The 72,089-nt window shown below is 45.1% G+C and overlaps 1 pseudogene; it reads left to right on the plus strand.

Annotated features, from left to right (window-relative positions):
• The first annotated feature begins 26,671 nt into the window (after window positions 1–26,671).
• LOC136502775 (cysteine-rich receptor-like protein kinase 10) lies at window positions 26,672–47,146 on the plus strand (annotated as a pseudogene).
• The last annotated feature ends 24,943 nt before the right edge of the window (window positions 47,147–72,089 follow it).

Raw genomic sequence — 72,089 nt, forward strand, 5'->3', positions numbered from 1 at the left:
GTGTGCAGTAAATCAAAATAAATTTTAATACTTTTTAAAAAAATATTATGCCTAGTATTTAATTTACTAAGCAAATAATAAGAATTTAACATTTAAATAAAAAGAAATATATATAATACACTAACCAACCAAAAAACTGACGCGAAGTGAATTTTCCAGCCCCTTTAGTCCCGGCTTCGATCACAGCCCGGGACGAAAGGTGGGCTGCATTTGGCGGCCCGCCAAAAATTACCTTTAGTCCCGACCGGTGGTTGGAGCCAGGACTAAATGACCTTTAGTCCCGGCTGATTATTGGAGCCGGGACTCGGCTGGTGGTTGGAGCCAGGACTAAAGGTGACCTTTAGTCCCGGGCAGTGTTAGGAGCCGGGACTAAAGGTCCCTCTCCTATATACGCCAGCTCCCTTCTCTTCCTCCTCTCACTTGTCGTCTTTGACTTCATCGTCATCAGCGAGCCGCGCCGCCGCCAACCGTCGCCGATTCGGCTCCCCGTCACCAGATCGTGGATCCTGGCCACCCCGACACTGCCCTCCTTGCCAAAGGAGCCCCCGACACCGCGCCCGTCACCAGAGGAGCCCCCGAGACGACGCCCCACGCGCGGCGCCTCTCGCCGTGGCCCCCACGCCAGCCTACACGCGCCACCGGCCTCCCCACCAACGGCGCCGCCCCGCAGGCACTCCACGACGCCGGCGCACGCCTCCCCACCGACGACGCCCGCGCGCCGCCTCTCGCCAGCATCTGAACGACGCCCCGCGCACACCGCCTCTCGCCGCGGCCCACGCCGGCCTCCACGCGCCACCGGCCTCCCCACCGACAGTGGCCCCCCGCGGGCACACTCCACGCGATGCCTGCGCTCGCCTCCCCGGCCACTGACGCTGGCCGGCCACCCCACGCAGGCACCACCACCCCCGGCCATCAATAAGTATATAATTATTTATAAATTTTATTTTTTATATATATGAAATGTATATGGAAGTATATGAAATTATATGTATGAAATGTATAAATTTATGTTATATATAATGTTATATATAATACTAAATTTCATTTTATATGTATGAAATTATATGTATGAAATGTATAAATTTACAAGTAATAATGGGTTATATATATATGAAATGTATAAATTTATATTTATATCTATGAAATGTGTATGAAATTATATGGCTAAACCCTAAACCACCCTATATATATGTAATCCATTAAAATTATATATGACATGTATAATTTTTACTTAGGAAAAAATCTATTGTGGAGTATGAAAAAAATTATATATCTATGAAATGTGTATGAAATGTCTATGAAACTCTAATTGCATAATTATTGTTTTATAATTGTTTAGGCTCTCTATGGCCGACTCGAGAGACGATGACCTGGAGGCGGAAATGATGGATATTATCAACGCCGGCACTGAACATTGTGCCGATGTTGATAATGACCAGCAGGAAGACGACGGGAATCAATACTTGAATCTCAATCATATTGTTGAGGAAGTTGTTCATGAAGATAATTCCGGCGAGGTATATATTTCTCAATATCTAGCTCTCATTTATTTATTATGCATACATGTAGCCCACTGGATCGACTTTTGTTTTAGAATACTTTTTGTGTTTCTATGCGTACATAGCCGTCTAGATCGACGACGATGACGGGGAACACAAAGAATGTTCGAGGGGCCAAAAAGTCGTTGGAAGGCCGCTACATCATCTCAGAATTCAACGTGGCTACAGGCGAACCACTAGGACAATATGCACAGAAATTCGTGTACCACTGTGGGTACCTTGTAAGGGACAAGCTCCCAATCAATGCCCGTGAATGGAAAAAAATAACAATGCTCCTCATATTAGTTATGTCTCTGATAAGGACAAGGAGCTAATTTGGCAAGATGTTCTTGCACATTTCACACTCCAAACAGATGATTATCATGAAGACATCACCCATGAAAGGTTGACGGAGCGAGTTAGGCACTGGACGATGAAGAAGATGGCCACCCAATTCCAATCTTGGAAGAAGCAGCTATACAAATCATACGTCAAAAAGAACAAGACTCCAAATTGGAACGATAAGGGCCCAATCGCAAAGCCAAGGCCTTACTGGGAGGAATTTGTACAGTACAAGACATCAGAAGAGGGTGCGGAACGGGCGAGAAGGAACCAAGAGAATTCCAGATAAAAGCAATACCACCATAACATGGGATCAGGTGGCTACGCGACTTCCATTCCTAAGTGGCAAAAAATAGAAGCAGACCTTGTTGCCAAGGGGGTCATACCTGAATCAGCACCGTGGCCTAAACGCACAAAGCGTTGGTTTTTAGGTCATGGGGGAGGATTGGACCCAATCACCGGGAAGCTCGTCCATGGAACAAAACTCAAAAGAGCAACAGAAAGGTTGATTCAAATTCTAAAAGCTAGAGATAGTGGACTATTCCGGCCCAACAGAGAGAAAGATGAACTGACATATTCCATTGGGACTGCTGAGTATTGTGGACGAACTAGAGGCAAAGGGGCCGTTCCGTGGGTGCAAGGTTTCCCTGAATGGATCGATTCGTACAGAAGCCGCCAGAGACGGAAGGATGAGGAGGTAGAGAGGATCCGTATCTTGTAGCAATATGTTATTGAGTCACGGGAAGTGGTGCTTGAATCACAAAGGCGAGAAAAAAGAAATGCAAGCGAAAATGCAAGAGGAAGTCGCAAGGCCAGTGCAAATACAATTGAGTGCCTAGGGGATTACAATAGCTTCGGGAATCAACATTAGCCCCTCGATCAGTTGAGAAGCAGTTGTGCTTCTATGGAGCTGCCTGATGCCATAAAAGATGCAGAGCTGCGCTTTTCCGTGGATGACGTCACTAAACCTTTTACATCATGTGAGCTGCACATTCCAAAAGATAATGGCACAGTGAAGGTGGCTATTGGTGTTGTAAACCCTATCGACCATACCAAGACATCAAGAATCCATGGGACAATAGTACCAGCTGGATATGCTACCGTCTCAGTGGATAAAGCTATTGAAGGTTTTAGCGATGTGCCTCTTGACATTCATGGAGGTGATGGGGAGAAGACCGTGGGAGAAGCAGAGAAGTCATTCATTGCATGGCGCAAGCGCTACATCAATATTCCCGGGAAGCCGTTGCCGCACAATAGGTACGGATGAAAGTGAACGAAACAATTTTTTTATTAATTTTATATTGCCTCTTAAATAACAATTGACTTATTGTCTTCTGTACGCACACAGTAGGGCCTCCCCCAACCTAAGTCCAATAGTATAATCACCAGACCAGCATAGTGCTCCGGGCGGTAGTTACGATGGGGTAGAAGACACGGCTGCATCCCCACCATCTCCAAGACGGTCTCCACCGCCACCGCCACAGCCTCCAAGGCATTCCCCAACGCCGCCTCGAAGGTCTCCAACGCCTGTTCCCCCACCTCCTCCCATGAACTAGAGAAGACGGCTGCAAACAAATAAGCCATCTGCCCTGCCGGCGAAGACGACCAAGAAGGCCCCCGTGAAACCAAGGCCAATTCCACAGAAATTGCCTGGTGAAATGAGTAAAGAGGAGTTAGATGATGCGGTTAAAAAAACCATCGAAGCATTCTTCTTAGGCACAGGGAAGAGGAAGCAGCAGGAGCAGAAGCACTTCACCTACCTCCAGCTAAACTAAGGCGGATGGTGGAAGCTGAGCAGAAAAAGAGGCGGCAAGCTTGTAAGCCCTCGCCACCATCAGACTTTGACCGCACTCTTAGCAAGATAATCAAGAAAGCTGCTAAAGCAGGGAAAACTGTTGCACAACTCGGAGAACAAGAATTGCAATCAGTCCCTCATCTAGTTATTGCTAATGAATATGGTTCAAACATAGATATGCTAGATATGATGGAAATACCTGCTGATAAAGAAGTGGATATGGCGGAACTTGCTAACTTTTATGCTATGAGAGGTATCGACCTTGGTGATTTCCTCTTCGAAAGTGCGCCGGTAGCGGATGAATGCCAGAAATATGAGCATGGCAGGAGTCTATGGAATCCTAAGACCATCAATGAACTGGGTACACAATTGTTCAAGCTAAACACCTTGTACCTCGACGTGTGTCACCGGAAAGAGTTCTATATTTCTGTCAGAATCAAAGACGACCATTGGTTCCGTGGCGATGACGTTATGTACATTGAGTTTGCTGAATTACACCAACTAGTCCACCAGAACTCTCTCGACAAGACTCTCATCAGCTGCTATTGTCTGTAAGTGATTCTTTCTACTAATTAATAATAAGTCGCTACGTACATACATGTCTGTGTTTATTATCCTCACTCTATATATATGATGCAGGTTTGAGATGGGAGAGTGCAAAAAGAGAGGGTGTACTGATATTGGTTTCATTAATCCACATATCGTGTTCAAAAACCCTAAACCCCAACTAACATGGAAAGCAGAAACAGAGGCCAATATCAAGATGTTCTTAGAGAAGCAACGTGACAAGAAATGTATACTCTTCCCCTACAACTTCATGTAAGTATTCATAATATCGACGATCGTGTATCCATATATATATGTTCACTGTACCTGTTAGCTAATTAATGAGTGGTAATGGACATGGCAGTGAACACTGGATATTGATGGAACTCGATCTGGAGAAAGGTCTTCTACGCATCTGGGACTCGATGAGAAACGAACAAAAAAAGTTCCAAGAGATGATAGATATTATTCGGAGGTAATTGCAGTCTCACTAGCAAAACTATTCCAGTCTCTCTGCATGTAAATTAATGGTCCAAATATTTTTTATGTTATTTGGTAGTTGTTGGAAAAAGGTCTGTCAGGAACACCATATGAAACGCAAAGTGCCACTGAAAGTAGTGCTATACAAAGTAAGTACTATATACCTACCTTAGTTCAATTTCCCTATGCTCGGATGATGACGAATCTTTTTCTCGTAAAGTGGGTTCTGCTGCAGCCCCAGGGGACCAATCTCTGTGGATACTATATTTGCGAGTTCATGAGAGTGTGCTAAAAAAGAACTAGTCTAGAGCAAAAAAGGGTAAGTGTACACACACACACACACATATATATATATATATATATATATATATTCTTCATACATATATATATATATATATATATTCGTGATAGATACAATTTATTTATCATTATTCTTGATATATATATATATATATATATATATATATATATATATATATATATATATATATATATATATATATACTAATATACTTTTTCTTTATCTCATATCTCAAATTGGTTGAAGGAAAAAACCCTGGACACACACCATCTCAAAGCAATCCAAGAGACAATAGGTGGATTTCTGAATGATCATGTCTTAACTCCCGGCGATGAGTTTTACTATGACCCAAATATGTGATGATGAAAGCCAAATTTCATACTGATCCAAAGAGCATGTGATGATGAAATGTACAATTAATGCAAACTTTACATGTGCCGATGAAATGTAATATTATGTTTTAGTTTACTTTTACTTGTGTTGCTTGCGTGCATTGATCGAGCGAAAACTTTACATTACGCGCGCGTATACGTATATTACTTTGCAGCGAATAATGCGTATTCAAAAACCAAATTAAAACAAAAAAGAATCATCAATTGAAATAAGCAGTAAAAGAAAAAAAAGACCCTTTAGGCCCGGTTAGTAATACCAACCGGGAATAAAGGGGTCAGCCCAGACGCTGGCGTGGCTACATTTTTAGTCCTGGTTGGTATCACCAACCGGGACTAAAGGTCCACTTCTATTCTCGGCTACTAACCCTTTATTCCCGAACTCCTATTCCCGGCTGCATAACCGGAAATAAAGAGGGTTGGCAGCCGGGAATAGAAGCCTTTTTTTACTAGTGCTAGTGACTAAATTCAGAAGAATCCGAACCTGGCACACTAGCTACAAAAAGTTTAGTACTCCATACAAATGTGTAAGGTCTAGTACGTATTACTATTTTCTTAGCCATATTCCCTCTAGAGAGTCGTATTTGATCTGCTTCTCACGCTTTCCTATGCATATATAAAAGACGCAATGCAAACATGCACTACTACACAAACGCCCATATATATATATATATATATTTTCAAACATGCTTGGTAACACAAACCATGGGAGATGAATTGTTTGTCACAAATCAGCCTTGCTAGTTGGGACAATTGCTGTTGTGTGGCAAACAATGGAATATTTTACGTGTCATTATCTTTCACGGTTCCAGTGGAACCATTCCACGTTCAAGCCGGCCGTTAGATTTTGTTTGATCCATCCTTCCTACTTGGCTTTACCGCTGAAAAAACCCCAGCCCCATGCGCATTTGCCACCACAATCGACCCCCATTAAGCCTTGCAAACCATCCTCCGCTCCTCGCAATCCATCCTCATTTGTGCCGTAATTAGAGATGGAAACAAATCGGATTTGCATGGAATCAGATCTGAATGTCACCTTTTACCACATTTTAATTCGAATTTACACGGATACGAATATTTTGGAATACCAATACAAAATGGATGTCTCGGATTCAGATTTCTATTCGGATATTTACTCAATTCAACTCTAAGTGCATATCGTTAAATTTAACGTACATGAACAGAATTATACTACTAAGTTCATCGATAACTGAAATGAAATAAAATAAAAGGACACTTCTCAATTAATCAATAAATGTTTAAAAATTAAATAGTTATAAATAAATATTTAATAATTAAATATATCAATTAATCAATAATTATTTGTATAATATTTATCATGACATTCGAAATATATTAAAGTATTAAGATAATTTACAACAATAAATAAATAGGTTTAAACTAAATTAAAATATTACTAAAATTAATTTAATTTTTATGTGTTGTTAATAGTATTAAATTAATATTAAATGTTATTATAGATATACTATTAAATAGTTTCAATGCATCATTAGTAATATTAAAATTAGATAATTAGCTAGTAATTACGGAGACAAAATTTTAAATAGATTCATTACAAGTTGTTCTTTGTGGATGTTCTATATTTTTGTCGAATACAAATATGAAATCAGATAAATGCTCTCAAGAAGCCCTTTTTCTGGTTGTCATTCTCGTGATTTCACTCTCCCAAACCTTTGACTGGACGCAGGAAAGTGCTACCAAAATAAATGCGTGTCACCTTGCTCACGACCGGGTATATACTATAAATCCAGTGGCGGATCCCGGGGGGGTCTAGGGGCAGTAGCCTCTGTGAGAGTGATTTTTCTTTATATTTATTGTAGAAAAAACGTAATTTCACCATTAATATTCGACATTTGTTCTAAATCTCTATTGATTACCCCAGATGCTCATCTTGGCTCAGCTAATGTATAAGTCTACAACGGCCTAATCGGTAATAAGCTAGAGAATTCCATAGCGTCACGTTGGGTTTTGAAACTAAATAGGACTCAGTTAAATTTCTTCGATGGGACTGATCGACAAAGTGATGACAAGTTCGTGTTTAGAAGTGTTGCAGTGGATGGACGCAGACAGCTTGACAGAGGTACCTGTATAATGCGGACGGGAACATACGTACGGCGACCGCCGCCCCCGCCGTCGGTGTCCATGTGAGTATTATAGCCCCATCTGGACGCTGGCATGCACATCAGCTGAATTTTGTTCACGCGACAAGACTACAGTCTATAGTGTTGGTCTTTCGGGCTCACTCATAAGTCATATCCAAATATTGTGCTTGTGAGTTGCAGTCTTGTTTAGATTGCGGTTAAGAATCAGTATTTGGTACTGTAGCACTTTCGTTTGTATTTGATAATTATTGTCCAATCATGACCTAACTAGGCTCAAAAGATTCGTCTCGTAATTTACAATCAAACTGTATAATTAATTATTTTTTTATCTATATTTAATACTCCATGCATATGTCCAAAGATTTGATGTGATGGAGAGAAAGTGAAAAAACTTTGCCATCTAAACAAGGCCTGCCTGTATTTTCCTATTGGATTTAGCTTTTGTATTAAACTGATAGACGTGTCTAGACAGATATGTCTCGTAATAACCGGCATGATTTAACAAAAACATATTGCTCACCCAGGCTCATACTACGCTACTTACATAATATATTTTTGCAACACCATTTTCACCAACGTTTTATATTACGAACCAACAGTGAATAACTCTGATCCCCCACTGACACAATCACTAGCCCCTCCTGGTCCCGTGCTCTCACCTGCCAGTACCTCTGACCTGCTATAGATAGAATTTACCATCGTACCTCTCTCTGGACAGAGACCCTAGTTAAGCCAAAAAAAAAATCTAGAAGCAAACTTCAAAACGACATTAGGAATGACATAATCTTACGTCTTCAATCCAACACCTTCAAAGGTTCCAATGGAAAAAACCTCCCCCTTTATTTTTGGATTTTTTTCACCAACAAGTGTGTCACAGAACCGACCAATTTATAAGAGCACAAGTACAAAAACAATCGCCGAAACGATCAAATTCTCGAACTTGAGCCCATATAAACCCGGTAGTCAACCGAAATCTCGAAGGATTTCAAACCAACTTGCATACAACCAAGATCACAGTAATTCAACATAACATATCGTACGTTACAACATTTCACAGATGTTCGCAAATAGATTACATCATCACAGAGTCATTGTTATTACAAAACAAGTCTTGTAAAACATGCGGAAGCAAATAGTTTAACTCACACACTGAGTTCAAATACACATACTGGTTCGCTGATCACAGACCGCAAAAGCATTCAGATAAGAGAGAGGAGATCATGCCCATGATCTAGTCCTCATCACCCGCCGGGTGGAGACAATACTTGCAGAATCCCTGATATAGGAGGTCATCTGCAACAAGAGGGAATAAACCCTGAGTACGGGAATGTACTCAGCTAGACTTACCCGTCGAAAACCAAACAAATGACACCAAGGATTATGCATAGCTTAATGTAGTGGAGCTGGCTGACCCTTTCTTTTTGCAGAAAAGCATAAGTAATAATGATCAACTCTTAACCTGAACTAGCAGTGACTTTTTAGCCATTAACCTGTCATCTATATTAGCACCTGTACTAAGCAATCATTTTATTAGGGTGCAAACATTAATAACCATATCAGGTATTCATTGAGACAACCTTATCAGCATCCATTTAACCATATCGTTAAATTAATTGAATCTACGTTGCCGCTGCTCAGTCAAGTTCTCACTATCCGGGAGAGACGGCGATTCGAATCGATTCCTATCCAGCTGGAGGGGTATTCCTAAACACAAACCCTGCTTCCCCCGTCAGGGTCGCAAACAAGTCACCTTTGGTACGATTCAGGAGTCGCGAGTCCAAACAGATCGACATTCTCAGAGAACCACTCTGCCAAGGTTGTTCGGGACTCTAACCCGCCTTGGACTTATGCCAATGGCTCTCCGCACATCCTTACTACCTCCAGAATGTCGCCACCGCTCGCGTCCTCGGCCTGAGTCGAGCTACTAGGCTTCGCGGTTGGAACGACTTATCCGGCCAGCTAAGTGTTAGGCTGCGTTCAACATGACATGAGGACGTATAGCGTATCGGTCCTTAAACGACTCAGACGGAGTAACTATGTTCAAACCTACACAAGACCCCGCCCGGTCTTAATTCATTATTCACATGGTTCTTTTCCACGATAGCAAATATAGCCAACCATGATCCACCTCATCCTAAAGCTCGCAGGTGACAGGAAATCACCTGACTTCTACCGCACTAAGCATGGCTAAGCATTTAACCCGTTCCTGAACTTAAATAGGATTCCAGTGCGATATCTGGACAAGGAAGGATATATAATGCAGCAATTGGTTCCAACCAATTCCTATACTTAATGCATCATCAACAATAAAAGATACTCAATGTATTTGTAAAAACATGGGAGGCTTAATATGCTCCGGGGCTTGCCTTTCAGGAACGAGGAAGGCTGGTGGTCAGGGCACTCGGGCAGTTCCTCCGCGGCGACTGCTTCGTCGGCTTCCTGCACCTCGGGTTCCTCCTCCTGGTTGGCTCCCTCGAACTCCAGCAACGTCACTCCCTCCGGCACACCTATTGCATGAATGCGCAAGATAAATATCATGGATGCACATGAACGCATGTCAGGGATGCTCGGGGAATGCACACGTTCGCGGTAGTTTGCATATTCCAACTTAAGCCCTATTCAAATCACTTTACTTACCAAGTTTATACAACCTAATGTATAATTGCTCATCTTCAGTTAATGACCTAGCACCTGCACCTAAGCATATTCTCAAGTTAGGCTAGCCCCTAAACAATCAACGAGAACATTGCAACCACATACACTCAAGCAATTGTATTTCAGCAAAATGATACTATGTAGCGGTGCAGTAAACTAGCTATAACTGGAGATTTATAAATCCAATTGATATGCAACAAGACAATCTGGAAAGCTTATAAAATTGTCTACAAAACATTTTCAGACCTCAAAGCATGATTCAAATCTTTACCAGGTCAAATTCATCAATCAACAGAAGTCTATCCTCACAAGGCAGAGAATCAGCAAAAACTGCAACCTAACTTTAAACAGTTGTAGTTTCTAAACTACTGGGCCAATTGCCCTCAAATTTTGACAGGAGCCAGCTACCTAATTTATCTACAACTCTTGTATTCAACTCATTCACAGAAACCCAAAATATCATGGGGAACCTTTCAAAGTCCCCAGATCTGTCCAGAGGGACATAATGCAAACAAATAATTAGCAACTTATGATGTAAACATATAATTAGACAAAACCAACTTTACTATCTCATCACACATATCATAAGAACACCAGAAAGTAGAGTGTTCATCACCAAAACATTTCTTTTAAACATTTCTTAATTTATTTAATTAATTAGGGGAAATAGTAAACATATATGAAACCTGCCCCATTAATTCTACAAAAATTACAGTAGACACTACATGCTCTAAGTAGACTACCATAAAAATTTCACACCATTTTAGTAAGTACAACAACCTACACAAAAATGGTAAGGCAGAATGGCTTAAAATGGCATAATTAGGAAACCCTAATGAAAAGTGTCAAGCAACAGATTTCATATTTTTCCTAGCATCCTTAGGGTACTAGGATACTACCTACCAAGTTTCATGGCCATTGGATTCATAGATTAATTACTAAAATTTACACAAGAATCATCCAATGATAAAAGGAAAATCTATAACTCAAAAACTACACATGCAATGACTCTTAAATTTTAACCAGAGCTCCTAATATACAAGACTAGCTTACCCACAAAATTTCATAATTTTTGGATCACATAAACTCAAGATATGATTTAAACAAGTTTGCATGCACTCAAAAACACTTTTTAAGTTCCTATTTAATTCATCCAAAATTTCTACAAAATGTGCTCAAGATATATTTTTCTTAAATACTAGACCTAACTGTGAGTCTAACAAAATTGGAAGTACTCAATTTGGATCTACCAATTGGGAGTTACAAAAATCACAAATCAGCATTCAAAACTGAAAATTTGAACTAGCCCTAAGACAGCACAGTCACTGACGTGTGGGACCCGGCTGTCAGCCGACCCCACTGGTCAGTGAGACGAAATAGGGGACACGGCTCGCTCATCGGGAATCCGGCGGAGCTCGCCGACGGCGGCGTCTCCGGCGACGATGACGGCACCAACGCGACCGCATCGACCTCCCGAACCCATCAAGCTACATGGATGGACCTATTGCCGGTGATCAAGACGACGGCGACAACCATGGTGGCGCGGGGGTTCGGCTCGACGGCGTGACGCCGGAGCCGGCCATGATAGCCCAATCAACCAACACGTCGAGCTCCTACATGCTACTACGAAGCTAGCGCACAAGTTTACACGGCGAAAGGCCGACGGAAGTGCCCCGGCCACGATGACAGGGCACGGCGGCGACACTCCGGTGAACTGCGCGCGGCGTTGGGACCTTACCAAGCGCACCAGGCTAGCCAGAGAGAGCTCGGTGATGCAATGGGAGTGCTAAGGAGCTGTTGTGGTGGCGATAGGGTGGCAAGGCGCGAGCTCGTGCCGTCAATGGCGACGGCAGAGCCGCTGCTGCTGCTGCGGTGCTTCGGCGAGCGGAGGAAGCAAAGGAAGCAAGAAGGAAATGTGGCGCTGGTGGGGGCTCATGGACACGCTGCGGCTTCAAGTGGAGAACGCCATCAGCGGGTTCAGGCCATCCACGGCGCGTGGCCTGGGCGGTCAGTCGGCCGCCGACGCGCGGCGTACACGCGGCCGTTGTTCTCTGAAACCGGTCGCCACTGTAGCACGTCTGAAACGCCGATTCAGTTATCCAATGGCGACTGACAGGCGAAGTTCGACGATGATTAGCTTCTAATCCGTTGGTTATCAGCGAAATCAGTCAAGATACAAATTGTAGCCCTAAGTACCAGCTACACTTTATGTTAAATGACCAAGACCTAATTCCCAATGGATCATGAGTTGCATCAAGCCAAAGTTGGCCTGATCAAACTGGAATTGTATTAAGGACTTAGAAAAGTTTTCAAATGTTGAATCCACCTTCAAAACTGACTTGTGGGCCATTTTTGAGCATGCTCTGCACATTTTCATGAGTTGGCCATAAAACAAATTTTGTTCCTTAATAAATTTGCTACAACTTTGTTTTAGGTTGCTCAGACATGCAAACATCCTAAGCCATACTTTTTAAATAGTCAAACAAAAGGGTTCAGGGGTCAAATTTGGTCAAACCATGACTTGGAAACCTAATTAGTCAAAATGATCAACATGAACATTGTTCCTAATGACATTCTAGGTGTAACTAAGTTACTTAGGATGATTATTAACCACACCACACATTGGTCAAACAAGAATCAAGCATCACATGTATTGAAACAATGAAAAACACAAGAAATGTTGCAAATGTTTCATAGTCATGTTTCACATGTTTCATGATCTTGTTGCATAGTATTAACTAATCTTGTTTCACTAAGTGAGTGGCACATGTTGCACTCAAGTGTTGCACACTTTACATTTCATAAAAGAGGCAACACACATGAAATATACAACATGTTGCAATGTTTTGAAATCATGTTTCATGTAATATAAGTTCACGAATGGATGCATGATGCTCATGTTCATGAAATGCAGTGCAAATGTGGAAGCTAAACACCTAGGGTGTTACAGCCCTCCCCCCTTATAAAAATCTCGTCCCGAGATTTGAAAAGCGTACCATTGTTGATAGAATTCCTTATAACCATCCCTCAAATAGTCTTCCCTTTCCCACGTTGCATCGCGTTCACTACCCTGATTGCTCCACATGACTTTATAGAACTTGACTACCCGACTCCGAGTCACTCGCTCACGAGTGTCAATCACTCGAACCGGCTTTTCTTCAAAGGTCAAATCCGATTTTAACTCGATATCCCCCAATGGAACTCTCTCTTCAGGGACGCGAAGACATTTCTTCAATTGGGATACATGAAAGACATTGAAGATAGCACTCATCTCAGGAGGTAATTGATCTTGTACGCCACTTTACCACTTTGTCCAATGATTTCAAACGGACCAACATATCTCGGCGCAAGCTTTCGCTTCACACCAAAGCGTTGGACACTTTTCATAGGTGAGACTTTCAGATAAACGAAGTCTCCAACCTCAAATTCAATAGGTTTTCTACGTCGATCAGCATAACTTTTCTGCCTAGCTTGAGCTGCGGCCATGTGGGTTTGGATAGTACGGACTTGTTCTTCGGCTTCTTAAACAAAATCAATTCCATAATATCTCCTTTCACCGGCTTCTACCCAGTTCAACGGGGTTCTACACTTCTGGCCATACAAAGCTTCAAATGGTGCCATCTTTATGCTCTCTTGATAACTATTATTGTACGAGAATTCAGCTAGGGGCAACCATTTTTCCCATGAGCCCTTAGCTGAGATGACACAAGCTCTCAGCATATCTTCTAAGATTTGATTCACCCGTTTAGTTTGCCCATTGGTTTGCGGATGATAGGCAGAACTTCTTACGAGCTTAGTCCCTAATAATCCATGTAAGTGCTCCCAAAAGCGAGCAGTGAACTGTGGTCCTCTATCCGAGACAATAGTACGAGGGATCCCATGAAGTCGGACTATCTGGTTGAAGTACAACTCCGCGTAGTCGGTTGGACGAAAGTCTATGCGGACAGGAATAAAGTGTGCCGACTTGGTCAGTCGGTCCACAATTACCCAAATTGAGTTAAAATTCCTCTGAGTGGTAGGGAGTCCAACTATAAAATCCATACTTATCTCTTCCCATTTCCAACCTGGAATAGAGAGTGGCTGAAGTAATCCAGCTTTCATGTGTACCGCCTTGACCCGACAACAAGTGTCACACCTAGCCACATAAGCGGCTATCTCTTTCTTCATTTTGGTCCACCAAAATCGAGGCTTTAAATCCTGATACATTTTACTACTACCAGGATGAATAGACAGCTTAGAGGAATGAGCTTCGGATATGATTTGGTTTCTGAGCTCTCTATCCTTCGGAACTACCAACCTATCCTTGAACCATAACACGCCTTCCTCATCGACTCGAAATTGTTTGGTTTCTTGCTCTTTCATCTTGCGCTTGATGTGAAACACACCTGCATCTGTCTTCTGTAGCTCGATAATTCGACTCTGTAGAGTACAACTGACAGTGATGTTGTGCAGGACTGCAGGATGAAGGAGCTTTGACAAATGGACATCACTCTCAATCAACGAGTGGCAATGAGACTTTCTGCTTAAGGCATCCGCGACAACGTTTGCCTTGCCAGGGTGATAGTGCACTTGAAGGTTATAATCCTTGATCAACTCGAGCCATCTTCTCTGACGCATATTTAACTCTGGTTGAGTGAAGATGTACTTGAGACTTTTATGATCAGTGTAGATGTTGCACACATTGCCAAGCAGATAATGTCTCCAGGCCTTCAAAGCATGAACAACTGCAGCGAGTTCCAAGTCATGCGTTGGATAATTCACTTCATGCTTCCGAAGTTGGCGAGAGGTATAAGCGATGACTCTACCCTCTTGCATAAGAACACCTCCTAACCCAATACCTGATGCATCACAGAACACATCAAAAGGTTTCTCGATATCCGGTTGCGCCAAAACCGGAGCCGATGTTAGAAGAGTTCGCAGGGTATGGAAAGCCGCATCACACTCAGGAGTCCAGACAAACTTCATGTCTTTTTGCAGCAATCGAGTCATAGGCTTGGCTATTTTAGAGAAATCTAGGATGAAGCGACGATAATAGCCAGCCAACCCCAGAAAACTCCGAACCTCGTGCACCGAGATGGGAGCCTTCCAGTTCAATACTTCTTGCACCTTGGTGGGATCAACCATAATTCCACCATCGGACAACACGTGTCCAAGAAAAGGTACCTCACGAAGCCAAAATTCACATTTGCTGAACTTTGCATACAGCTGGTGTTCTTGCAATCTAGTAAGAACCACCCGCAAATGTTCAATATGATCTTCTTCATTCTCAGAATAGACCAGGATATCATCTATGAATACCACCACAAATTTGTCCAACTCAGGCATAAACACCGAATTCATCAGATACGAAAAATGTGCGGGGGCATTGGTCAATCCAAAAGACATAACAAGGTATTCATACAGACCATATCTTGTAGAGAATGCAGTTTTTGGGACATCCTCAGGCCGAATTTTGATTTGATGATACCCAGATCTCAAATCAATCTTGGAAAAGACTTTTGCTTTAGATAACTGATCAAACAAGATATCTATGCGTGGCAGAGGGTACTTATTCTTAATTGTAACTGCATTCAAGGGTCTATAATCTACACACATGCGTAGAGACTGATCCTTCTTCTTCACAAAGATGGCTGGGCACCCCCACGGAGATGAACTAGGGCGGATAAGGCCTTTCTGTAGCAGTTCATTCAACTGGGTCTTGAGTTCAGCTAGTTCATTGGGAGGCATTCTATATGGTCTTCTAGATATGGGAGCTGTACCAGGAAGCAACTCTATCTTGAATTCTACTTCTCGATCCGGGGGCAATCCAGGCAAATCATCGGGAAAAACATCCGGAAAGTCACACACGACAGGGATATCTGCCAGAGACTTTGCGTGCACCGCATTGGTCATGCAAGAAAGATTAATGTCCCTGGGTAACTGTACTAGAAAACCCTCCTGATTGCTAGGATCTCTGAGCATAACTACCCTAGTCGATGTATCGATAAGCACTCCATGACGGCTCATCCAGTTCATTCCCAATATCACGTCGATACCTAGCCCCGGTAAAATTACCAGATCAACCTGATAACTTCGCCCCTCTATCATAAATTGTACATCCCCAACTACCAGCTTGGTTGGAATAATACCACTAGCAGCCCTTATACAATAACCCTCACCCTCAATAGTATATGTTTTCTGCATAAACTTGGATGCAAATGATGGACTAATGAAGGAATGCGAAGCACCTGAATCAAATAGTACAACTGCGGGGTGTTGGTCAATCAGAAACTTACCGGCAGTCACTACCTCACCTGAAGGAATCTCAGTAATATTAGTGTGGTTCACTTGTCCTTGACGGCCACCCTGGTAATTATTCTTCTTAGGGTAAGGGCATTCCCTTGCCCAGTGGCCTGTCTTGTTGCAGTTCCAGCACGGCATGTTGCTTGGTGGAGCCCTGGAACTGCCCTGACTGGTAGTGCCCTTGGGAAGAGCAACTATAAATGCCTTGCGAAACCCAGTCTTGACGGGATTCTTCTTCTACGGTGGGCGAAACTTGGCGGCTGACGCTGGAGGACAGAATGGAGCCCTTTGTGCGACGGGAGCCTTAGATTGTGAGGCACCCGCCTCATAGGCCCTCTTACGACTTTTTGAAGCAGCGTACACAGCATTGTTGTTCTCTTGCGATAAAGCATCACTCACAAACTCATTAAAATGAGCGCACTTGCAATTTCCCATGGTCTTCATCAGTTTGGGGCTAAGTCCCCGCTTGAAGCTAGCAATCTTCTTAGCCTCGGTGTCCACAAACTCGGTGGCATACCTTGCAAGGTTGTTGAAAGCTTGCAGGTATTCGTTCAGGCTCTTGTTTCCCTGAGTCAGCTTCATGAACTCTGTATGTTTGATCGCCATAAGACCAGGAGGAATGTAATTGCCCCTGAAAGCAGACTTGAACTGATCCCATGTGATTTGGGCATTAGCAGGCATAGTGGACCGATGATGACTCCACCAAATGCCAGCAGGCCCATGAAGTTGGTGCGATGCGTACTCAGTTTTTAGCACCTCAGTCAAGCGGAGCAGACGGAACTTCTGCTCGAGAGTATTCAACCACTCATCAGCTTGTAGAGGCTCCTCAGCCTCCTTGAAGATTGGGGGTTTCATGTCAAGGAAATCCTTGAAATCACTGTACTGATTTGGATCCGGTCCTTGGCGTGGACCACGGCCATCACGATTCGCAATCGTACGAAGGGCCTCGGCCATAGTGCGCTGTCCTTCCGCAAGCATTGCTATTAGTTCCGTTGGTGTGGGTGGTGGTGGCGGAAGATCATCATCATCACTCGCACCGGTGGAACGAGTACGAGGCATCTGCACAATGCGCAACCAGTAATTATTGATGATGTCAGCACATTGGAGAGGAACAATACAATCATGCCAAACTGTATTTACTGATGAGAATGAAAACTTCATACAATAAATAGAGGCAATAATTCATTCTCCAATCACCACATCATCAAGTAGGTTACTAGCGCCATACACAGTGCATTCCAACAGGACAAGTTTTAAATTTCACCAACGTTACGCATCCCGAAGGGAGCGAATTAAAGTACATTACCAGTATGACTGCAAAAGCTTAACTCGTGAGACTTGCTAACGAACTACTCGTCGAAGTGATTACTGTCCACATTGGAGACACCTTGGACTTCTTCTGGGTATTCCTCTCCTTCAAACTTCTTGCCGAGAGATTTCTCTTTAAACTTGGGATAAGCAATTATAAGGGAGGGAGCAATGCAATATGAATGTCATGAGTGAATATGATGCATGCTCGTTCCGTACGTCCTCACAAACCTAAGAAATTTTAAGCTTTAGCGGACTATACGGTGGCATATATACGTTCTCTCAATTAGCGGTAACTAGTCGACCTACACGGTGCGTTGTTAGCGTACCTACAGAAAAACTTCATTGCAGCCCAACCCAACAAGATATAATGCTAATTACCCAAGTAATACTAAGATACTCTCCATATATACATCCCCCGATATATATACTTCGGTATCCAAACTACCCGAGAAATGTACCCACAATTAAGTACTTTCATATATACATGTATGCAACATGTAAATACTCCAGTAACCACAACTAACTCTCCCCTAGACCGACGGTTGGACGGTCATGCTCTCGCAACTCACACTTACCTTAGCGTAGAGGCAATTGATCCATACATTACCATTCAAACGAATGGCATCCATGCAATATCACGCCGCATGGACGACGAAATAGAAACAATCAATTCCCCCAGTTAGTAATTATATATAAGCCACCTAGAAGTCCTTAAGTGGGCTATAAGGGATGTGATCACCAGTATACCATAAAAATTTTGATTTTTGAACACTTATATATAGCTATAAGTTTGAAAACCATTTTAACAACAAAAGCTTTTGTTTTAAATAGCCGTAAGACATGTTTAATGTTGAATCTAGCTCTGATGCCAGCTGTCACAGAACCGACCAATTTATAAGAGCACAAGTACAAAAACAATCGCCGAAACGATCAAATTCTCGAACTTGAGCCCATATAAACCCGGTAGTCAACCGAAATCTCGAAGGATTTCAAACCAACTTGCATACAACCAAGATCACAGTAATTCAACATAACATATCGTACGTTACAACATTTCACAGATGTTCGCAAATAGATTACATCATCACAGAGTCATTGTTATTACAAAACAAGTCTTGTAAAACATGCGGAAGCAAATAGTTTAACTCACACACTGAGTTCAAATACACATACTGGTTCGCTGATCACAGACCGCAAAAGCATTCAGATAAGAGAGAGGAGATCATGCCCATGATCTAGTCCTCATCACCCGCCGGGTGGAGACAATACTTGTAGAATCCCTGATATAGGAGGTCATCTGCAACAAGAGGGAATAAACCCTGAGTACGGGAATGTACTCAGCTAGACTTACCCGTCGAAAACCAAACAAATGACACCAAGGATTATGCATAGCTTAATGTAGTGGAGCTGGCTGACCCTTTCTTTTTGCAGAAAAGCATAAGTAATAATGATCAACTCTTAACCTGAACTAGCAGTGACTTTTTAGCCATTAACCTGTCATCTATATTAGCACCTGTACTAAGCAATCATTTTATTAGGGTGCAAACATTAATAACCATATCAGGTATTCATTGAGGCAACCTTATCATCATCCATTTAACCATATCGTTAAATTAATTGAATCTACGTTGCCGCTGCTCAGTCAAGTTCTCACTATCCGGGAGAGACGGCGATTCGAATCGATTCCTATCCAGCTGGAGGGGTATTCCTAAACACAAACCCTGCTTCCCCCGTCAGGGTCGCAAACAAGTCACCTTTGGTACGATTCAGGAGTCGCGAGTCCGAACAGATCGACATTCTCAGAGAACCACTCTGCCAAGGTTGTTCAGGACTCTAACCCGCCTTGGACTTATGCCAATGGCTCTCCGCATATCCTTACTACCTCCAGAATGTCGCCACCGCTCGCGTCCTCGGCCTGAGTCGAGCTACTAGGCTTCGCGGTCGGAACGACTTATCCGGCCAGCTAAGTGTTAGGCTGCGTTCAACATGACATGAGGACGTACAGCGTATCGGTCCTTAAACGACTCAGACGGAGTCACTATGTTCAAACCTACACAAGACCCCGCCCGGTCTTAATTCATTATTCACATGGTTCTTTTCCATGATAGCAAATATAGCCAACCGTGATCCACCTCATCCTAAAGCTCGCAGGTGATAGGAAATCACCTGACTTCTACCGCACTAAGCATGGCTAAGCATTTAACCCGTTCCTGAACTTAAATAGGATTCCAGTGCGATATCTGGACAAGGAAGGATATATAATGCAGCAATTGGTTCCAACCAATTCCTATACTTAATGCATCATCAACAATAAAAGATACTCAATGTATTTGTAAAAACATGGGAGGCTTAATATGCTCCGGGGCTTGCCTTTCAGGAACGAGGAAGGCTGGTGGTCAGGGCACTCGGGCAGTTCCTCCGCGGCGACTGCTTCGTCGGCTTCCTGCACCTCGGGTTCCTCCTCCTGGTTGGCTCCCTCGAACTCCAGCAACGTCACTCCCTCCGGCACACCTATTGCATGAATGCGCAAGATAAATATCATGGATGCACATGAACGCATGTCAGGGATGCTCGGGGAATGCACATGTTCGCGGTAGTTTGCATTTTCCAACTTAAGCCCTATTCAAATCACTTTACTTACCAAGTTTATACAACCTAATGTATAATTGCTCATCTTCAGTTAATGACCTAGCACCTGCACCTAAGCATATTCTCAAGTTAGGCTAGCCCCTAAACAATCAACGAGAACATTGCAACCACATACACTCAAGCAATTGTATTTCAGCAAAATGAATACTATGTAGCGGTGCAGTAAACTAGCTATAACTGGAGATTTATAAATCCAATTGATATGCAACAAGACAATCTGGAAAGCTTATAAAATTGTCTACAAAACATTTTCAGACCTCAAAGCATGATTCAAACCTTTACCAGGTCGAATTCATCAATCAACAGAAGTCTATCCTCACAAGGCAGAGAATCAGCAAAAACTGCAACCTAACTTTAAACAGCTATAGTTTCTAAACTACTGGGCCAATTGCCCTCAAATTTTGACAGGAGCCAGCTACCTAATTTATCTACAACTCTTGTATTCAACTCATTCACAGAAACCCAAAATATCATGGGGAACCTTTCAAAGTCCCCAGATCTGTCCAGAGGGACATAATGCAAACAAATAATTAGCAACTTATGATGTAAACATATAATTAGACAAAACCAACTTTACTATCTCATCACACATATCATAAGAACACCAGAAAGTAGAGTGTTCATCACCAAAACATTTCTTTTAAACATTTCTTAATTTATTTAATTAATTAGGGGAAATAGTAAACATATATGAAACCTGCCCCATTAATTCTACAAAAATTACAGTAGACACTACATGCTCTAAGTAGACTACCATAAAAATTTCACACCATTTTAGTAAGTACAACAACCTACACAAAAATGGTAAGGCAGAATGGCTTAAAATGGCATAATTAGGAAACCCTAATGAAAAGTGTCAAGCAACAGATTTCATATTTTTCCTAGCATCCTTAGGGTACTAGGATACTACCTACCAAGTTTCATGGCCATTGGATTCATAGATTAATTACTAAAATTTACACAAGAATCATCCAATGATAAAAGGAAAATCTATAACTCAAAAACTACACATGCAATGACTCTTAAATTTTAACCAGAGCTCCTAATATACAAGACTAGCTTACCCACAAAATTTCATAATTTTTGGATCACATAAACTCAAGATATGATTTAAACAAGTTTGCATGCACTCAAAAACACTTTTTAAGTTCCTATTTAATTCATCCAAAATATCTACAAAATGTGCTCAAGATATATTTTTCTTAAATACTAGACCTAACTGTGAGTCTAACAAAATTGGAAGTACTCAATTTGGATCTACCAATTGGGAGTTACAAAAATCACAAATCAGCATTCAAAACTGAAAATTTGAACTAGCCCTAAGACAGCACAGTCACTGACGTGTGGGACCTGGCTGTCAGCCGACCCCACTGGTCAGTGAGACGAAACAGGGGACACGGCTCGCTCATCGGGAATCCGGCGGAGCTCGCCGACGGCGGCGTCTCCGGCGACGATGACGGCACCAACGCGACCGCATCGACCTCCCGAACCCATCAAGCTACATGGATGGACCTATTGCCGGTGATCAAGACGACGGCGACAACCATGGTGGCGCGGGGGTTCGGCTCGACGGCGTGACGCCGGAGCCGGCCATGATAGCCCAATCAACCAACACGTCGAGCTCCTACATGCTACTACGAAGCTAGCGCACAAGTTTACACGGCGAAAGGCCGACGGAAGTGCCCCGGCCACGATGACAGGGCACGGCGGCGACACTCCGGTGAACTGCGCGCGGCGTTGGGACCTTACCAAGCACACCAGGCTAGCCAGAGAGAGCTCGGTGATGCAATGGGAGTGCTAAGGAGCTGTTGTGGTGGCGATAGGGTGGCAAGGCGCGAGCTCGTGCCGTCAATGGCGACGGCAGAGCCGCTGCTGCTGCTGCGGTGCTTCGGCGAGCGGAGGAAGCAAAGGAAGCAAGAAGGAAATGTGGCGCTGGTGGGGGCTCACGGACACGCTGCGGCTTCAAGTGGAGAACGCCATCAGCGGGTTCAGGCCATCCACGGCGCGTGGCCTGGGCGGTCAGTCGGCCGTCGACGCGCGGCGTACACGCGGCCGTTGTTCTCTGAAACCGGTCGCCACTGTAGCACGTCTGAAACGCCGATTCAGTTATCCAATGGCGACTGACAGGCGAAGTTCGACGATGATTAGCTTCTAATCCGTTGGTTATCAGCGAAATCAGTCAAGATACAAATTGTAGCCCTAAGTACCAGCTACACTTTATGTTAAATGACCAAGACCTAATTCCCAATGGATCATGAGTTGCATCAAGCCAAAGTTGGCCTGATCAAACTGGAATTGTATTAAGGACTTAGAAAAGTTTTCAAATGTTGAATCCACCTTCAAAACTGACTTGTGGGCCATTTTTGAGCATGCTCTGCACATTTTCATGAGTTGGCCATAAAACAAATTTTGTTCCTTAATAAATTTGCTACAACTTTGTTTTAGGTTGCTCAGACATGCAAACATCCTAAGCCATACTTTTTAAATAGTCAAACAAAAGGGTTCAGGGGTCAAATTTGGTCAAACCATGACTTGGAAACCTAATTAGTCAAAATGATCAACATGAACATTGTTCCTAATGACATTCTAGGTGTAACTAAGTTACTTAGGATGATTATTAACCACACCACACATTGGTCAAACAAGAATCAAGCATCACATGTATTGAAACAATGAAAAACACAAGAAATGTTGCAAATGTTTCATAGTCATGTTTCACATGTTTCATGATCTTGTTGCATAGTATTAACTAATCTTGTTTCACTAAGTGAGTGGCACATGTTGCACTCAAGTGTTGCACACTTTACATTTCATAAAAGAGGCAACACACATGAAATATACAACATGTTGCAATGTTTTGAAATCATGTTTCATGTAATATAAGTTCACGAATGGATGCATGATGCTCATGTTCATGAAATGCAGTGCAAATGTGGAAGCTAAACACCTGGGGTGTTACAAAGTGAGCCGCCCAAGAACGGAGGAGCTTGTATTGGGAGTGAACACTGGAGAAAGAGAGATTTTATAGCAGGGTATTTTTTGGGACGGTTCCCTTAGTGAATTGCACTTTTAGATCAATTTTTAGGGGGCAGTTCACCTAAGCCAACCGCACCTAGAAATCTCACATACCTAGGGCAATCAGCTTAAGGGAATTGTCCCTAGAAATATAATTTTAGAGGATGGCTACATTTCCAAGAGGGTTTTCTTAGAGAACCTCCAATAGTTCCCCGATTCCCACCCCCAATGGTGAAAAACTATATATAATTTGAGAGCTCTGGCAGGACTCCAATCTACCCCCAATAAAAATAAGTTTTTCTCAGCCGAGCAAAATCTAAGCCTTGACCCCTCACAGATGAGAGTCTAGACTTGCCCCAATACGAGCAGTAGCACACACCTGGCTATTTGTCTACATATTAGAGACAGCTAATAACGTGAACCCAGAAAGATGAACCGTCTATGTTATCTTTAATCTAATACACAGTCTCCACCAGGTCTTTGATAATATAACTGTAGCTATTATGTACATATAAGAGATGGGGAATAAGATGTCACCGATGTTGTCCACAGCTATTATGTACGTATAATAAGAGATAGGGAATAAGACGTCATCAATGTTCTCCACAACACAAACATAAATCTAGAGACGCTTCATATCTCCGTCACTAATATACATCTTATAAGAGTCACTAATTTGCTTTTCTGTACTAGTGGATTTTTTTAACCCTTTTTAAAATTATTCCCAAATTTAACATTGTTTATTCTTTTCAAATCTAATAGTTTTGGCCGAGCCTATTGCTGTGGTGCGGCAAAATCAAGCCGCCACGCCATCCATGGCGGCGCGGCAGGGCCGCCACCGTGGCAGCGACTAGGCCCACTGCTGACGTGGCCGGCGCTGCCGTGCTGCGGATCAGGGTGCGGCAGGGCTGACTTAACGTCGTGCCGTAGGCTCCCTCCCTCTCTCTGCCTTACTTTGAACAGAGCAGGAGATTGTTTTAGTATTTTTTTGTTTTACATTAATTTATGATATTTTGATTGGTGTTAAATTACAACCGTTTTGTTAGATGCAAGACATGTATCTGGAGCAGTTTTGGCAAAAATGGGATCGTCCTAGAGAATTATACCTCGATGTGTCTAGCAAAGATACCCTCATCCCCCCTGACTTCCCTTTCCCTATCTATGATTGTGGTTTCCTGCCCACGTGTATCAATCGAGACATCGAGACATAGCTGTGCATTGCTACTACACATGCAGTCGTTTTAATGTAAGTAATTGTCTCTGTATCATTGTTTCTTCATTAGTGTTAGTAGTTTACTAATATTTTAGTGGAATCTTGTTGTGTCGGCTCATGAGAGGTTTTTTCTTTCAGTGGAACGATGGTCCAGACAAGTTTGACCCAAGGTACCTCCTTTTCGACGATTAGTGGAGAGAAAGACATCCACGTGAGCACTTCGAGCGGTGGGTTCCACCTCCTCCTACCCCCCCCCCCCCCCGGCACCAATGATGGCTGAGGAGAAGCATGTAGCCACAACAAGATGACTCGAGGAACCTCCTCTATGCCATTGCGGTGACCGAGCTGTGATATCCCCTTCGAATTCGTGGGAGTTTGTGTGTGGCAACAAGCACGAAAGTAAGTGGAAAGTGTATCTGTTGAACTACTGAGTTATATATGTGCATGTACTAATGTCTTCTCTTATAGGTGTATGGATTTGAGGAGTGTCGTTTCAAGGAGGGGCTCTTGGTCCTAAGTCTCATTAGCCCGAGCCAAAGGAAAAGGAAAAGAAGAAAGATAGGATAATCATCGAAGCACCTGTCTTGTGCGAATGTGGTGTTAAAGCGAACTACGGTCTAGTCCCTTCGGAGCTTGGAATAGGCCATTGGTGCGGCCATATGGTTGACTACGATGAGGTTGTTTATTGTTGTGGAAAACATGAAATCGAATTATTCTTGTTTAATGACTTATGATCTAATTTTTTGTTTGAACAGAGCACTAGGAAATGTAAGTAGGAACCTTATGATGGTCAAGTGAAGTTCTTGGCAAAGCAAGTAATGGGATAGAAGATGGGGTGTGGATCTCAGCTTGTCGACCTCTTCGTCAAACAACACATAAAGGAGATGCGTGAGTTTGCTAAACAGCATGGTTTTTGTAATCCGATTGGTGTTAGGTTGGACAAAAGTAGGTTGGAGAGACAGAGGATGGCAGAGGAGGAGAGGGCAAGGAAGGAGGCAAGGGAGGAGGCAAGAGTATAGATGCAGGTCTTGAACGACCTTGTTGGTGCATTGTGTGCCAGTGAGTGATTGAAAGACCCGATATTTTCATTGACTGCTTTTAATTATAATCACATTGCTAACTAGTTGCATTCTATATATGAAGGAATTGGATGCAGCGAGGACCATGCCGCAGAGGCGGCCCGTGCAAGGTTTCATGAAAAGAAGTTACATGAGCACAGAATGAGAGGTGGTCACACCATTCGATCTCAGATTGTGAAGGCCGATGAGGGGGACGAGGATGAGGACGACACTACTTGATTGAGCAAATCTGTGACTAATCTTACCTGAGCCGACATAGCATGAAGTACTTCAGTTGGTACTGGTATTGGCATAGCATGAACCGGCATTGTCATAGCATGAACCGGCACTGGCATAGCATGAACCGGTGTTGTCATAGCATCTCTGCCTCCTGAATTGGTCATTGTTTGAATCATCTAAATCACTGCTAATTACATCACCGATCATGTCCTGCTCCTCCTCTTCACGTTGGAACTCGTTTGCATCGAAGTCATTGCTTATACTGCCTACTAAGAATCGCCTTGAATCATCGACTGCCATTGGAGTTGAATGAAGTTGCTCCTGCGTCAACTGACCGTCGAAATCCATATTATCCAGAGTTAATTGGTTCCCCATCGACCCCCCATTCTTGTTCATTCGCTCCAACACCGTCAATGGTTTGTGATGCGGCAGCGCCCGCCACGTCACCGGTCAGCGGCCCGGGTCGCTGCCACGGTGGTAGCCTCGCTGCGCCGCCATGCATGGCGCGGCGGTATGGTTTGGCCGCGCCGGCACGATCAAAAGTGTTAGATTTGAAAAAAAAAATAAACAGTGTCAAATTTGGAAAAAGTTTTAAAAAGGATTAAAAATAAAAAAAAATCTCCTGGTGCACGTACGATGGACGTGTCAACAACTCAACATACATATTCACAGTCTCCAAGTGCACTTTATATAACTTAATTGTGTGTCGCATTGGTGTGTGTAGTCGACTGGCAATGGCCATGTTGCTTGTTCTGCCGCTGCTACTCCTTGTGTTGCCGCTCGTTGCTCCCTACCCGCCATGGCAGCGCCGCGGAAGCAGCGGCAACTACACGGCCGGCAGCAAGTACCAAGCCAACTTGCAGCTCCTCTCCACGAGCCTCCCGTCGAACGCCTCTTCCTCCCCTGCCCTCTTCGCCAAGGCCAGCGCCGGTGCGGTCCCAGACCAGGTCTTCGCCCTCGCCCTCTGCCGAGGCGACACCAACGCTTCGTCCTGCCTCGACTGCACGACGCGCGCCTTCCGCGACGCGCAGACGAGTCTGTGCCCGTACATCAAAGAAGCCGCCGTGTACGACGACCTCTGCCTTGCCTTCTTCTCGGGCGACGACTTCCTCACTTCCGCGGCCAATCTGGGCCAGATAAGGCTATAGGTCACCCGTAGCCGGAGCAGCCCGACGACGACGAGCGCCGGCGCTGACTTCGTCACCCTGGTGAGAGCGCTGCTGAGCTACACGATGCAGTGGGCCGTGTACAACTCCACGGCGATCAGGTGGTACAGCACGGTGCGCATGGACGTCGTCACGCCGCCACTTCACTCGCTCATGCAGTGCACGCCGGACATGTCCGGCGCCGATTGCTGGCAGTGCCTGCAGGACCTAATCGGCAACTCCACCTTAAATGGGTCGACCGCCGGCGTGCGCAACCTTGGCGCCGGTTGTGGGTACAGGTACGAGACCTACCACTACCAGTTCTACGGTGGGGAGCCCATGCTGAAGATCGGATCGCTGTCACAGATCAACTCAACTTTGCCGGCTAGTCGACCTCCGTCGCCGCCGCCGCGGCCACTTGTTAGGTCACCACAGACAGAGGAACGAAGAAGACGCACTGAAGCTTTACGTTTTCCTTTACTGCAAAACGTTATCTATTTACATGCTGTAATTCGTTTCTATGACATGTGGGCCATGGGCCGGACTCAGCTTATAAGCTGCTGTAAGCCAAACTCGGGAACTATTGCATATCTGAAAAAGAACTCGGACAGAGGAAGATTCCTCCTCTGTTTCCATCTCTTGCGTATCACTCTTGATCTCCTCACATCGCCGGCGGCAAGGGGCATGATAGGTGGTATCAGAGATAGTCCTTCCTCGGCGTGGGCAACGGATCTCCCCGATCTCGCTCCGGCGCTAGTTATCCGGGTCCTCGGTTGATGGTTGGCGCAGTGACGCTGGATCTGACATCCCAGCACGGCGACAACAATCTCTAGCATACACCAGCCTCAGGTAGTGCTTCCTGTTCCCGTCTTGCTTTGATCTACAGCTCGTAATTCCAGGTAGTCAGATCGATCTCTGTCGGGCAATCAAGAAGTTCAAGATGCGCACAGAGGCCAAGAGCGGCAAGAAGCTCCTCGTGCTGGGGACTGATCGCGGTGGCAAATTCACTTCGGTGGAGTTCGCTGCGTACTGTGCGGATCAGGGTGTGGGGCAACACCACACCACGCCGTACTCACCACAACAGAATGGCATGGTGGAGCGACGAAACCAGACGGTGGTCGGCATGGCCCGATCCATGATGAAGGCCAAAGGCATGCCAGCAAGGTTCTGGGGAGATGCGGTGACCACGGCGGTGTTCATCCTCAGCCGTGCTCCAACCAAGGCCCTAACAGGCAAGACGTTGTTCGAAGCTTGGTATGGGCGCAAGCCGAGCGTGTCCTTCCTCCAGACATTCGGCTACATCGGCCACGTTAGGAAGACAAAGCCTAACCTCACTAAGCTAGAGGACAGGAGCACACCGATGGTGTTCTTGGGTTACACGGACGATACCAAGGCATACCGGCTCTACGACCCACGTGGAGACAAGGTGCTTGTCTCGCGCGACGTCGTGTTTGACGAGGAGGCGGTTTGGGACTGGAGCAGTCCGAGCATGGGGGAAGCTGGTGGCTTCACCAGCACCTTCGTCGTCGAGCACTTGGTCATCCACGGTGGTGGAGACACTGGGGAAGAGGTGCTGAGCACTCCGGGAGGAGTGCCGGGCACTCCAGCGATAGAACCGAGCACTCCTGGTGCAGTGCCGAGCACTTCGGGAGGGATGCCGAGCACTCCTGGAGGGATGCCGAGCACGCCAGGAGTGGTGCCAAGAGGTTTTACAGTGGCGGCAACCACTCCAGGACGGGTGACGAGCACTCCCATGGCGAAGCCAAGACGTCTTGCGGTGGTACCGACCACTCCAAGACCAAGGCTAGGCACTCCTACAGTGTGGGCGAACACTGCAAGAGTTATGACGAGCTATATAGAAGTAGTGCCGAGCACTCCAGGAACTGTGCTAGGCACTCCAGCGGAACAGGAAACTCCATCGACGTCGATCGAGTTCGCCTCACCTCCAAGTGACATTACTGAGTTCGTGGACACCTACCACGAAGGTGAGGAGGTGCGGTTCCACAGGCTAGATGACATCGTCGGCGGCACAGGTCCCTTAGGTCTGGCGGGCAGGCTACTCAACGACGCAGAGCTGCTACTCGTCAGTGCAGAGGAACCACCCACGTTCACGCTAGCCGAGCGCTATGGAAACTAGCGACGGGCGATGCTAGAGGAGATGAAGGCAATCGAGGAAAACAAGACTTGGTAGCTCGTCGATCCACCTCCAGGATGCCGTCCGATCAGCCTAAAGTGGGTGTACAAGGTCAAGCGAGACGAGCTCGGCGCCATTGTCAAGCACAAGGCACGCCTCATCACCCGAGGCTTTGTCCAGCGCCAGGGCATAGACTTCGAGGAGGTATTTGCGCCAGTAGCGCGCATGGAGTTGATTCGTTTGCTACTTGCTTTGGCAGCAGCAAAGGACTAGCGCGTCCATCACTTGGACATAAAATCGGCCTTCCTCAATGGCGAACTGGCAAAAACGGTCTTTGTCGTGCAACCTCCAGGTTTCACCATCAAGAAAGAGGAGCACAGGGTGCTTCGATTGCACAAGGCGCTCTACGGGCTACGGCAGGCCCCACGAGCATGGAATGCTAAGCTTGATGCCATGCTGGGCAAGCTTGGGTTTTAGAGGTGCGCAACCGAGCACATGATCTACATGCGGCGACGAGGGAAGGAGGACCTCCTCGTCGGCGTGTATGTGGATGACTTAATCGTCACTGGCGCGCACACAGAGGACATCAATAGCTTCAAACGCGAGATGGCAGCCTGATTTCAAATGAGCGATCTAGGTGCACTCTCCTACTACCTCGGCATCGAGGTGAGACAGGGGAAGGAGGAACTCACGCTCGGTCAGAGCGCGTATGCCTCCAAGCTGTTGGAGAGGAGCGGCATGGCTGAGTGCAAGCCATGCGTGACTTCGATGGAGGAGCGCCTGAAACTGATGAAGGCTAGTACCGTGGCGAAGGTGGATGCAACACTCTACCGAAGTATCATCGGCGGTCTACGCTACCTAGTCCACACAAGACCAAATATTGCGTTCGCCGTGGGCTACGTCAATCGCTTCATGGAGGATCCTAGAGAGGATCACTGGGCTATGGTGAAGCGGCTACTACGCTATATCAAGAGAACGGTGGATCATGGGATCATCTTCCCAAAGACTGGTGGGAGTAGGCTGCAGCTCACTGTGTTCAGCGATGCAGACATGGCGGGGGACATTGACGGGCGACGGAACAGCTCTAGCGTGCTTGTCTTCCTCGAGTCGGCCACAATTTCATGGTTGTCGCTGTGGGGATATACCCCTGGGTACCACAAGATGGTACATGGGCCGCACCATCCGAGGTGGCCCGGCCCATAAGATCAAGGCGTGTACATCAAGATTACAAGTTATACTAGATATTGTAATAGTACCAAATTGGATACTTTATTTGTAACCTTGTCTCTTCGGAGTATATAAGGAGAGACAAGGGTCCCCTAGAGGACAGATCCAAGGAGGTTAATCTGTATACATCTCAATACAATACACCAAAGACACAGGACGTAGGGTATTACGTCGACCAGACGGCCCAAACCTGTCTAAATCGCTGTCTCTGCGCCTTGTGTCACATCTGGTTCCTGATTACACGCACCGTCTACCGATAATCTACCACCACGGGCACCCCCCTCGGTGGACTGCCGACCATATTTCGTCGACAGTGGCACGCCAAGTAGGGGACCCCTTTAGGGGATCATGCGCGCTGATCTATGGCAAACCAGATGGGATCTCAAAGTCAGCATCACGTTCTCGGCGGGATCGTTCTTTGATTCTATACGAGAATTTCTTCATCATCGTCATCTGCGGGGGTTCGGTTCCTCGCACACGCCAACCTGCAGATCACCAACTCAAGGCTTAGTCTGATTCTGTGGGCAATCTGCCTCAATCAAGTTCGATCCCAGCATCCAGTCTCCGCCGACTCTAAGGCTGATCGAGTACGACTCCAAGTAGGCAAGCAAGACCATGTCTGAATCCTCAACTAACGAGCAAATAAGGAAGGAGCCGAACGACAACAAGCCAAGCCAATTAATCTCCTGGAACACGTCCCACAAAAGAGTCCTACTCCGATTCGATCTGCATGATGATTAATTGCCATCATGTGCCCCAATGCACAACAGCAAGAGCACATCGATCGAAGGACAATGCAAGATAAACGCGTGATCTACAGAGCCGTGCAAAGATAATTAAAGTAATCAAGAGCCGATCCGCATGCAAGCACGAACAATTACATGGCCAAGCAAGCAAACAAAGCAAGGTGTATCAAGCTACAACTCCATGCAAGATATGACGTCAAGTACTAGTTATGCACAACCATATAAGAGAACGAAGCCATCATCCGTGCTGCCGAAGGGTGACCTCCCTATTCTAGACGAACAGAAGAAGCAAGCTTTTCAAGTTCGATCGAAATTCATCCACGACCATGTCCCGAGCAGCTCCGCCAAGCTCCGACCACACCGACCACCAGACCACGTCGACCATAGACCACGTCGCAATGATGATCGCCATGAAGAACGGCGCTACGACAACCGCGACTACCATCATGACAACAGGCCAAAAAGCTCGAGGACCGGACAACTTCATCGCCACCGATCATATTTCTATCAAAGATAAGTACACTTCTAATATTTATATTTAACACAATTTTCATTACGATGTTTCTCCACAACGTCCTCGTCATGATTATTCTTCAAATAACGTTTGTCCATGTATACAATCCTAAATATAACATATAGCTATACTTAATGCAAATCATCGACCAGTCATGTTGACGCTCGATGCCTCCAGAGATGGCCCTGTCTCCGGCTCCTCCCTATACGTGCATGAGCGTCTGCCCTCTGCATTATGGGTGGTCGGCAGCGGCTCCTTAGCGACGCCTTGTTCTTCCTACACGTGCACGGGCTCCGCGCCCCGCGTTATGGTTAACGGGCTAGCTAGAGCTAGAGACTCAGCTACATACTAACTGGTCGGACGGTTTATATTAAGTATAAACACAAACTTCACATTAACACTGATGTTTACAAAGCACCAACTGCTTTATCACATCATGCTCATTTGCAAATGACTGCTGAGCGTCATACGCTATTTCTTCACTATTGATTTTTCTCCATAATTTATTATTTTGTACACAATGTACTACCATTCTACATATTTATATTGCAGGAATTTTGAGCTATGCTCAGGGACTTCGTCGCTCGCTCCTCGACCTGTGCTCGGGGACTGCCTCGATCACTCTCCGACCACGGCTCGGGGACTTCGTCGCTCGCTCCTCGACCTATGCTCGGGGACTGCCTCGATCACTCTCCGACCACGGCTCGGGGACTTCGTCGCTCACTCCTCGACCTGTGCTCGGGGACTGCCGCGACCACTCTCCGACCAAGCCTCGGGGACTTCATCGCTCGCTCCTCGACCTATGCTCGGGGACTGCCTCGACCACTCTCCGACCACGGCTCGGGGACTTCGTCGCTCGCTCCTCGACCTATGCTCGGGGACTGCCTCGATCACTCTCCGACCACGGCTCGGGGACTTCGTCGCTCGCTCCTCGACCTATGCTCGGGGACTGCCTCGATCACTCTCCGACCACGGCTCGGGGACTTCATCGCTCGCTCCTCGACCTATGCTCGGGGACTACCTCGATCACTCTCCGACCATGGCTCGGGGACTTCGTCGCTCGCTCCTCGACCTATTCTCGGGGACTGCCTCGACCACTCTTCGACCACGCCTCGGGGACTTCGTCGCTCGCTCCTCGACCTATGCTCGGGGACTGCCTCGACCACTCTCCGACCACAGCTTGGGGACTTCGTCGCTCGCTCCTCGACCTGTGCTCGGGGACTGCCTTGATCACTCTCCAACCACGGCTCGGGGACTTCGTCGCTCGCTCCTCGACCTATGCTCGGGGACTGCCTCGGTCACTCTCCGACCATGGCTCGGGGACTTCGTTGCTCGCTCCTTGACCTATGCTCGGGGACTGCCTCGATCACTCTCCGACCACGGCTCGGGGACTTCGTCGCTCGCTCCTCAACCTATGCTCAGGGATTGCCTCGACCACTCTCCAACCACGGATCGGGGACTTTGCGTCTCGACTACATGTGACTGGCGACTCGCATACAGTTGGGATATTCTTTCTCATTTAGACCTTGCTACAAGGCTCATACCTCGCCTTCCAGCAAGCTCGGGGACTACATCGGTACGATGCACCTGCCGGTGCATCTCGTATCGCCTGTACGACGATTGGATTCTCAACTTAACTGAGAATTCTTGTTAGACCCTGGCACCACGTGCCTACGACACCAACTAACAGGATCGGGGACTAAGTGGGCACACTTCACCTTGCGGTGAATGTGTTTGTTTTTCGACCCCTATGCCTCTGATGATCAAAGACGCTACGCTTCAAGACGCACTTACATTTCTTTTCAGAAATACAAGTGGGCACACTTCCCAAGGTGGAAATCTTTTTCTTTCTTCTTAAGAGCACCATACATTCTTTGGACAACCTACTTCTCCGGCAACAACGGTGATCGGAGATGTCAAGAACTCAAGCCTCACTGTTCGGAGAAGGTTGAAACGGCGTGTCGCATCAGAATACATGGCGCTCGGGGACTAGCTGTGGGGGATATACCCCCGGGTACCACAAGATGGTACATGGGCCGCACCATCCGAGGTGGCCCGCCCCGTAAGATCAAGGCGTGCACATCAAGATTACAAGTTGTACTAGATATTATAATAGTACCAAATTGGATACTTTATTTGTAACCTTGTCTCTTTGGAGTATATAAGGAGAGACAAGGGTCCCCTAGAGGACAGATCCAAGGAGGTTAATCTGTATACATCTCAATACAATACACCAAAGACACAGGACGTAGGGTATTACGTCGACCAGACGGCCCGAACCTGTCTAAATCGCTGTCTCTGCGCCTTGTGTCACATCTGGTTCCTGATTACACGTACCGTCTACCGATAATCTACCACCACGGGCACCCCCCTCGGTGGACTGCCGACCATATTTCGTCGACAGTCGCTGAAATAGAAGGTGGTGGCGCTATCTACGTGCGAGGCAGAGTACGTAGTAGCGGCCACAACGGCATGCCAAGTTGTGTGGCTACGCCGGCTGCTGGGCAAGCTGACTGGAGTGGAAGCTCACCCACTAGCACTGATGGTGGACAACCAGCCCGCCAATGCCTTCGCGAAGAATCCGGTTCTGCATGACCGGAGTAAACACATCGACGTTAAGTTCCACTTCTTTAGGGACTGTGTCGATGGAGGGCAGATCGTCATCGAGTTCGTCGAAACTGGTCGGCAACTCGCGGACGTCCTCATCAAGCCGCTCGGACGTCTTCGACTCACGGAGCTGAAGGACATGATCAGCATGGAGGGGGTACAAGGGTTAGCAGTAGAATTATGGGAAGATTGTTAGATAATTTAATGTTACCTTGTGTGAACACAGCAAGGGAAGGTGGCACCGAAAGGCCCCCTGCTGTGATACTATAGCCGCTGCAGGTGCAGGCACCGCACGGCTCACCTGCAGCACTGTAGGCACATGCAGTGGCCGGCGCAGAGTCAGCCCTGTATGTTATCTAGTTACTGTTGCAGCATGTGCGCTGTACTAGGACTAAATAGATAGAGTTGTATAAATAAACATACACAGCAACTCAGTAAAGAGAGTTTAGATTTGCCATCTTACAGACAGGGTTTCGGCCAACGCTGGTGTCTTGTATTGTGTGTACTTGCTCTGTTCTCCCTTCTTCTTCTAGCTCTAGCCATAGTGTGTGGGGACGGACAACGCTTGTTCATGGTCGGCACGGCTAGTGGGTGCTCGGCAAGACTGGTAAGTAGTTCACTCACCTGAGACGGTGATCCTATGGGCTAACAATATTTCCCCAAGTTTAATGGCTCCAATCCAAAGATATGGTTTGACAACTGTGTCAACTACTTCACCATCTACTCTATTCCTGAGAGGTTGAAGGTAACAGCTGCAACAATGCAATGCCTCCAAATGGTGGCAGGCATATAAGCAGAATAATGCTATACCTGAATGGAAGATTTTCTATCAAGTCATACAAGAGAAGTTTGGGGCTGATGACTACAGGAATGCAATTAATGAGTTGGTCTCCCTCAAACAAACTAGGTCTGTGGAGGAATACACAATAGCTTTTTAGTCCTTGCAGTTTGACATTTCCATGCACAATTGTCACTATGATGAACTCTTCTTTGCAACCACATATGTCCAAGGATTGAATGAAGAGATCAGAGCTACTGTGGAACCTCATGTCCCTGTTACAGTGGAAAGGGCATCAGTGATTGCTAGAATTTAGCAGAGAATAATAGAGAGAAACAAGACCAAATACAACAGAGCTGTCCCACCTCAGAAGCCTGCTGTGCACAGAGGGGACAATCCCCCACAACAGTCCAACTACAATCTGCAGAGAATCAGACAGCTCAGGGATTATAGAAGGGCAAACAATCTCTGCTTTGCTTGTGGTGACAAGTATGAACCTAGCCATAATGAAGTCTGCCCTAAGAAACAAAAACCACAGGTACATGCCTTGGTCATTAATGACCTTGACAAGGGGGAAATTACTGAGGAGCACCTGAATCAATTAGCTATGGAGGATGCTCTCACAGAGGAATTCTGTCAATTATCCTTGCATGCCTTTTCTAGTGCTGATACAGATAATTCAATTAAACTCAAAACCCTGGTTAAGGACAAGGTGACACTAGTATTGCTAGACTCAGGCAGTTCACACAGTTTCGTCAGTGCAAATTTTGTGAAACAGGCAAACTTACCAACAGTTCCTATCACACCCAGGAAGGTTAAACTGGCTGATGGTCATTGGTTAACAACTACAGCCAAGGTTACCAATCTTCAATAGTACCTACAAGGTCACACCTTATCCAATGATATGATAGTATTGGACATGGCACCTTATGATGCCATTTTGGGCTATGATTGGCTCAAGAACAATAGTCCCATGACTTGTAATTGGAACAACAAGACTTTGGAGTTCAATCATAAAGGCAGATTGATCAAGCTACAAGGGTTGTTACCTCCTCCAGTTATAGCAACACCAATATCAGCCACCAAACTCTATAATACAACCAAGGGAAATGATGCTTGGCCCTTTGCAATTGTCACTACCATAGAGTGTGCCTTGAGTCAAACTGATACCTGCCCCTAACTAGGTACCATCCTGCATTCAGCAAGTCCTGGACCAGCATAGCCAAGTATTTCAAGACCCAGAAACTCTGCCTCCCTCTAGAAGCTATGATCATGCGATACCCTTGATCCCTGGTGCAGTGCCTGTGAATGCTAGGCCATACCACTACTCCCACAACTGAAGACAGAAATAGAAGTGCAAGTGAAGCAACTTTTATAGGCTTGGACTCATTACCCACAGTCACAGCCCATTTGCATCACCTGTACTCTTGGTTAAAAAGAAAGACTGGAACTTGGCGTTTTTGTGTGGACTACAGCAAACTAAAATGACCTCACAGTCAAGAATAGGTTCCCTTTACCTATTATAGAAGAAATTTTGGATGAACTATCTGGCTCCCAGTTCTTCACCAAATTGGACATGAAATCAAGTTATCACCAAATCAAGATGTTACCTGAGGATGAGTACAAGACTGCTTTCAAAACTAATGATGGTCATTATCAATTTAAAGTAATGCCATTTGGCCTTACCAACGCTCCTGCCACATTTCAATGTGTAATGAATCAAATTCTGCAACCATTTTCGAGGAAATTTGTCTTAGTCTTCCTGGATGATATTTTGATCTATAGCAACTCATTAGAAGAACACAGTACACATCTGCAACCGGTACTTCAAACTCTTCAGAAGAATCAGCTTTTTCTCAAGCAGTCTAAGTGCACCTTTGCTCAACCACAGCTTGAATACCTAGGACACATAATCTCTTCTGAGGGGGTGGCTACTGATCCAAACAAAATTTCAGCCATGTTGCATTGGCCAACACCTACTACATTCACAGAACTTAGAGCCTTCCTAGGGCTGACAAGGTACTATAGGAAATTTGTGAAAGGCTATGGAGTGCTTGCTAAAGCTCTCACTAACTTACTCAGATCCAAACAGTTTCAATGGTCTACTAAAGCTCAACAAGCTTTTGATCTGCACAAACAAGCCATGACCAGTCAGCCCCCAGTTCTGGCTCTACCAAATTTCAATGCCCCATTCACAGTGGAGACTGATGCATATGGTGAAGGCATTGGTGCAGTCTTAATGCAATCTGGGCAACCTATTGCTTTCTTGAGCAAAGCCTTGGGGGAGAAACATAAAGCATTATCCATTTATGAGAAAGAATTCTTAGCTCTCATCGTGACAGTTGAAAAGTGGAAGCATTATTTACAAAGACAAGAATTTGTCATTCTCACTGATCATAATCCCTATCTAGTGAACAAAATTTGCACTCTGAGATGCAAAGAAAAGCAATGACAAGATTGATGGGGTTACAATTCAAGATTGTCTATAGAAAAGGTAAAGACAATATTGCAGCTGATGCACTCTCCAGGATACAACATCTCAATATCCTTCAATCTGTCTCAATGGTAAAACAAGACTGGATTCAGGAGGTGCTCAACACCTATGCTACTGACTCAAGGGCTCAGGATCTGTTAAGGCGCTAGCTATCCAAAGCCCAAATGCTACAGGCTATACTCTAGACAATGGTCTGATCAGATACAAGTCCAAGATATGGATTGGCAACAACTCTGCACTCCAAACTAAGCTACTGGCTGCATTTCATTCTAGTGCTATTAGAGGCCATTCTGGTACTAAAGCAACTTGCTATCGACTCAAGAACCATTTTGCTTGGAAGGGTATGAAACAAGCTGTGGAGGAATTTGTCAAGCAATGCAGTATCTGTCAGCAGGCCAAACACTCAAACAGTTTGCCTGCTGGTCTTCTTCAACCCCTCCCTATACCAGAAGGAGTATGAATGGACATGTCAATGGATTTTGTAGAGGGACTGCCCAAATCTTAGGGTTACAGTGTCATCATGGTAGTTGTGGATAGACTGACTAAATATGCCCATTTTGTGCCTGTCAAACATCCCTACACTGCAAGTTCCATAGCTCAACTGTTCATGGATCACATAGTCAAATTCCATGGCTTACCCCATTCAATTGTCAGTGATAGGGACACCATATATGTCAGCACCTTTTGGAAGGAATTGTTCAAACTACACAGAGTGAAGCTAGCTACGAGTACAACATATCACCCTCAGTCTGATGGACAGACAGAGAGAGTGAATCAATGCCTTGAAATGTATTTGTGCTGTGTAGTACAAGATGCTCCAAAGACTTGGACAACCTGGTTATCACTGGCCGAGCTTTGGTATAACTCTACATATCACACTTCATTGGGGTGCTCTCCTTTCAAAGCTCTATATGGTGTAGAAGCCAACATTGGGATCCCTTCCTCTTCTGATACATCTACACCCATCACAGTAACTGAATTGATTGAGAACAGAGAATTTCATCTTCAGTCACTGAAGCAACACTTGGTTCAAGCTCAAAACAGAATGAAAACAATGTCTGGCAAAAAACGTTACCTTTAGTTCCAAGTGGGTGATAAAGTATTGCTCAAGCTCCAACCTTATACACAATCTTCAGTGGTGAACAGGCCATATCCCAAACTTGCCTACAAATACTTTGGTCCCTTCAAGGTTCTGGAGCGCATAGGCACTGTGGCCTATCGTTTGGAGTTGCCATCTGACAGTAAAGTTCACCCTGTATTCCATGTTTCCCAACTGAAACCGTTTGTTGCAGATCATACTCTAGTTTACTCCACTCTACCGGTGACAACTGATCTGGAAGCCTCGGCAGCAGTACCTGAGCAAGTGCTTGATCGCCGTCTGGTCAAGAAGGGTAACACCGCCATTCCACGAGTCTTCATCAAGTGGACTCGCCTGCCAGCAACATGTGTTACTTGGGAAGACTACAACGTGCTGCGCAAGCGTTTCCCTGATGCGCCTGCTTGGGGGCAAGCAGGAACTTCGGCGGGGGGAACTGTCAGGCCACCACAGACAGAGGAATGAAGAAGACGCACTGAAGCTTTACCTTTTCCTTTACTGCAAAACGTTATCCATTTACATGCTGTAATTCGTTTCTATGACATGTGGGCTATGGGCCGGACTCAGCTTATAAGCTGCTGTAAGCCAAACTCGGGAACTATTGCATATCTGAAAAAGAACTCGGGCAGAGGAAGATTCCTCCTCCGTTTCCATCTCTTGCGTATCAGCCTTGATCTCCTCACGTCGACTGGCGGCGATCGCCGGCGGCCAAGGGGCGTGACACCACTGGCCACCTCCGGTAAGCCCCTGGGTTACATATTGACATCCATTACATATTGAAATTGTTACCACGTAAAATATCAAACTGAAACTTTTTGCGACGAAAATATACTGATCTTTGAGATGGCATTTTGTGACAGGGAAAAGAACCAAGCTGTTGATAGTTGCCTTACTTCTGCCTGTGATTGCAAGTTCCTGTGTCCTGATATTCTCCTTTGAGTGGATAAGAAGCATTAGAAACAGTGAGTGACGATTAAGATATTCATATTCCAATAATATCTCGTCCTAAATGTGTTCTTGAAACGGGCCCTGATGTATGCATTAGAGTTTTCAAACCCTCACCTCTTGTTTGTATAGATAAATTGAAGTTGCGGAGAAAAGACACAGCAACCAGAGAAGAAGTACTCAAGCTTTGGAGAATAGAAGAAAGCAATTCAGATTTCATGCTGTTTGATTTCACTCAAATAAAAGAGGCTACTAGCAACTTCTCGGAAGCAAATAAACTACGAGAAGGAGGCTTTGGCTCAGTGTACAAGGTAATTATATTTTATGTATAGGAACATATTGTTGGCCCATAGGATCACCGGTCCAGGTGAGTGAACTACTCATCAGTGTTGCCGAGCACCCGCTAGTGTTGCCGAGCACTCACTAGCCGTTCCAACTACGAACAAGCGTTGTCCGTCCCCACACACTATGGCTAGAGCTAAAGGAAGAGGGAAGAACAGAGCAAGTACACACAATACAAGACACCAGCGTTGACCGAAGCCCTGTCTGTGAGATGGCAAATCTGAACTATCTTTACTGAGTTGCATATTTATACAACTCTATACATCTAGTCCTAGTACAGCGCACATGCTGCAATAGTAACTAGATAACACAGCAGGGCTGACTCTGCGCCGGCCTCTACATGTGGCTACAGTGCTGCAGGTGAGCCGTGCGGCGCCTGCACCTGCAGCGGCTACAGTATCACAGCAGGGGGTCTTTCGGCGCCGCCTTCCTTTGCTGTGTTCACACAAGGTAACAGTAGATTATCTAACAATCTTCCCATAATCCTACTGCTAACCCTTATAACCCCTCCATGCCGATCATCTCCTTCAGTTCCATGAGTCGAAGGCGTCCGAGCGGCTTGGTGAGGACGTCCGCGAGTTGCCGACCTGTTTCGACGAACTCGATGACGATCTGCCCTCCATCGACATAGTCCCTGAGAAAGTGGAACTTCACGTCGATGTGTTTGCTCCGGTCGTGCAGAACCGGATTCTTCATGAGGGCGATGGCGGACTGGTTGTCCACCATCAGTGCTGGTGGGTGAGCTTTCACACCGGTTAGCTCGACCAGCAGCCGGCGTAGCCACACAACTTGGCACGCTATTGTGGCCGCCGCTACATACTCTGCCTCGCACGTAGATAGCGCCACCACCTTCTGTTTCAGCGACAGACATGAAATTAGGGTCGACCCGAGGAAGACGAGCACGCCAGAGGTGCTCCGTCGTCTGTTGATGTCCCCTGCCATGTCTGCATCGCTGAACATAGTGAGCTATAGCCTACCCACCGGTCTTAGGAAAAATGATCCCCTGATCCACCATCCCTTTGATGTAGCGCAGTAGCCGCTTCACTGCAGCCCAGTGATCCTCTCTATGATCCTCTATGAAGTGACTGACGTAGCCCACGACGAACGCAATGTCCGGCCTCGTGTGGACTAGGTAGCGCAAACCGCCAACGATGCTCTGGTAGAGTGTTGCATCCACCTTCACCGCGGTGCTGGCCTTCGTCAGCTTCAGCCGCTCCCCCATTGGAGTCACGCATAGCTTGCACTCAGCCATGCCGCTCCTCTCCAACAGCTTGGAGGTATATGCGCTCTGACCGAGAGTGAGATCCTCCTTCCCCTGTCTCATCTCGATGCTGAGGTAGCAGGAGAGTGCGCCGAGATCGCTCATTCGAAAATGAGCCGCCATCTCACCCTGGAAGCCGTTGATGTCCTCCGTGCGCGCGCCGGTGATGATCAAGTCATCCACATACAAGACGACGACGAGCTCCTCCTTCCCCGTCGCTGTGTGTAGAGCGCGTGCTCGGTTGCGCATCTCTAAAACCCAAGCTCGCCCAGCATGGCGTCAAGCTTGGTGTTCCATGCTCGTGGGACCTGTCGCAGCCCGTAGAGCGCCTTGCGCAGTCGGAGCACCCTATGCTCCTCTCCTTTGACGGCAAGACCTGGAGGTTGCCTGACGAAGACCATCTCCACCAGCTCGCCGTTGAGGAAGGCCAATTTAACGTCCAAGTGATGGACGCATCAGTCCTTTGCTGCTGCCAAGGCTAGTAGCAAACGGACCGACTCCATGCGCGCTACTGGCACAAAGACCTCCTCGAAGTCTATGCCCTCACGCTGAACAAAGCCTCGGGCGATGAGGCGCGCCTTGTGCTTAACAATGGCCCCGAGCTCATCCCGCTTGACTTTGTACACCCGCTTTAGGCTGATCGGATGGCATCCTGGAGGTGGATCGATGAGCTGCCAAGTCTCATTTTTCTTGATCGCCTTCATCTCCTCTAGCATCGCCCGTCGCCAGTTTCCATCCCACTCGGCTAGCGCGAACGTGGGTGGTTCCTCAGCACTGATGAGTAGCAGCTCTACGTCATTGAGCAGCCTACTAGCCAGTCTTGAGGGTCCTATGCCGTTGACGATGTCGTCCAGCCTGTGAAACCGCACCTCCTCACCTTCGTGGTAGGCGTCCATGAACTCAGTGATGTCACTTGGAGGTGAGGCGAACTCGATTGACGTCGATGGAGTTCCCTGTTCCGCCGGAGTTCTTGTCATAGCACCTGGAGTGCTCGGCACCCTGGTTGCAGTGCTGGGCATTACTTCTGGATAGCTCATCATAACTCCTGCAGTGTTCGACCACATTGTAGGAGTGCTCAGCCTTAGTCTTGGAGTGGTCGGCACCACTGCAAGCCGTCTTGGCTCCGCTACGGGAGTGCTCGGCACCTGTCCTGGAGTTGTCGCCACCACTGCAAAATCTCCCAGACCACTCCTGGCATGCTCGACATCGCTCTAGGAGGGCTCGGCACTCCCTCCAGAGTGCTCGGCATTCCTATCGAAGTGCTCGACACTGCTCTAGGAGTGCTCGACTCTACCGCTGGAGTGCTTGGCACCTCTTCCCCAGTGTCTCCACCACCGTGGATGACCAGGTGCTCGACGATGAAGGTGTTGGTGAAGCTACCAGCTTCCCCCATGTTCGGACTGCTCCAGTCCCAAGCCACCTCCTCGTCGAACACGACGTTGCGTGAGACAGGCACCTTGTCTCCACGTGGGTCATAGAGCCAGTACACCTTGGTACCCTCCGCGTAGCCTAGGAACACCATGGGTGTGCTCCTGTCCTCCAGCTTGGTGAGGTTCGGTTTCATCTTCCTGACGTGGTCGATGCAGCCGAATGTCCAGAGGAAGGACACGCTCGGCTTGCGCCCATACCAAGCTTCGAACGACGTTTTGCCCGTCAGGGCCTTGGTTGGAGCGCGGTTGAGGATGAACACCGCCATGGTCGCTGCCTCACTCTAGAACCTTATCTGCATGCCTTTGGCCTTTATCATGGATCGGGCCATGCCGACCCCTGTCTGGTTCCGTCGCTCCACCACACCATTCTGTTGTGGTGAGTATGACGCGGTGTGGTGTTGCCCCACACCCTAATCCGCGCAGTACGTAGCGAACTCCACCGAAGTGAATTCGCCGCCACGATTAGTCCTCAGCACATGGAGCTTCTTGCCGCTCTCAGCCTCCGCGCGCATCTTGAACTTCTTGATCGTCGTAGCCGCTTCGTCCTTGCTCGTCAGGAGTTGTAGCCACATATAGCGGCTACAATCATCTACGAGCAGGAGGAAGTACCGCAGACCACCGTTTGTAGCAGGCGTGATCGGCCCACAGAGGTCACCGTGGATGAGCTCAAGAGCTTCCTTCGCGCGATACTTGGCCGCCTTTGGGAAAGATAGCCTCCTCTGCTTCCCGGCCAAGCAGCTGTCACACAGCTTGCCTCCGTGCTTGATGTGGGGTAGCCCTCGGACTATCTTTTTCAGTCGACCAAGCACGTCGAAGCTGAGATGTCCGAACCGGGCATGCCACATCCATGGTTTCTCGGAGTGCCTTGCCATCAGGCACACCAGCTGCTCTACCTTCAGGTCGAGTAGGTACAACCGGTTCAGGGAACTCTTCACCTTGGCTTGAAGTCGCTGCTCCCGGTCCCTGATCCTAAGGACTCCATCCTTGATCGGTACCTCGCTAACCGCGCTCATCCAGCTGACCAATGCTGATGATGCTGGAACGCAGCTGCGGGATATAATATACATCCATTAGTGTGCGGTGCTTTCCGTTCTAGCACCCAAAGATAATGGTGACGCGCCCTTGAATATCCACCCTTAAGCCGTCACGAAACTTCACCGTACCGATAACATCATCGTCGAGCTCAGAGAAGGATTCCTTGGAGCCCGTCATGTGGTTGCTGGTAGTAGAGTCCAGATACCACCGCTGCTCTTAGTCGGTGCCCACACGTCTGAGGAGGACTTGGGCGCGTGGTTCGTCGAGGTTGACATTCTTCAGGGCCTTCCTAGGTCCTTCCACCGTCGTCGCCTCTTCCCTCTCCTCGGCCTCGATGTCGTGCCATGCACAGAACGTTGCCATCAGGATAGTGGCCTCATCCTCATCATCGGCTTGCGCCAGATGAGCCTGAGCCTTCTTTTCCTACTTGCAGTTTGGGCACTTCCGTGCCCAATGGCCCATCTTCCCACAACGCCGGTAGGTGTTGGGGTCGACCTGCTTTTTCTTATCCGAAGAAACCTTGCCGCGGCACTTGCCATCGCCACCATGGCTGGAGGAGGCTGCCTTCCCAGAGTTCCTCCGAGCAGCCCACTCCTCTTCCGTTAGTAGGAGTTTCCCGTTGTCCTTCGTTGCTATCGCCTGCTCTAGACGCTTGTCCACCGCCCATAGACGGCCTATCACATCCTCAATGGTGAGGGTGGACAAGTCCAGCATCGTCTCTATGGAGAGAGCGATCTGGATGTACTTTGCCGGCACAGAGTGGAAGTACTTGGAAACCGCCTCTTCTTCGTTGATGGTGACGCCGTGGCTCTTCAGTTTGCTGATGAGCGTCTGCAGGCGGAGGGAGAAGTCCTCCACCGTTTCACCATCCTTGAACTTGAGGTTGGCGTACTCCTACTTCAGAAGCTAGGCTGTCACCTTCTTTACGTGGTCGGAACCGACAGGCATCACCGCAATAGCCTCCCACGCCTCCTTAGCCGAGCTTTTTGCCCCCAACGGCTCCCTGTATTATGCTGGTACAGCAGTGAGGATAGCCTCCAACGCTGACATGTCAGCTTCTTTATTGTTGGTGCCCTTGTCAACAACTTTTCAGAGCCATCGGGCTCTGAGCTTGACCTTCATGGTCACCAACCACTCTCCATAGTTGGTGCGAGTCAGCGTCGGCGAACTGGTGCCGCTGACCTCCCGCACCGTGCGAACAACGACCTCCGGTCGTGGCTAGGCAGCCACAACAGTGCCACTGCTGTCGCCCATCTCTGAACCGTCCGTCATCGTCAGCGGTTAGTCTGGCGATGGCACTTGTACGGCTTTGATACCACTTGTTGGTCCACAGGATCACCGGCTCAGGTAAGTGAATCATTCACCAGTCTTACCGAGCACCCGCTAGTGTTGCCGAGCACCCACTCGTCATGCTGACCATGAACAAGCGTTGTCTGTTCCCACACACTATGGCTGGAGCTAGAAGGAGAAGGGAGAACAGAGCAAGCACACACAATACAAGACACTAGCGTTGGCCAAAGCCCTGTCTGTGAGATGGCAAATCTGAAGTCTCTTTACTGAGTTGCCGTGTATGTCTATTTATACAACTCTATCCATCTAGTCCTAGTACAGCGCACATGCTGCAACAGTAACTAGATAACACAGTAGGACTGACTCTACGCCGGCCTCTACATGTGGCTACAGTGCTGCAGGTGAGCCGTGCGGCGCCTGCACCTGCAACGCCTACATTATCACAGCAGGGGACCTTTCGGCGCCGCCTTCCCTTGCTGTGTTCACACAAGGTAACAGTAGATTATCTAACACATATCTCATTTAATTAAGAAAAGACAAGGTTCACGCGCTACTTTATAAAACTTGGTAAAATTTGAATTCAAATCTATTTCTCAAAACTTGTGCAGGGGTCATTGCGTAGTGGGCTTGAGGTAGCCGTTAAGAGACTTGCTGCACATTCAAGACAAGGCCATGTTGAGTTCAAAAACGAAATCCAACTTATTGCAAAGCTACAACATACAAATCCAGTTAGGCCTTGTTTAGTTGACAAACCTTGGATGTGCAAAGTTGGCAAGCGTACTGTAGCGTCACTGTAGCATTTCGTTTGTATTTGGTAATAATTGTCCAACCGTTGACTAATTAGGCTCAAAATGTTCGTCTCGCAAAGTACAACAAAACTGTGCAATTAGTTTTTAATTTCGTCTACTTTTAGTATTCCATGCATGTACCACAAGTTTAATGTGACGGGGAATCTTCTTTTTGCATATATAGTGCCAAAGTTAGAAGTTTGGGAGGAACTAAACAAGGCCTTAATCTCCGAGGATGTTCTATTGAAGGAGAAGAAAACATACTGGTCTATGAATACATGCCAAATAAGACTTAGACTACTTCATCTTTGGTGAGAATACATATGTAGCACAAAATAGTACTTCTTTTTAAGTATTTCACAAAACAAATAATTTACCGCATACTTAATATGTATTGTTTCACAGTGCAGACTGAAAAAGAGCTTAAATTCTCAACTGGAACAGACGCCTGAACATAATAGAGGGGATAAAGCAAGGACTCTTGTATCTCCATAGACACTCCCGTCTGCGCATCATACATAGACTTAAAAGCAAGTAATATTCTGTTAGATTATAACATGAATCCCAAAATATCTGACTTTGGGCTTGCAAGGATATTTGACTCCACAGAAATTCATGTGAACACAAAGGGTGGTGGGCACATAGTAAGCATTTCACTTCTCCTGTATTACTTGTTTAAAATGAAATGTTTTCAGTAGTGTTTTGTTTTCCTATATTGCGTTTGTTCTGACAGGCACCTGCATTCGCTATTGTTTCAGTGGTTATATGGCTCCGAGTATGCATCGGAGGGATGCTTCTCTGTGAAATCTGATGTGTTCAGCTATGGAGTTTTGCTTCTCGAGATTATTAGTGGGAAAAGAAATTCTGTCTTTCACCAGTGTGGGGACTTCTTCAACCTCCTCAGCTATGTAAGTTTGTTTATGCAAATACAGAGTAACATTCAATGGCCTATGGCTTTCCATCCTTTCCAATTCAACTAAATAACCATGCATTTGGAAAAAAACCATAACCGAGTGGCGAGTGATATATATGCCTACAAACTCACCTTGTCACCTGATGGCTCAAAATTTATTGCAGGCATGGCATCTTTGGAAGGATGAAACTTGGATTGAACTTGTAGCTCCATCATTAGTAAGTGAAGAGAAAATGACACATGCAAAGAAATGTATAAAAATTGCATTGTTATGTGTTCAGGAGAATGCAGTTGATCGTCCAACTATGTCGGATGTCGTTACAATGCTATCAGGCAAGTTGCAGGCTCTACCTGAGCCCAAACAGCCAGCATTCTTCAATGTAAGGGCAACACATGGGGAGCTATCTACTTCTACATGCAGAAGTATAAATGATCTAACAATAACTATTGTTAGTGGAAGATAAGGACATTTTAGAACACCCAATGTGATTCTATGAAAATAGAACACAAGCATATGGATTACCTTGTATTTTATGAAATCTAGAGCAATGGCTATTGTGGATGGCATCTCTTAATCGGTCCGATCGATCACTTATATGCAGTGTACAAGCCCTCTCAATTTTTTACATAACTTGGTCGGGAATTGTAGAGATAGATTTATTTAGACTGGATTAGTGAACAAACTACTTAAGATTTTAATTAACGGTTTGATTAGTTCGACCTGTGCCTGATTTTAATGAGAATAAGTTTTGTTTGTAATCAAAATTATATCAATAAATTGATGGTGGAAATCATTATTTCTTAGATCCATGGATCAAAGATCCATAATACCATATTTATATTTGTATTTTATGTTTACAAAAAGAAAATTAAGAAACTACCGATCCAAAAGAAGAGGGTAGAAAAAAAATCTCTACACCTAAAACGATTCTAGAGGAATTGTCACCCGGCAGACCCATGCAAGCCTAGAGGACCTATGTGAGGAGGACGCACGTGAGGTTCGGATCGATCGGAGAGCTTTGGATCGATCGGAGAAAATGACGCTAGATCGTCAAACCTCATAGTCCGATAGGAGTTCGAGGAAGTACGTGAGTTCGAAGGCGGAGGATCGATCGGCGATGACCCGTCCCTCACTTGACCCGCCGATCCCGATCGAGATGCTGCGGGCGCAGCTGGGCGAGTCGCGAGAGAATTGCCCGCGCACTGGCACGGATGGCTAAGAAGACGGTGGTGGACGACAAGGTGCTGATCGACTGCCTGAAGGACGTCTCGCGCGCCGGCGCGCTTCTACAGGCCGACGTCCCAGCGGGGTCCGGGCCCGGCACGTCCACGTGCATGCTGCGCCGCATCGGCCTCCTTGGCTTCAAGATCGTGCCAATGCTCGACCTCCGCGTCGCTCCAACGAGCACCGACTGCACCATCGAGATGCTGGCTTGTTCGGCTGAGTAACACGCTTGTTCGGCTTTTTTTTTTAATCGGAGCAGTATTTTTCTCTCACAACATACCAGCATAAACAGCGTTTTCCATCATGAACAGTAAAATTTAATAGCAGCTGAAGACCCGCGCTGTCGTTCAAGGTGTGTACGTGGCTGCCTCCTCATCTAATGTATGTTCCGATCCTCGTTTGTTTTTATCCGAAGCTTCACTTGTTTAGGCGCCTGTTCAACAGTTCTTCTTCGCAGGTGTATCTAATCTGGTAGTGCTTAATTACTTTCCACATATTTTTTTTCTTTTGTCGTCCACTTCCCACTTTTTTCGCATTTTGGGTCTCTAAAAACCCGCTGATCAAAGGCACATTTTTTGTTTACTGGGAAACTCATACTTTGCTGCCATGGAGGGATGGGGACTCCCGAAGTGAACTTCCACATTTACTGAACGCCTCAGACCGCAGAACATCAGGCCGATGAGACCGGGAGGCGGCGGACGCACTGGCAAGGCCAAAGCTGGTGAGTACGTTCACCAACAGGTACGCCGACAACGAAGAGGAGAAGATGATACAACGAAGAAGAGAAGTCAGAAGATGATGAGCAACATGATGAAAGATTGCAGCCGGCCACAGGTACCGCGAACAAAAACGTGATCAGATCTAGGACCGAGCAAAAAAAAAAAAAAAAAAAAAAAAAAAAAAAAAAACCTCCGCCGACGCAAGGGACCTGGAGTTCCTGCTGCAGGAACAGCAATGAGACAATCAAGGACGCCTACTCATATTTTTATGGATGTTTGGCTAGGGGGAGTCACAGGACCGCACTGTCGGTTCAAAAATCCACATTACTGTCGGATTTTGAACTGACAGTAGTATACCGACAGTGATGGAGGGTTACCATCACTGTCGGTCCTTAAAAACCGACACTGATCTACAGGAAACAATGTCGGTTCCTAGCTTCACCCGGCAGCATCTAGTTGAACAACACTGCCGGTTTGTAGGGCCAACCGACAGTGACGGTTGCCTCAAGAGTGTCGGTTCTTGGCTCAAGCCAGCAGTGTTGAACAAGCCTACACTGTCAGTTCATGGATCAAACCAGCAGTGTTGTAGTAAATATCAGTGTCGGTTCATGGATCAAACCAGCAGTGTTCGCGTAACTATCAGTGTCGGTTCATGGTTCAAGCAGGCAGTGTTGAACAAGCCAACACTGTCGGTTTCCTTCTAACCGGCAGTGATGGTTACGACAACACTGCTGGTTTATTGCTAACCGACGGTGATGGCCCATTCGTATTTTATTGTTTTATAATTTATTTTAATTTATATTTTTTCGTGGAATCGGGTTTCGCTTTATATGCACTACGTAGACGACAGGTCCGTCAATATTAAACATTACAAATGTTACGATTACAATTCAAATGTTCTTATCCACGTCTCGATCCCTCAAAATAAAAAAGAAATGTTCTTGTACTTCACACATGCTTTTCGGATTTCCTATAATAATCTGGCGAGCCGCTCTGAGCCATACTGGTCCTTGTACTTCACGGATTGTGCAATGGAAAATACTCCATCTTTTTCCAATACCTCGGCTAAGATGAATTTTGCTAGCTCCGATTGTAGTACGACGATCTCCATGTCTAGCAGCCTTTCGTGCTTTTATTTCTTGCGTTATCGTTCAAAAAAGATGATATCCAAAATGATAAGTAAATCATTTTGTTGAATTATTAACAGACATAAATGAAATAGAGATTATACATACCAACTTATCGGCTTCTTCCGATTTTCCGCCGATGTAGCGAAGCATTGCCAATATTACATAAAACCCTCATTCATTGTTTCCCGCCGGCTGTGATAGGTACTTTCCCTCCATTTCGACAACCTTGAATGGGACCGACGTCCTACTGATATGTCTTCTTCGGACACTGAGCAACATTAAAAGGAGAAACATTAGAAAGCAGTATGTGTGATTAGAAAATAATAGTTATTAGGATCGCTTACTAATTCAACACTGCCACCGGTGCATCCAGATGATGAAATGGTTTTTTCTTCAAGTCCCGCACCTCGAGCAGATTTTTGGCAAGATTAACACAAATGAAGACGAAATGGTTGCTGCAATCACAGAATCCTAATTATCGAATAATCTTAATGAAAAAAGAAGTATAAAATTAAAAGCCGAGAACACATACTCGCAGTTGTAGGCTAGAAGTATGTGGGTTTTCTTCTTCATCGTGAATTCATCGAAAACAACAATCAATCTCTGTTTCAGGTCTTCTACGTCACATCCATAGAGACCTAGACATGTCCTCTCATTGACTCGCATGGGGTCCAAGAAGCCTATGTAATCCTATTTGCTTTTTAGAAGTACAAAATTTTGCTATACACCTACATAAAATCATGGAAAGTGCTTAAAAGTTAACAATTTATGTCTCGAGAGAGTAGTTAATTGTAATATCGTGCGTGTAGGGTACTTACATAGTCCATAGCGTCAACATTTGAACATCAAGAGAGCGTTTCTGGTATAGCTTGGAACAAGCACTCCCACTCGACATCGAACTTCTCTTCTTCAAGGATATTGGAAAACATGTGGCGAACGGATAATAACCTTAAAACCAAAGTCGTCCGTCTCTGTTGCTTGAGCCATGTAATATTCATGTAACTGGCGCATATATGTTGTCAGATTTTTATACTCATGATCGGGAACCAAAAGATTGCCCCTTTCATACTTCATTGCCGGTGTTCCTGTCCCTTTTACATCATTATAGATGTTCGTGGCCTCTTCCATGGTTAAATCAAGGTTGTCTTCGACTAACTTCATAATGTTCCTTAAATTTTTATTGTGTATTTCTTCGTCTCTTGTTGTAGCGTATTTATTCTGTGTTTGCCTTTCGAATTCGGACTTCAACAAAAACGGAGGCAGTGAGGCACATAGATTGAAGAAACTAACACAATCTTCCTTCGAGATGTATGCTGTAAATTTATCTTTCATCAAGGTGGTAACGCTGCCACTGAACGGCCTTTTTCTTTTATATTGGTCCACTTTGGGAGCATTAGCGACCGAATCCAAGGACCTTTTCTGCGACTGCGAGGATGTCCTTGATCTTGTTTTGGGCTAAGGTGGAGGAGGAGGAGGATGACGAGAATTCTATTTTCCCGGCGCTGACGAAGATGGAGGAGGAGGAGTCTCTTTTCTCGGGGCTGATGAAGATGGAGTTGGACGAGGAGGAATAGAAGGAGACCTCTGTCTTCTCGAGGGTGATGGCTCCGGATGAGGAGGGGGTGATCTCTGTTGGGAGACAGTGAGTGATCATTGTAGGTGGGCGAAGACTCGTAGTCGTCCTCATCATCAAAGGACAATTGATGGTCAAGCTTAATAAAGCGCTTACGCTAGGCGACTTGAGAGCCCCTGTTTTGACCAAGTTTCGGCATGTCTTCCGCTACGGGGTACTCAATGGGTATCTTGTTATACTTCTTATCAAGTATTCTGTCAATGGTGATGCGAGCGTACCCCAGTAGAATTGGGCGGCCATTAATTGTCCTGTCTCCCGCAGGCCAGGCTTGGCCAAGCGCCACCTTGTCCTTTATCCATTCCTGACGGATGTACAACCTGACATTGACGGGTTCAGTAATGTCGTCCATCGGATGAGGCACATTCGCCTCTTCTTCATCGAGCGGGGTCGATCCGCAGCTGCTGTGACCCCTAAATTGTGGGTGAAAGGCACTAGGAGTAGGGTTTTGTGGTACTACTGACCCCTTAGATAGCAAAATTTGCTCGACCCGTGCTTCAACGGTCACCTCAATCCATGCTTCCATTCTGTCTTCCATCTCTTTTAGTCTCCTCAAATACTCTGCCTCATGTTCCGCTCTACCCCTCTAGCAGCTCCAGTAAGTGTTAGATTCTTAGGAGAATACTAGTTTCCATGGAACAACACCGGTTCCTCTAGTGCGACCAGGGTGCTCCTTGGTTCTGAGTGCTTGGGTGTGCATGTCTTTCTCCCTATTAGAAGTGTGAGTCCCTTGCCTCACCTCCTTAGTTACCTGGGAGATCCTCTAGATGAGTTCGCTCATGGGTTGATTTGAGGAGCTAAAGCTCCCGTCCTCGGCGTGCTGTACATTTCTCCCCATACAGTATAATACCGATCTAGGCTCCCAATCGATGGTCTCAACCTGAATGCCTTCCTTAGCAAGGCGATCCATCTTTTGAAGTTCTGCTTCAAATTCTGGCATCTTTTTGGCGTAGCCACGAGAGCCGAGATGATGAGGATTCGTCACTTTCTGTGAATTTTCCTTATTCTTCCTGCTCAGTTCTAAGTACTCCTTGGATAACCTGTATTCCTTGAAATGTTGTTAGAAGTCCTTCTGCTTGCTAAACTGTCGACCATCGAAATCTAACTCTTTATTTTGGAGGACAAAATTCTTGTACAATGTCCCCTTGAAATTCTTGAAGCATGTCCCCATGATTTCTTTTGCTTTTTTCTTGACTAACTCCATGTCATACTCGGCTGGGAAAGTGAAATACTTTAGGATCTTGACATCCCATATGTAATCCTTCTCGCTTTCGGGAACCCTCCACTGGTCATCATCTTTCCCAATCCACTTCCTGTACTTAATCGGGATGAAGTCCCTAACAAGTAACCCGAGGATAGTCTTGTATTTGGTCAAAGCTATAGGCGGTGAGAGTGGATCCCCGAATTCATCGAACTCAGTAATGTGCCAGTGTGCATTCCTACCAACATGAATCTTTGACACACCTCGCTTGGATCTAGCCTTCCTGCTACCCGAACCCTCTGGCTCCTCGGCCGGCAGAGGCTCCTGCTAGAGACACCAAGTAAGCTATGACCCTCTCAATTGATTAGCGTGTGTGGCTACATAGTGACATGATACCAAAGTTACCTGACCATCTTGGTCATTTTGACCCAGATCGAGCAGGCCGGACAGGGTCCATGGCTGCTCGTTCTCACCGACCTGATTGACACCGTCACCGTTTGTCGGATCATGTGGCTCTCCCATCCCAGCGATATCAGCCGCTTCTTGTTGCCGATCAGTTCTTCGGCGATGGGGTAACAGGCGACGATGAGTCATGGCTGTGACACGATCGTGGTTAGTTTTGGCTGTGGACAACTACTAATAGCATATGTTCATATATATAATATGTTTAATGCAAAGTCTAATAATAAGTCCACATACAACAAAGTCAAATAATAGCATATGTTCACCTAGAACAAATTCATTGTTTGATTGACCATATACAACAAAGTCCACCTACTGTTCTACGAAACTAAGCCTACATCAACTTCCAAATAAGAAAAGCGATGATCATAGCCACAAATAAAAGCATGATATCTTTCCAAGACCAAGGAGCAATTCTCCTAATCTTCACATCTCCGGCGGGTGGCTTCTCTTCGATCTCCAGTGCCAGCGGATGGCCATGGTTTACATTCATTGGACCATAGTAGGCCGATTGCCCATGGTTTGCAAGGTAGGCCGGATGACTATAGTAGGCCCTCAAAGCTTTAGCTTCTGTGTTGTATTTTTTGTGCAAATTATCAGGGTAGTGATTGACTTGAGCATAGCAATCTTCCTAGGTTCGATAAATCCCAGGCATGTGACCAACATGCACTACATACCATGCCATGGTTGCCTATGCATTTAAGTAAATTAGGCATATGGTAAGTGGTAATGGTAACTCACTGAACAAGAGTTATTATTCAAGTTATATGGCCAAACTAAATCTATTTAATGTTCTTTATCCTTGACATTCCATCAAAATCAATTGACACTCTACCTATAGCGATTATACCTGTGCACATTTGACAAGAATTCATCATTCTTAATCAAGAGCAGAATTTCTTATCTAACTCTTACACAAACATAACACTCCCTACTGTCACAAATAAGACATCCACAGTCATTAACATGTACCTTTGACTGCTAGTTTCCATTGCTTGCAATAATTACAAAGTACAGAGATATCATAACATTATGCAACTACTATTCGAGATAGATATGCTCATATCATTGTCACATATTCAATCTAACTATGTCAAGAGGTGTTGATGATCAATGTTTAAATACTTAGACTGCACACAGCGCTAAAGGTCACTTAGCTGTGACTCGAGGGAATAACTTGTTGCGACAACATGCAAATAACACCAATGATTCTTAAACAGTTTAGGGCCATGATTACTAGGCCCTCAACAAATCAGCAGGTAGCATAATCTCTTTAGGGAAAAACTAATTGGTTTATGTAACAGCATGTACATATAAGGATAGCTAAACCAAGGAGTAACAGCATGTAACTCAATCGAATAGGAATCGGTTGCTATTGGGAAGACAACAACCATGGGGCATTTCATCTAACACTTAGTGGACAGTGAGCCACACACTCACCATGGGGGTGTGAAAGTAGTTGTCCGCGCGCACTCCTGAAGGCCTCGGCGGTGCTCCGGCATCGGGCGGTGGATGGCGTGGGGAGTGCTCTGGCGTGGGGCAGTGCACGGGCATCGGCTTCGAAGAAGAGGAGCGCGGGCCTAGGAACGGCGGCGCGGGGGGTGGTGGACGGTTGCTCCGGCGTGGGGCGGTGCACGGGCCTCGGCGTTGAAGAAGAGGAGTGCGGGGCTGGGAACGGCGGCGCGGGGGCCGATGGACGGGTGCTCCGGCATGGGGCGGTGCACGGGCGTCGACGTCGAAGAAGAGGAGCACGGGGAACGGTTGGCGCGGGGTTGAAATTTGAATAATTTCTACCTGCGATGGCCTTTTATACCTGACCTCATCACTGCCGGTTCTAATTAGAAACCGACAGTGATGGGGGTATATCACTGCCGGTTGTAAGTAGGAACCCACAGTGATGGTGGTATATCACTGCCAGGCCATTCTTTAAATCGGCAGTGATTTCCGTGTAGGGGTTACGTAATAAGTAACTTATCTTTTCCACTTCTTTCGAATACCTCCTACTGGCTCAACGGTTAAGCCCCCGATACCCTTGTTCGAATCCCGGGCGACCCAATTTTTTTGGTTTAATTTTATAATTTTTTAAGCGGTCTAAATGTCAAAAAGATAAAATAAATAAATCTTGACACACATCCTATACTAGCGCATTAGTTAAGTGTCTGAACTCTGTAGCCCAAGACTCGAGCTCAAACCCGAGGGCTAGCACAATTACTTTTTAATTTTTTATATATCACTACCGGTTTTCAAAATAAACCGACAGTGATAACAAGCATCACTGTTGGTTTTTTCTCATCACTGCCGGTTTTTTTGAAACCGACAGTGATGTTTATATGTATTAAAAAAATCTTTTATATACTGAATAAATAGAAGCATATGTATTCCTATGTCGAAATGGCTTAAAAATTTTTTGGCAAGCTTGTACACCCAAATTAAGATCCCACACAGGATTTTAGATTTTTCTAATCATTTTTTATTAATTATATTTTTCTGTGTGCTGAATGAGACAAAAGAGGGTGAATTTCATCTTGGACCCAATAGATTTTTTCATCTACCTCCACAAAATTCTTATTCCTAGGGCACATTAGATCCTGTGTAAAAGTTTGGCACTATTCTGGATCTTTTCATGGGTAGACTCAGTTCAACCTATAAATAAATGGTCTCATCGCGTGGAAATTCAATTAAACATCAGAAAGTAGCAAACCATCTCCGGAAAATCCAAAACTTGATGTTTTCTTCACATGTGGCACGTGCAAGCCTAAAAAAAAGTTTGAGACCAATACAACACCCGAATGCATATGAACCATAGAAACCTTGATAACATATGTGTATAGTCATGGTTCGATGAAAGGGCATAGGTACCTCTGTGAAGCATGTATACTCCGCCTATGTCGAAATGGCTTGAAATTTTTTTGGCAAGCTTGTACACCCAAATTAAGACCACACACGGGATCTTAGGTTTTTCTGAGCAATTTATTTATTTATTATATTTTTCTCTGTGCCGAATGAGACAAAAGATGGTAAATTTCATCTTGGACACAATAGCTTTTTTCCATCCACCTCCACAAAATTCTTATCCCTCAGGCACATTAGAGCCTATGTAAAAGTTTGGCACCATTCCGGATCTTTTCGTGGGTAGACTCAGTTGAACCTATAATTAAACGGTCTCGTCGCGCATAAATTCAATTAATCCTCAGAAAGTAGCAAACCATCTCCAAAAAATCCCAAACTTGGTGTTTTCTTCACACGTGGCACGTGCAAGCCTGAGAATAATTTTGAGACCAATACAACACCAGAATGTATATTTCTAATTGCCCAACAAATGTTACACGAATTACATGCATGACAATAATTAAACACACAAGCCGTACATATTAAAATTAGAACCCAATTAAACTATGATCTTGAAAACCTAGCTAAATAAACATTAATTACTATTAGAATCACTGTCGGGATCGATCGGGCCACGCACACAAATAACTGTAGCCATATATGGTAATTGATGTCACGGATTATATATCCGCTTGTATCGATGACGTCCAATGCCCGTATGAGTGCACTCTCTCGTGCCTCACAATACCAAAAGAATGGTCGGCCATAGATGTAACCTACTGAACGACCACTGCCCCTGTTAGTAATCCTTATGCAGTACTGGCATCCTTCTATAGTGAGCTGGCCGAGGTTTTCATTATAGAAGTCCCAATCGTACCCGAGTTGCTCCGTACTTTAGTCTAGAACGGCCCACAAGCCACATGCAGCATAGGTAAGGTCCTGTAGCGCAATCTACATGTGGAGAAAAAAATTTAGAGAATGTTATTACAATAATAAACAACAAATAACTATGACTCCGGTATAAGTGACTATTTTACCATATCCGCATGGTTGTAGCTTGCAAATCATTCGCTTGCTTACGGGACAGGGATATCACCAGCATTCAAAGCAAGTGCCTTGAAGTGCGAGAAATCAGGCACATCATAGCAAATACATCGAAGTGCCTCTAAACAGATGCGCACGATACTTAATTGGACGCTTATCACGTCCAGGCTTTGTATTCCCGTCCCATGGATATGGTTCTGATGATTTGAACCCCTCACAGGGATGGAAAAACTGAGTTCACACGTCCATAGCCGACCACTTACATTAGATGTCGTGTTCTCGACGATGTCCGAGATAAAGAACCAGCTAAGTGTTGTTCGCAGCCAATCTATTGGGGATATAGTCTGCGACATATATGCATGCAACAATGATATTAAACTAATTACACTTATTTGTTAGTATCAAAAAACAAAAGATATTGGAAAATATTTCATACAATAGCTGGAACAGGGAACCGTGGAATGGCCACATTAGGAGCGAATGACTCATCGCTGGGGTGGAAACCTGGTTCTTGTGGTGGGGGAGGTCCGTTGTTCATACCACCTGATCGATAAAATGCAAAAAAAATATGAACATAAAATATATGCACAAAAAAATTCTTCCAAATAATATGTGGCAACATAATTAAATATAGATCGAATGCAAGGAATAAGAATATATATAAATGTAGAATGCAAAGAAACATGAATATAAATATAGATCAAATGAATATAGATAGAATATTAAAGAAGACAACATATCAATAACATTGAAAAATGCAGGAGCCATGACCAAATCACGTAGAGAGAGAGTGGATGTCTTGAGAAGTGAGAGTGAACGTGAGAAATGAGACTGAGAGAGTTCGTGGGTTGGTGGGATCGATGTATGTGGCCGGTAGTTTGTTTTATATAGGGGGGCATGAACATCACTGCTGATTTTAAATAGAAACCGACAGTGAAGGTGGATATCACTGTCGGTTTCTAAATAGAACGACAGTGATAGAAGCTATCACTGCCGGTTTTAAAACCGACTGTGATAGAAGCTATCACTGCCAGTTTTAAAACCAAAACCGATAGTGAATGGCACTGTCGCCATCTTTTAGTAAAAAAATATAAAAAAACACTATTGGTTTGGAGCCTGCCATCGCAGCCTTTTTGTATAAAATATAAAAAGTTTGGCCCGCCTGAGATTCGAGCGCGGGTCACGGGGTCGAGAGTGCGCGGCCTTAACCGCTGAGCTAGGATAGGGAGTTCGGTTAGTTTGCTTTTCTTTATTTATTTATTAATAGAAATAATACAGTTAGTTTATATTCTAAAATAACACAAAGATTTGTGTCTTGATTATTTAATTCTATGATAATTAATTAATGGTCTATAATTATCTAATAATAGTGTTTGTGAACATCATCTTAATATTTGATTACATAGTCAATAATTAAATTGTAGAGATGCGCGCAAAATATAAATTAAGTATTTAGTGCGAATTACGGATACAACGTCTGCATAATGATTACATAGTTAACAATAATCTAACTATCTTTAGGTGCATCAACAATGAGGGCCTCATTGTGATCAATTCGTACGTAAGCAGGTTCGTCACCATCTTGAAGGATAGGTAGGGGTACGTTCACCCCAAATGGATGCATTTCCTGATAGCCCCCGTAGTCTTCTTCATCTGTCACTCCATCGATACCGACAATCTTTCTTTTCCCTTCTAAGACTACTTTTAGCCTTCATTTTGTCTTGTTGTCCCTTGCATAGAAGACTTGCATAACATCTCTTGTAAGGACGAAGGGGTCATCTCTGTATGCGGTCTTAGTGAGATCAATGGTAGTGAACCCTTCCCTGTCAGTGTTGATTTCCTCGAGCCAGACCCACTGGTAGTGAAAAAGAGCTGCCTTCAACGGACCATAGGCTAGCTCCCATATCTCCTCTATGAAACCATAGTATGTCGCCTGCACGTTGCCGTTCTCGTCGCGAGCATCAAAATGAACACCACAATTTTGGTATGTGCTCTTTCCATCTTGCTTTTTTGTGTAAAATGTGAATCCATTGATCTCATACCCTTGGTACTTAAGATATGTACTCGAAGGCCCCTTGGCTAAGGCATCCAGTTGATTACCCAACTTTATTCCAAGCAAGTGACGTCGCAACCAGCTGACAAATTCCTCCTTATGTTTTTTATCCAGCCAAGCCTATGACCTGCTCGGATACAAAGTATGCAGCAATTGCCTATGCTCATCAATGTATGGCATCACACCCTCGGCTTGCTGGAGAACAGCAAACTGTGCCTGTCCGAAAGAAACAGGGTCGTCTACTGTAACAGATTTCTCCCCGGTCGTTCCTTTGCCACGTAGTCTTCCCTCATGACGAGATTCTAGAACTCCGACCCTTTTGATGTCCAGATAATATGTGCAGAACTCAATGGCCTCCTCCATTGACCATCCTTCAACCATGCCCCCTTCTGGCCTGAATCTATTCCTAACATACCTCCTCAAAACTTTCATCAATCTTTCGAAAGTAAACATCTGATGTAGGTACATTAGGCCAAGGCTCTAATTTGGTCAACAAGATGAATAAGTAGATGCAATGAGATATCAAAGTAAGTCAATGGGAAATGCATCTCAAGCCTAACGAGAGTTTTGGCTATGTCCTGCTGCAGCTGCTCTAGCGTGGACACATCAATGACCTTTTTGGAGATCGCGTTGAAGAACGAGCAAAGCTTTATGATTGGGGCGCGGACCTTTGGGGGGAGGATACCACGTAGGGCAACAGGGAGCAGCTGAGTCATAATGACATGACAGTCATGGGCCTTCATAGGGCCATAGTTGAACTTAAGTTCTCTCATGTTCACTAGCCTCTTTGGGTTCGCACAGTAGCCCATCGGGACTTTGAGTTCATTGAAGAAAGAAATAAGCACACGCTTTTCTTCCTTCTTCAATGTCCATGACGCAACTGGAAGTTTGAACTGGCCATTCTCTAGCTCCACGGGATGCAGCTCCTTCCTGATTTCCAAGTGTTGCATGTCTAGGCATGTGGCTAGTGAATCCTTTAATGTCCCCCCGGTGTCCATCAAGGTGTTAAGAGTGTTAGCGCACACGTTTTTAGTGATGTGCATGGGATCAAGATAGTGGTGTACACTCAGAAATGGCCAGTAAGGTAGTTTCCAGAAAACTGATTTTTTCTTCCAAACGCTCCCATTAGGCGCTGCTACTGCATTGTCCCCCTTCCCAAGGACAACCTCTAGTTTGTTGAGTTCTCGAAGTATCGCAGGCCTGTCTCGATATTTTGGAGCTAAGCGTTTCTCAATAGCACCGTTGAAATCTTTTCTGTTCCTGCGGTAAGGGTGATCCTTAGGTAGGAACCTACGGTATCCCATATAAACTATCTTTGAGTTATTTGGCAGATTTACCGCATCGGTGTCGTCCAAGCACTTGACACATCCATTATAGCCTTTTGTCTTCTCTCCGGACAACGAACCTCGACCTGGCAGGTTAGTGATTGTAGCGATAAGTACTCCCTTGATCATGACATGTTCTTTTTTGTACTCGTCCCAAACATCCGGCGCACCCTTTTCAAACAACTCCACTAGCTCATCGATCACTGGTTCCAGAAACACATCGATGTCATTCCCAGGCTGTCTTGGCCCTTGGATCAGTAGTGGCATCTAGATGTACGACCACTTCATACAGACCCAAGGTGGAAGGTTGTATATACAGAGCGTCACTGGCCAGGTGCTATGATTGCTTCTAACCTGGTCGAAAAGATTCATCCCATCTGTGCTCAAAGCAAACCAAAGGTGCCTTACCTCTCCACCGATGTCCTTATAGAACATAGTATTGACAGTCCTCCAGTCATGCCCATCGGCGGGGTGCCTCATCATTTTTTCTTTCTTACGCTCTTCGCCATGCCAGCGCAACAGCTTGGCTGACTTTGCACATGCAAACAGCCTATGCACCCGGGGAGCTATAGGGAAATACCAAACGACCTTTACGGGACCTCCTCTGGTCTTGGTACCCTCATCTGACGGCCCTTCCTTGTACCGTGGAGCATCACACTTGGGGCACTTGTCCAAGTCTTTGTATTTTTCTCCACGGTACAATATGCAATCATTGGAACACGTGTGGATTTTTTCAACCTTGAGGCCGATAGGGCATATCATTTACTTGGCCATGTATGTCTTTTCTGGCAACTCGTTTTTTTTCTAGGAGCATTTTCCTTATTATATCTAACAACTGATCGAAGCCTTTATCGCTCAATCTGTTTGTCGATTTGAACTCTAACAGCATGATGTCGGCTTCTAGTTTGCTCATTGGACAATTCCTATACAATGGTGTTCTGCCATCTTATCTCATTTTCTCTAGCTTTCTCAGTTGTCTTTCACTAAGACATCCGATCTCTACATTATGTAGCAGCTGAAAAATGCCATCGTTATCCTCGGTGTCGTCAGATAGCGTGTTCCTAAACACATTATTAACTATGGCCATAGGTTCCATGTTGACACCAGATTCCTCATCCGCATCGTGGATGGCTACGTCAGACATGTCCACATCATCATCGTTTTCCTATAGAACATTCACACCAACCTCGCCATGCATAGTTCATATCGTATAGTTTGGCATGAACCCCCTGGTAATCAAGTGCGATCGTATAGACTCAATTTGACGAAAGTTCCTATGATTCTTGCAATCTTTGCATGGGTAGAAGACAGGGTTCCCATTTCCAGCATGGGCTTTGGCATCGGTGATAAACTGGATGACGCCATGCATGTACCGCTTGTCCGTTCGGGACAGATGCATCCACTCTCTATCCATCTCTGCACAAAAAAATACTAAGACAGTAATTACAAAGAATTAATAAGAAATCAAGCTTCATGAACAACAATTGTAGCTCAAAAGTACCATTTTTGGAAAATATTATTGTACACTAATTATTGAAAAATTGAAATTGGAAGCCCCGGCCCTATAAATTGAAAATCGTAGTAAAAAACAATTATTGCACAATATTGAAGAACAACTATTCTACTCTACTTCTAAGAACTAATTATAGCATCACATACTAACAATGATGATCTTGACCACCATGGAATAATTAGCTAGGAATTTAAATGTGTTCATAGACACCAACCTTTTGGATGATAGATTCACCACAATTTGAGCCTTGCACAAATGTCCAATTGGAAAAGTGCTCTCTAGAATGGAGAAAGAACTAGAATGAGAATCAAGCAATGTAGCTATCAAAACAAAGCTAATTAAGCAACAAAATCAAAGGAGTGGATGTTTGTTACTAACCTTAAAGCAAAAAGATCAAGCCATTCTTCAAAATCCAAGCACTAGCTTCATGGTGAAGAGCAGCCATAGCAATGGAGGGAAGGGTCCAAACGCGTGCCTCTGTTCTCGGGATGGAAGAGAGGACGAAGGAGAGGACGGCTGCAGCCTTTTTGTGTTGTAGGCTTATCGCCGTCGGTTCTTGGCTAGAACCGACAGTGATAGAGCACAATCACTATCGGCTCTTGGCTTAAACCGGCAGTGATGAGTGGCCGCCAAAACACTACCGGTTCAAGCCATAAACCGGTAGTGATGTGGTCCTTCACTGCCGGTTTTAGCCCAGCCCTAATTATTTTTTTCATTTTCAAGCTCATAACCGCAATGGAGGTACATCACTACCGGTTCTAACAAATCCGGCAGTGATGATGCCGGCAGTGATATGCAAATCTGGCGTAGTGAGGCTCCATTCGCTTGGGATCGGGATCGAGAGAAATACACGCAGCGAGGAGGTGGAGTTTGACTCGGACAAGAGTGGACTTTGACTCTGGCGGAAAATAGCTTTTCAGTTTTGGTAGAGCAAATCAAGTGTTTTGGAATTTGTGGGCATCAATGCAATATGGGGGACGCATTATGTTATGCGAAGTAAAAACCCCGGTTGAAAGAGACATTTTGCTATATAGAAAGTAAAATAAGATTTTTTTTCTAATTTATTTTCTATTTGAGTTAGGATTCATATTCCTATTTAGGCTCGGAGAGATCTATTTATCCTAACTATCTAGGGTCATATAAGTCTAGACGAAAAAACTCTCGATTACCGGTAGTTAGGGGAGGTGGACAAAAAAATGGACGAACGGAAAAAGATGGACTGAAATTATATATATATAGGTAGCAACATCAAGCATGCAGTTATTACCATTAGCTAAGGGTAGCAGCAGCAACAACCTTAGTTGGTTTTTCACTACTAGAAACCCAGCCTATGCTAACATCAAAGTACAATGCCCAATAGGATGTGAGGGATTGTGAATGGAGAATGGTTAAGGTGGTACCAACAGTTACAAGTTAACTAGTTGGTATTTTATTATTAAATAGATAATGGTGCAAAGTATTCCTAGCTACGAATTAAACTGAGTAAATTAAAATGTTTCTAAACTAAGGGGGTCATTATGTTTTATTGCTAAAAAAACCCAGAATTAGACTGAGTAAATTAAAATGTTTCTAAACTAAGGGGGTCAGTAAATACTTGATAATGTTTCCAAACTAAAAAAAACTCTAAGCTTTAAATTCAAAATAAAAATCTAACAATAGATTGGGACCTTAAGAACCAAACAAAATATTTAGGGCTCATGAAAGTATATCTAGAAACTTCCAAAAACTAGATTTATCTCTTGAAAAATATGAAAAAAAATCTAGAAAAATCCATAAATTTTGTAGAACGTTTCAATCAATGTCTAAACATCTATTGGAAACTTTTGACAACAAAAACATGAGATGCAACTAGCATCAACATGAATGTGTTTTGCATTAAATGTATCTTTTATTAATGTTGCATCTCATATTTTCTCATGAAAATTTTTAAAACGTATTTAGACATCAATTATAATAGTTTAGGAATTTTCTAGGTTTTTCTTGAATACTTTCTCATTTCTCTACTGATGGAATATTGTTTTTGAAAGCTTCTAGAGATATTTTCATAAGTTTTAAATATTTTATAAGTAGTTTTCCGTGTCCCAATCCATCTCTTCTATCTTTATAATTTTTATAGAAGCTTAGAAACAAAAAAAAATATTGCGTACGTATCGGTGTTTATTTGTAAAAATTATGAAAACACCTTGAAACCCACGTCTAATCCGGCATGGAGCTAACTTAAATGGTTTTGATCTAGACATGATACGTAGAATGTCTATCTTTTAAATTTGAGAAGTAAAATGGGATCACTACACTAGTTATAAGGCAGATAGAAAAGGGTTTTCTCTCTCACGGAGATGACCCTCGCCACTCGGCTGGCGTGTCCACGCAGATGGGCCTCGGCCTGCTAGCCCAGCAGCACGCCGTATGCTGCTGAGTCCAGTCGGGCTGAGTGATTGACGGCCTGTGCATGCACATGGACCACGGCCCACTAGCTATAGCATTCACATAAGTAGCATATATGCTCTTTCTTCCATTTGTTTTTTCTTACAATTCCGTACTTTTTTCCAATTGTTTTATGACAATTGATTCAAAAATATAATAGTTTGATCAATTGTTTTATGGATATAAGAATACTCCAAGTGAAATGGCACAAGTCTTGTAGGCAAATATCACAAAATCATTAATAAATTGCACCCACCACACATCAACGTGTATCATTGTACTATCACTGTAGTTCAATATAAGTTACAGAACGTGTAAACACTAAACAGGTGCATCAACTTGTTGAATGCATGCGTCTATATTCACGTTTACGTCACACAACGTTTTTTTACCACCATGGCAAGTGATGTGGCTATTTTTATGCACAAGTAGCGTTATGCGTTCACCTTTAAGGCTAGTCTCCGTAGGGAGTTTTATCTCCCAGTTTCCGAGACAGTGTAGATGAGTTTTATCCTTATGAAACTTTTATCATTTCTCTCTTCATCTATTCTGTGCCATATCAACTCATTTATGCTCCGTTCGGCTTACCTTAAAGTCGGCTTCTTCGGCTTCTTTTTTCAGCCGGAACAATATTTTTCTCTCACAATAATAAAACCAGAACAATGTTTTCAGCTAGTTTTCAGCCAAGTTTCAGCAAACCAAACGAGACCTTAATGTCATGAAACTCCCATTGAGATTGACCTAAGAGATCGGCGTGAAACCACGGGCGGTGCAAACATTGACCGTGCCATCACACAGTGTAATCGATTTGTTTCATTTTGACATCGCGCATTCCTAGTTCTATTTTCTCGGCCAACATTCCCCATTCTATTTTCTTTTCTTGGTAAATTATCAACCGTCTCTAAAAATACCTCTATAAAAAATCTCATTTTTAGAGGTGGTTTGGCTTTCCATCCACCCATAAAATTACAGTCGCATCTAAAAAACGGCCTCTAAAAAATGCAGTCGTTTCCAAAAATCGATTTTGTAGAGTCTGGGTTAGATTAAAAACCAATTTTAGAGGCTAATTTTGATAGAGCCATATCTATCAAAAAGAATCACGCCTCCAAAAATGGTTTAATTAGCTTTAAAAATTTATAGAAAGGATAAATCATAACGCAACATTCCGGTCCTCATTTTTCATGAATGTTTGATAGTTTTTCTTCTCCCGCTGCCACGTATCGATGTATTTGTAGCAGTAATAATAGAGCAAATAGTAATCGATAATGCTGGCATACGGGCGTCCGTCTAGGCGTGTTCCGTCCTAACGGCTCATCCCTGGGCTGGCCTTTCCAACACGGCGGCCTTCCCCAGCTGCATCCTTCCCGTCCGGACGCTACGTGCCCATCCGACGTCGCTCACTCCTTCCTGTCACACTCGCCCATCCCGCGCCGCTCGCTCCCGCCTGTCGCGCACGCCGTCCGCCCCATTGAGCCAAGTGAAATGTCATAATGGCTAGAGGGGGTGAATAGCCTATTAAAAATCTACAACAACACTAAGCAAAGTGGTTAGATAATTATAAGGCGAAGCAAGTGTTGCGCTAGCCTACTAAAAATGTAAGCCACCTATCCATAATTCTAGTTGCTATGATCTCTAATTCACACAAAGGCTAAGTCAGTACTTTCTATGTTAATGAGCTCTCAAAGACTAACTAAAGAGTCTCACTAACCAAACTAACAAGATACAAGCTAGCTCTCAAAACTAGTTACACTAAAGAGCTTAGCTACACTAGGAAGATAAATACAAGAGAGGTAGTGAGGTATATACCGCCGTGGCAAGAGATAACCAATCAATCACAATAAAAATCCCGGAGACAAGATGACACAATGATTTATCCCCGAGGTTCACTTGCTTGCCGGCAAGCTACGTCCTCGTTGTAGCGATTCACCCACTTGGAGGTTCACGCGCTAATAGGCATCACATGCCTAACCCGCAATCGGGTGCCACACAACCAACACAAGATGGGGATCCACAAGCTACAAGCAATCCACTAGAGTACATTTTGGCTCTCCTCCGGGGAAAGGTCAAGAACCCCTCACAATCACCACGATCGGAGCCAGAGACAATCACCACCCTCCGCTCGATGATCCTCGCTGCACCAAGCCGTCTAAGTGGCGGTAACCACCAAGAGTAACAAGCAAAATCCGCATCAAAACACAATCATCAAGTGCCTCTAGATGCAATCACTCAAAGCAATGCACTTGGATGCTCTCCAATCTCACCAAATGATGAATCAATCAAGTTAGATAAGTGAGAGAGGAATGGCTAGGATCACTAGGGTGTATTCTTAATATAAATGGCCAAGAGAGTGGGCCCAAGCCAATGACCAACCACTGTTTATAGACCCCCAACAAAATAGAGCTATTAGGGTCAAGGATTGGGTCACTGCGAGGTGACCAGACACATAGGTCGCATTGACCGGACGCACCCATGCCATTGTCTGGTTGCGCATCCATTGCCATGTGTCATCCACATCCATCATCCACCACACGATCCCAACGGTCAAATCTTCCCATGCTCGTGGTTAATCAACGACTGGACACGTAGACCTGATGATTGGAAGCGCTCAAGCCAGGTTAGGTCACACGCGCTCCCGCGACCCCAAGCTATCGATCAGACCTACCATGAAGCAATCGGACGCACCACCGCCTAGAGTCCGGTTGACTCTAGAGAGATTCTAGAGCCAGCAAATCTCGATCAGACGCGTTAGGTCGAGGCTGACCGGACTTAGGCGGAGTCCGGTCCTCTCTAGCCTTCTCGCGCCATGCCACGTTAGCACGACCGGACGAGGGAACAGTGTCTTGGACGTGTTTGGCTGCGCGCCTACGCCAAAGTCCGATCAGGACCTGAGGCCATGCCACCACGTTACCACTGACTGGACACACCTGAGCAGGGTCCGGTCCTGCGTCCTGTCACAAGAAACTACGCTTCCTCTTTTCCAACTTCTCCACCCTTGCTTAAATGTGCCAACCACTAAGTGTATCACCTTGTGCACGTGTGTCAGCAACTTTTCACAAATATTTTCAAGGGTGTTAGCACTCACTAGAATCTAAATGCATATGCAATGAGTTAGAACATCTAGTGGCACTTTAATAACCGCATTTCATGACGAATTTTCACCCCTCTTAATAGTATGGCTATTTATCCTAAATGTGATCACACTCTTTAAGTGTCTTGATCACCAAAACAAAAGCTCCTATCCATTATACCTTTGCCTTGAGCTTTTTGTTTTTCTCTTTCTTCTTTTCCAAGCTTTGAGCACATGATCATCACCATTGCCTTCACCACCATCATGATCATCATTCACGTGCTCCACCACTTGGATTTGTACTAACCTATCTCATACACACTTAGAGTAAAGGTTAGCACCTAGGGTTTCATCAATTCACCAAAACCAAACTAAAGGTTTCAATCTCCCCCTTTTTGGTAATTGATGACAACCCTTTCACAAAGATATGAAATAAAATTTATTTGAATCCATGTTGCTTGCCCAACTATTTTTTACCATGTGTAAAGAATTTGGACAAGTTTCATGAACCTGAATTGGTAGCACTGGCTCCCCCTATATATGTGCTAAGAGTTTGGATAGAAGCTTGCACATATGCATAGATAGGAAAAGTGGGGAGAGTAATGTCTACCAAATGATGCTAAGGTATAAGAGATAGACCTTTGAAGCATGATACCAATCGGGGTGCACCAAATATACCATCCTTAGCGCCATTGTTAGTTAGATGCTCTTGCAAAACACAAACACTAGATAGCTCATGAGATCAACAGTGTATGCAAGGCTCTAGTACCACTTAAAAATAAGTAAGGCATATCTAACTATCATCATATGCATGCTAGTTTTTCATTTAATCAGTGAATCTTACAACTAGCATACACCACACAAGCATGGAATTTTAATTTTAAAACTTATGCCATGCAAACAAACATATAAAATGCACATTCAAATGCATCAATCAAGTTTATGAGCTTGCTCCACCTACTTGTGTGCTAAAATTTTAATTGATCCCCTTCCTTTGTCATATCTCTCCCCCTATATCAATTTTCTCCCCCTATCAGTTATATCTTTGTTTCTCTCCCCTTTGTCATCAATGACCACAAATGTTCAATTTTACATAGGTTAAGATTATCAATGTCAATCAATGGGGTGAAAATCATTTTCCCAAATTTGGTTCAATCTAGAACACTTGCCAAAGATATTTAACTTGATTTGATCCAAGGACAAGCTTCTTCACACCTCATTTCAAGGATTATCTTGACCATGTTGAGTTAAACACTTTTAGCTCATTTTTAGATCAAACCCTAGGTTCATAAGCCCACTATTGACGGTTGTTAATGTCAATCATAAACCATCAACATAGCCAACAGATATACTTAATTCCATCACCAAACATAGGTATAGGGTTTAAAACTAATGAATTCCACAAGTTTTGGTGAATATGTGAATGCAGAAGGTTTTATCTAGAAAAACAGCCCTGGGACCACTGCCATGCACTCCAAACAAGAAAACCGACGACAACAAATGATTCAACTCATGAAAACTGCAAAAGACAACTCAAGATGGAGTCTAGGACCCACCACACGAAGGGGAGGCCCACTTGCCAAAGTAGTAGGCCGACCAGCCCAGTGGGGAGGCCGGCTGGCCCACTTCGGAGCTCGTTCGCTCTCCGCCGCCTCATATGCATTTCTAAGATCTACACCATTAATTTTAAGTCGGTTTTAAGTTTGTTTATCCAATAGTGATAGAGGGAGTTGACGTGGAACGATGACATGGCAATGCCTTGCCCCCTACTCCATCTCCCCTATATAAGGCACCCTCTACCCCCTCTAGGAAGCCATCATCCCATAGAGAGCCATCTCTCATTCAGATCAAGATACACCATAAGAGAGAAATCTCCACAAAACTTTCAAGATGTAGAAGTAGAATATCTCTAGTTAAGAGTTAGGGAGAGTTGAGCCATGCTCAGGTTCTGGAGAAATCTTTAGAGGTTGGGTATATCTTTGTATCTTACCTTTGCAAGACTTATGCTTTAATATAGTTATGTTTATTTACTTTTATGCCTTTCATGTGTATGGTTAATATAGTTATCATATCTTAGCATGGGATCTTTGCTCGCATTGAGTGCTTTAGTTATCATATGTGAGTAGAGTAGTAATCCGTAGTATAGATATGGTGTTTAGACTATAGGTTACCTGAGATTGTGCTCAATCCTATGGTTGGTTGTGGTAGCCCTAGGGGTGATAGCTCTGTTAGGCCGTTGTAATCCACCACGTTAGGATTGGTGTTTGTAGAGCTTTAGACAGCCTTCCCTGAACTACACTTTCTCACCCCCTTGAGAGTTGGAAAGGTTATTATGTACAATTGCCATATTTACCCATGAATTAGTTATACCCTATTGAACCAAAGTAATAGAGAAGTATTTAGTAACTTTGAACTCACCCATTGTCCTCTCAATTTAGCTAGACTGCTCATTTATGGAATTCTCTTATGTGTGTGTTATTATTCATAACTCTTATCATAAACAACACATACCCCCACTTTAGTTTAGTCGGTATACAAGTTAGTAGATACATGATGGTGAACTATAAACTTCTTTAACCATTGTTTCCCTATGGATAAATACGATACTCTAGAATACTCCTGGGTGAAAGCTACAACGATATACGTGCACTTGTGGATTTATCTGTGTGCGTTTAAAATATACCAACACCCACAAACATGTCATATGCTACCACTAGATCAAGTCAAGCATAGAAGCAATAGTGGTACCATATAAGCATCAAATTCTTTTGATTTTTATGATTGAGCCTATAAAACACGAGGAATAACTAGATGCACTAAACATGTCCTTAGCAAGGAATGTATGGCATCCAAACAATATTACCTTGGATTGCTCGAATGAGAGGCATGCCATATAAGTGGGGGGTGCATCAACACATATTTGAGAAATCCAATATGTTCAACTCATTCCTTAGCTTGCAAAACCTCTTCTCATCAAGTGGCTTGGTGAATATGTCGGCAAGTTGATCTTCGGTGCCCACACTCTCTATTGAAATGTCCCCTTTTTGTTAATGATCTCTTTTGAAATGGTGGCGGACATCAATATGCTTTGTTATTGCATGTTTAACCGGATTGTTGGTTAGCTTGATTGCTCTCTCATTGTCACATAGCAATGGCACTTTCTTGAACTTGATTCTAACGTCATTCAAGGTGGCCTTCATCCAAAGAATTTGTGCACAACAACTACCGACGGATATGTATTCAGCTTTGATGGATGATAATGCAATACTATTTTGCTTTTTTGATGACCAAGAAACAAGTGATCTTCCAAACAGTTGACAAGTGCTTGATGTGCACTTTCTTTTAACCTTGCATCCCGTATAATCAGAGTCTGAATATCCAACTAATTCAAACTTTGCTCCTTTGAGATACCACAAACCAATATTTTGTGTATGCTTGAAGTACCTCAATATTCTCTTTGTAGCCTTCAAATGACTTTCTCTTGGTGAGGCTTCGAATCTTGCACACATGCACACACTAAACTCACATACAGTAGGTTTCCAATCATAAATCGATACAATTTTTGATCCACCATGTTGCCACTTGCATCATTATCCAAATTTCTAATTGTTTCCATTGGTGTACTAATGGCCTTGCTATAACACCCTAATTTTCAAATTCTAAAATTTAGAATTTATTTGAATTAGTTTGAATTTAATTTGGTTAGTTGCATTTATTTTCTAGGGAGGAGAAATCATTTTACAAAATACAGTAAAAAATATAAGGTAGAAACAATATTTGTTGCATTTATGCCGCTGCACAATTTTTATTGGTTGCTCTCGTGTGTTTAGTTTCACGTTTAAGTCATAATAGGATAGATGTCTTTCCCAAAAATCCTTTTAGAAAAAGAAAAGACTCTTTTCCTTCTCCAACTCCTCTCCCTTTTGGCATGCTGCCGTTGAGGCCCATCCTAGCTAGCCCCTCCCTCCTCTCTCTCTCACGCTTGCGCTGGCCCATCCCAGTCGGCCCTTCCCCTCCCCTTTCTCGCGCTCGCACATCGGCCCAAGTGTCCAGGTGGCCCAGTCCGCCCGCAACAATGCGCCGCACCTCTCTCTCACCGCCATGCGGGGCCCCCGTGGTAGGGTCACCAACGTGTGGACTGCACCCGTCAGCAACCCCGCTACAGGGTCGTCCCCTTCCCTGTGCCCACTCTAGCACGCCGTTGTCGCTCCACCGAGCGCCGCATGCCCCTTTCCATGCCTAGCCATGTAGGGCGTCGTTGCTGCCTCCTCCCGCAGCACGCGCACGCACTAGTGTAGCACCATCGCCTCCACTGCCCGTGAGCCGCGCCCGCTCGCTTGCGCCATCACCGCACACCCCGCCTTGCCCGCTTGCCCATGCTAGCTGGTGGCTGAGCGCCTATAAAAGGCACCCTCTATCGCCTCCTCAATCGCTCCCACTCACTCGTTCTCGCTTACTCATCCTCTCTCGCTCAGTGCTCGAGCTCGTTGCCACCGAGAAGGCCACCGCTGTAGAAATGCCCTCTCTGCCACATCTAGGCCACACTAGTCACGCCGACGAGCTTCGCCGCGTGGTAAGCATCACGCTGGTGCCCTCCCCATCCTCCCTCTCCCTCACTACGCACCATTAAGGCTCGCCGAGCCGCCCCTTTGCGTGCACCGCCGCTGTTGGTCGCCCCTCGCCGCTGGCAAGGGCCTTGCTGGGTCCGCTGCCTCGCCTCACCCCGTCGTGCAACGAACCGCCACTGCACCGAGCACACCGGCGCTAGTCATGGTCACCGTCGTC

The sequence above is a fragment of the Miscanthus floridulus genome, chromosome 14 (genome assembly GCF_019320115.1).
Source record: "Miscanthus floridulus cultivar M001 chromosome 14, ASM1932011v1, whole genome shotgun sequence".
In the NCBI taxonomy this organism is placed as follows: domain Eukaryota; kingdom Viridiplantae; phylum Streptophyta; class Magnoliopsida; order Poales; family Poaceae; genus Miscanthus; species Miscanthus floridulus.